This window comes from Pseudomyrmex gracilis, unplaced genomic scaffold (genome assembly GCF_002006095.1).
Source record: "Pseudomyrmex gracilis isolate BER0280 unplaced genomic scaffold, ASM200609v1 scaffold_183, whole genome shotgun sequence".
Lineage (NCBI taxonomy): Eukaryota > Metazoa > Arthropoda > Insecta > Hymenoptera > Formicidae > Pseudomyrmex > Pseudomyrmex gracilis.
Window position 1 is genome coordinate 112,374 of NW_018020767.1, and position 72,089 is coordinate 184,462.

Here is a 72,089-nt window from a genome sequence, read left to right on the forward strand (position 1 = left end):
GTAGCGATGTAGCATCGACGGCGGCTTTGAAAAAATATACACGACACTTGTCGTGTATTTTATCGAGTTCCAAAAAACAAAAAACAAAACAAAAAAAAGAAAATTCTAATAAGTCGGATGTGCGAGCTTGACTTTTCGAATTGGCGTGTGTTTGAAAACGCGCGCGACACGGCACGGAGAAATAATCTCGCGCGCGCATCGATACGTGTCACCGAGAAAACGTGATCTTTTTTCGTTTTCGCGAACGTTTTTGTGTATTTTGTTGTTTTTAAATATTGAGGTATTTTGACAGCTGCCGTCGCATTTTATCATCTCACGCTTTCCGCGTGAAATGTTTGGATTGATCGAAGAATTCATGTCACATTTCGCGTGTCTGTGTTTTGTCACAAAACTCAAATAGTCTCTTGTTGACGAAAACACCGCGGCAATGCTGCGGTCATTTTTTTTTTGTTTTTTTTTTTTTTTAAATAGTCAGTTTGTTTCAACCGCGACACAGTCAAGTTTACAAAAACTCAGTGCGTTGTAATTGTGACGCCGCTTATAGCCGAGAAAAAAAAATTCCTCTTCTCGGAAGTCCTCCTCGTCGCGCCGCTCACTCACTCGCGTCGCGCGCGCGCGGGCTTTTCGTCCGAAGTCCGTGTCCAACTTTTTTTTCCCGAAATCCCAAGGAAATGCCATTGCGCTACTCAAACAGAAACTCGTTATCCGGCGCACGTCGGCGCGCCTTCGCTTCCTAATTATTAACTCCGCCGACGTGTTTACGCGCGGTCTTCGACGACTCCCGGGAGGAGGAAAGTGAAAACTCTCTCTCTCTCAGCGTTGAGAGAAACAACATTCGCCGACAAATTATCTTTCTGACCGCGCGATATACCGACTCTCGTGCGTTCGCCGAACCGAGAACTGAATATTTTAATCGACCGGCCGTCCTCCACGCTTCAACCTCGTTTCCACGCCATTCATCGATTTATCGATTGCCGCGCTCGAATAACCGACGGTATTGACGTATATATATATATATATATATATATGTTCTCATACGACGAAGCGAACGCACGCGATTATCGCGGTTTACAACTAATAATTGACGAGATCGGTAGATACAATTCTTAACGCGGATACTGACGTTTATCGAATGTTTAATTTGTTCATCGAAGGACGATATCTTCGATCTATATATCGGAAAAACGTAAACTTGATGATAAATAAATACAGAAATTCATTCGTGAGCGAATTAATTTGATTTCGCTCTTCTTTCTCTCTCTTTTAATTTTGATCGCACATCTGTTAACTTTCTCGAAAAATTTGAAGCGCGCGCGGCTCGTTCGATAAACGTCACGTCGGAGAAGCTCGGTCAAGAAGGCGGAGCTCGAGTAAACACATAAAACTTCATTCTTGTCGCATCTCTCGCGACCGTTCCCGCCACTGTCCGCGGTCGCGTTTTGTTTCTCATCTTTTCGGCAAACCGCGTCCCTGATTATTATCGCCTTCGCGCCAATATGCGACGACGAGAATCGAACGAATTGATTCGTCGAGATAGAAAGAGTGGTTTCGCGACACCGGGGTTTAATCGTTTTACATTCGGAATACACTGTGTGTGTGTGTGTATGAGTAACCCATAGCCGCGTTGAACTTTATCGCATTTCCGTGCGAACGCGCGCCGCGATAGAATCCGCGCGCGGATTGACACTTCGAATGGCCAACGATATTTTTCCGCCGACGTCTACATCGAATTCGGTCGGCGCTACCCGGCGTTTTTCTTTCGCGCGCCATTTTAATCTCCGGTATGCGTGGCTCTCGTAAACGCGCGTTGCGCACTTTTGGAATTTTGCATCGTGACGCGCGATATCTATCTCGCGTTTCTCAGTTTTTGGCGCTTCGAGAATTCTTTTTTTTTTTTTTTTTTTTTTTTAAATATAGCATTTAACGCGCGTTGTGAAAATTGAAAAAAAAATGCGATTGATCGTCGTGTCCGCGAATTTTCACAATCGAATTCGCGATACGAGAAGATCGAGAGAATTACGCAGCGCGAGATGAATGCAGCTGCGGAAGAGTTAAGAGGAGTTTTCGAGGAAAAGTCACGTTTGTGAACAGAAAATATGAAGAGTCAGAAATTTCCTCGTCAAGATCTATCGTGTCCGCTACAAATCTTGGATTTAATAGCGGACCCCATTTCAGTCGATGAGGGTCTGAAATAGCACACGGCTACCGCACGGTGCTTATTACAACATTCCAACCGGAGTCTCCGCGTAACGTCCCGGGGCGGGGCGTTACCTCCGGTTTCCATTTCTTCTCTTTTCCCTACATCAGACTCTCCCGCGTAACCTATTATCTACCACTTCTCCTCGCCGCCTTTCTCATTTCCCTACCAAGTTCGTTCGCGCACCCGCAAATGTGCGCACACGTACGCTGACTCGATTTTTCTGGGATATTACCGCGAATATTCCCGGGAAACGGACCGCGGAAGAAGCCGCATAGAAATAGGATTTAGCTCGCTCGTGCCGAGTAATTATCACCTGGTCAACGCGGCGCGTCCGGTGATTGAACTTCTGGGACGCGTGGATGGGCCGGCGGATGGACGGGCGGCATGGATAGATGGTTATAGATGGATGGATGGATGGATGGAGAGAGAGAGAGAGAGAGAGAGCTAGTTGGATTGAGGCAATGGATCAATAGAGCACAGCGACAGAATCGACATCGATAACCGATGCTGTCACCGTGGAATGTCACTCGTGTCTCCAGTAACAAAAATTCGACAAGGACCTGGGCGCGGTTTTTTTTTTTTTTTTTTTTTTTTTTTTTTTTTTTTTTTTTTTATCAGGAAAATTTGCTCGCGATGTATCTGCCACTTATGTGTGTACATATATCGCGCTCGTTCCTAGAAATCCTGTCGCGCGTTGCGTTTCTTCCGCGTGAAGGATTTAATTACATACTCGCTTGCGTTAAGTTCGTTGCGTATTGTTGTTTCCTCCCTCGTTGTTCGCCGCAATTCTCCCGTTCTCTTCGTGAAGCGCGTTATTTGCGTATGTTATACACTCGAGTGGGAGATTTGTTTTCAAACCGACGGAAGAAGGGCGTTCGATGTTCGGATTTTCAAACGCGCCGTCTTTCGGAGCACACCACAAGTCACGTCCTCGCAAATCTACCGTAGACAAACTTTCGGGTCGCACGGTTTGGCAGTCCTTTGGCACCGAGTCTTCCATTCATAGCCGCTGAAGAGAGTCGGTACCACCTTTTTTCTCACCCAAAGTCCCAACATACCGCTCCGTTTGAAATATCTTAAAATCCTACACGAGTCTCTTTCTTTCTTTCTCTCTCTCTCTCACACACACACACCACACACACACACACACACACACACTTTCTCTGGAGATTTGGCGCTCGTTTCGAGACGCTCAGAGTGCGCAGAAGAGTGAATATCGCGGTTCGCCTAACCGCCGGTGCGATTAATCCTACCGAAACTAATTCGCTCGCCCGAACTCGCTTTAACCAGTCGTGAGCACCTCTCGACGAGCGTTCCGCACTCACTCATATGTACACACGTACACACACGCGCGCGCGCGGAGGCAAAGCATTAATAATTAGCAGCGGTACACGCGAACGTTGTCGTATGTGTGCACGCACGATAACAACACCGTTCCGAGAGAGAAAGAGAGAGAGAGAGAGAGGCGCGGGCTCTCTCTCTAATTTTGCTCCGCGGTTTTTCGCCGAGCGACTCATTCGCGAGAATTAAGAACACACTCCGAAAGCAGTGAAAGAGAAAAAGAAAAGAAAAAAGAAAAAAAAACAGCGCAGAGAGAGAGAGAGAGAGAGAGAGAGAGAGAGAGAGAGAGAGAAGAGGTAAAAGCTCGCACACAGAACTTGCCTCTACCGAATTTCGCGCGCGCTCGCGTACTTACACCCCGTCTCGAGAAGTCTTTCTCTCCGGAAAAGTCTGGCTCCGTTTGCCTGTTACACACGGGGAAATGGGTCGAATGAGATTACTCGCGGGTTTTCCGTTTGCCAGCGAAGAGCGGCGGCGGCGTACAGCGCGCGAGGAGGAGCTTTACATTCAGGTTCAATCCACCGGCTTCCTTCCGTCGCAGCCGCGCCTTGCCTTCGCGCGGCTGAATAAAGTAGACGGCTATTTATACGGGAATACTCTCTAATACGATATCACATCGCGCGATATCGCGCACCGATGTGTTTTCAAAAAAACCTCAGCACACTCTCTCCCGCGTTGTTGGATGCGCCGCGTATTGAGAGTGTACGCGCGATATATATACATATATATCGCGACAAAAAATGCGACGCGCGTGTCGCGTTTATCGGAAATCGCGTGTTAAAATTTATTTAATGTTAAATTGTTTTTTTTTTTTTTGGTTTTTAACGTTATAAAGAATCGATAGCGAAACTCGCGTGAGTCTCTCAACAACATTACGCGCTAATTAATCGCGAGCAGAGCGCTCGTAAATTATAATAATCAAGAGTCACGATAATAATTATAATAATAATAATAATAATAATGGGTATCGCCGAGCTTGGTGAGTGGAGCTCCGCGTTTCTTACGCGCGTTGGAACTTTTCGTCCGGCTTCGGAAGAACTTATGTAGTTCGCGACAATGACGATGATTGTAATTAGCGAAGTGGATGAGCGAGCCGGAGGAGGGAGTGGGGGGGGGGGTCGCGCGAATTTCACGCCGTGCAAAACATCTGCACGCGGGACAAGAAAAACCAAATTAGCCCAGGACGTTCTCACGGCGTTTGCCCGGTTCCGCGCCGCTTTCGGGTACCTCGAGTGTCTCTACTACGGAGAGAATGATTAATCATATCTCTCTTTATCCACCTCTCCGCACTGCGGTGTGTGGTCTCTTCCTCACCGCTGCTCATAAAAATGTATCATTCCGGGACAGTGGACTCCGGCGTTAAGATCTATTTACACAGCCGAGCGTCTCTCGACGAATTCAAAGTTTTTTCTCGCGGAAAAAAGTCGGGGTAGATGTGATCCCCCCGAAATCTACTTTGAGAATATAACGATGTATAAGTACTTCCGGCCGCGCTGAAATTCTTTTGGCGCAGATTACGCTTGAAGCAGCAGCTTCAACCAGAGGAGGACGTTACTTTAAGCAAAAAGAGAGAATAATGTATAATAATACTAGAATTACATATAAATTTTTTACGGTCCTTTTACAATTGTAGCGCGCTCTCAAGAAGGTGCGGAACATTCAACTAATTTAAAGCGGAATATTACGCGGGAACGTAATTACGAATTGTCCTTCTCCTGAGGATATTCCTTTTTTTCCACTCCACCTTTTTTCGAATTGTTTTGTGAGAGAGAAAGAGAGAGAGAGAGAGAGAGGGAGAGAGGGAAAGAACGACGGAAACCCAAGATTCAGGATGCTGCGAATTCTTTGCGAGCGTAATCCGCCAAGTTTTCAGCCGGGAAATCTGCAGCATCCGGAATGCGTTTCGTTTAATTACTCCGCACTGTTCCGGGTAATTGGCCGGCGCGAAGGAAAAGAGAGAAGAAAACGATTTGACCGACGTAGAGGAGGACGAGGGGGCGCGATTTCGAATCTCTTGCTCGCGCGCGTCGAAGTCGCGCGGCGATTCCCGCTGCGTTCGGGAGCCAATGCCGCGCCCAGCTCGATCTTCGCTTCTTCCGTTCTCGCGAGCCTGATGTGCTCACAGGAAACAGAGAGAAGAGGGAGGGAGATGGTCGTCGCATACTTGCGAAAGAATTTTCTAACTACTCTCGCGCAGGCGCACGGGACGCCATCTTTTCACGTCCTTGTCTATTCCGACGGCAATTTTCAAATGGAATTTTCGCACGCTGGAAGGGGAGCGACTGAACAAAAAACCAATACTTGTGAGTCTTGACGATCTTGAAACGAATTTCACGACGATATTCTTTGACTTGCAAAGCGCGATGTAAGATCAGAAAACTATTATTTTACAGGAAGTATATTTCTTAAATCGGAACAGATGTTTCACAATTTATTTGAATTTTAATTATATATAACCTTCGGGATTTTTTTAAATATTGATTCGGTTTATGCATTTTGTTTAGCTTTATTGTACACAGAGTTACATCGAGAGAGCCGGATACTCTTTCTAGATGCGTTCGCGAACGAAGAAGATTAAGCCGTGCGCGTCTCCGTTACTAATCGGCTTTGTTGGAAAACTGCCGTGTGCACGTACATTGTACCTATACGTACGTACGTTACGTACAGCGCACAACGGATCTGAGGGTTCATTGACATGCGCGTAACATTGTTCCATCGTGGTTGATGAACAATAGAAAAACCGAGCCGTTATTATGCGGACTGTAAAGTCTCGCGATCGGCTCGGAGAGCGACCGGTGCAAATGGTTTTTTTTTTTTTTTTTTACATCAGACGACGAAATGCGTCTTAAAAAGCAAAGAGAGAGAGTGTAAAAATTTGCGTGTTCGAGATTTATAACACACACACACGCTGTAGTTGGTTCGCAACATCGGAATAACTAGATGTGAGAAAAGCGTGTGTATCGATCAGTTTTCTACCGGCTGAAGTTTATTTCCGATAATCATCTCTTGTGTTTGAGATTTCACGAAGCGAGGGTTAATGGAGAGTTTGGCTCTCGATGATATGAAAGCGGATACGACGTTGTGGCCTTATTAGCATATTATTTGCGCGTGAGAGAGAAACCGTGTCATAAATCAAGCAACTCTTTTATTAACGTATCACGCTTCTCGAGAATTGATTCACGGTGTGTGCATCGCGCGCGCGCGATCATTATTCCATCCGTCTTTTGTGGATGCGACGTAACAGCTGCCGGGCTTATGCGGAAGAATTGGAGATCGTTAGGTTTAAAGGCTTCCGCGTTTGATGGAATTTGACCGCGGAATAGGAAAGCGCAGGGCTGCGCGCGCACACATACACACATACACACACACACACACACACACACACGTACGTGATGGTGTGCGGTTACGAATTAGAGGATTTATAGGGTAACGAGAGAGACTTGTGCTCCGGGAAGGAAGGCTGAAGGTGGACAGTCTCGTTTTTCGTGGCATCGTGAACGGGAATGGATCGGTAGGACCGAATGAAGAAAAATGAAGAGGGGATGAATCGCGCGCGAAACTCTCGGCGTTACTTCGCGTATCGGTATCGGGGGAAAACTTCACCTCGGAAAAGAAGCAGCGACCCCAGGACACACACAATCTCGGCCAGTTTTCCTTCCTTTCTCTCTCTCTCTCTCTCTTTCTTCCTATCTCTCTCTCTCTCTCTCTCTCTCTTCTTCACTCCTGAGCTGTTCCGACGTGATATTAATGATCCTCCTCGCCTAACGCGACGTCTCTCTGTGTACACGTGTTTTACACGTTCGTCGGTATAATGCAGCCTGCATTCCACTTTCGATCCTCTTTACACGTCGGGACGAAATTCTGCGCGCTCATGACATTGTCTTCAGCGATAAATCTTTATTCTGTCCTTATATATCGCATATTACGATGAAAAATTTTTAGCGGGTGATTTTTTTTTTACTGACGCGTGTCTTACGGATCAGTGGATTTTAGTTCGTTGTCGATTCGAATATGCGTTTCGACACGTATTAATTTTTTTACCACGGATTAATACTTAATGATAATAATAATAACAACAACACAACAACAACAATAATAATAACAACAATACCAATAATAACAATTTTATTAAACTCTTAGAGGACCGGTATAACAATACATTAGTTCTGAATCTACACAATAACTTTATATAAGATATACATTAATTATGTTTGTTTTTGAACATCAATTACAAAATATACAAAATTTCAAGGAAAATACATGTTAGCTCTCGAAGGAGTATAAAGACGCAATTTAAATGGAAGGAATCTTAACGAAGGCGATTTAAAGAGCGAGGCGACAGCTTACAAGTTGCTGTTCTTAAGCTTAATTTAAAACAAAAATATCACAATAAATTATAAATAAATTAAAGACGGCAGAGTAACTTTGATACGTTTGTGAATTTTGTGGTTCAATTATTACGCGAGTGATCTTCCGTGTTACTTATGCAAAATATGCAAAATTGTTAGGACCATTTGAATTCATGTATGATGCACCGTGAGACAGATGCTTCCTTGCATAATTGAGCCGGCACTGTATGTGCAGATTTACTGCCGCAATGGTTTCGACAAACTAATTTACGCGTTGAGAATACCAGAGGGAGAGAGAGAGAGAGAGAGAGAGAGCCAAAGATAAATCTCTATTTCCACATTTCGCGTCGCAAAATACATAGAGATATATTATTTGATATTATACGAATAAAATATGAGAAAAGATCGCGAGATAGGAAATATTTTTCTACTCTCTCGCGTTTTCCTCGCGCGAACGTATTTTCGAAAAATACGAACCGTGTCCGATTATGGCTCGTTAACGACGACGAAGTAATGTGTACACGAGGGTCATCATCCATGCGCGCGCGCGCTTAGCGCGCGAGTGATTATCGCGGTACAACGTTTTTAATGAGTCCGTCTCGGAGTCTTCTTCTCCTTACCCGTGCGGTTCGGTATAAAAAAAAAAAACTAAAGTGCACGGATGAGGAGGAAGACTTCGTCGCGCGAAAAAGTCCATTACCAGGCGAGCTGCGCGCGCGCGCACGCTGCTTCACCCTCGCAACAATTCCGGCGAATGCAAAAAATTTCACGCGAGAAACGGTACGGTGCAAGAGCGCGACACGCGCGGGAATGGAGAAGAAGCGAGAGTTGAAACGACATTACGTCAAGCTCTCTCACGTAATGCCGACGGTATCCCGTGGGATACTTTCGTGGCGAGAAGAGACTCTCTCGGTTGTGCCGCTGGGCGCGTCTGCTACTTTCCAGACGCAGCACAGTTTGAACGACACACGTCTGTCGCTGCTTTCACCACGTTCGTAGTTTAACAGACTTGGCATTGGAAAGGAAGAAATCGACGCTTCGCGTCACGGGATTCTCTGTGCACATCTCTCGACTTGACCGAGAAGCTCGTAAAGCATGCGGTCCTATTTTTCGGCTGTATCTTGAAGCTTTCAAGATACAGCCTACAAGCGGCGCGCCGTGTGGCTTGAAGTTCGCGAATTAACGCGTCGTGAGAACATTCAGAGCTTGATAAAGAACGAATCGACAAGCCTGTACGAGCGGCGTGAAGCTTGCACAGACTGCGTCAAACCACGCGCCGTGTAATAGCACATTAAAATTGCGATACTATTTCACGCGGCAGTCATTTTTTTTCGAAGGCAAATCGCGATGAGCAAGTGAGTCGCCGGCTGTTGAGAAAAGTACACCGCAACGCCAGAAATTGGTTTTCCGATGTCGACTGGACAACCTTCTATATCGAGATTTACTCCGCGACTTCTACCTATGTGTTTTTTATCTCTCTCTCTCTCTCTCTCTCTCTTCATTCTTTTTCTTCTCGCACTATCACTTTCCGTTTATAACTGAAAGTTTTATCCTGCTTACCTGAACGATTGCTATCTTCTTTTGTTCGCGCGGATTATAGTACAAACGATTTTCGATCGATAGATTATCGGTTACGTTACGTCAACGCACCGATATCACCAAGTAAAGATACGGGAATGAAAAACTGTTGATAGCGTGATGCCTTCTAAGATCGTTCGGAGTAACGTCGCAGTTGATATTCTTTTTAGAAATGAGTGTGGAGACAATGAAGAATGCAGATTTGAGTGACCTGTAAAACTAAGCAAAAAAAATTTTTTGATGAATTTAGACTCCTTGGCTACGCAAATAAATTGTGTATTACATCTTACGAATGATTGATACTACTTCCGTATAATTTACAGTTGTATTTCTATGAATGCAATTACATATTAAATTCGGATGAGTTGACAGAAAAAATATATATGTATTTACTCTTTTAAATTATCGACATTCATGATAATGAACAATTCCGTCAGCAAATTAATAAAAGGAAAGGAGAGAAAGAGAGACAGGAGAGTGACTGATTGATTTAGCCTTTTTTTATGCTCTCTGAAGCAAGTTCCCTAAAGCTCACCTCACCAAACTATCACCAATAAAACAATATTAAACAAAACATGATAACTTAAAAAAACAGTAGAAAAATGAGTATAAGAAATTACAAATAAGAATTAAAAAGAAACTACATTATGAAAATTCGAAAACGAAACCGAATACAATTACAGAATATAAATACTAAAGGTTAACGTGACTGATGCGTGACTATCACGCAAGGTACCAATGTTCGGTCTATAGATGATCAACAGCCAAATTCGAAGAGTCTTATTTTGAACATAGTCCGGCAGTAGGGATGCCAGATTCCGGCCGCTTGGTAGCATGCGGTAGCATGGAGGGGATAGGACATCTTCATGCCGTGTCAGTGATGCCAGATCGCGCCGGACAACATCGAGAGTAACGAAGCAGGGTACCCTCACCGTCTTCGATGCTCTCGTACGCATACAAGCGAAAACAGCGTCCGTGTGCGGTTCTCACTTGTATGCGTACGAGAGCATCGAGGCGGTGGGGATACCCCGCTTCGATACTCTCGATGTTGTCCGGCGCGATCTGGCATCACTGACACGGCATGAAGATGTCCTATCCCCTCCATGCTACCGCATGCTACCAAGCGGCCGGAATCTGGCATCCCTGTCCGGCAGTCGTATGTAGCGATCGTGAACGGTGTGATATCTGAAGATAGAATAACTTTGAATTCTCTACATCGTGAATCTTTCTAATAGTAATACACGAAAATAAGTAATACATGAAAAAAGACGAGTTACACAGTACATTTCGAAGATTTCGCTACATACAAATTTGTCTCGTTTTTCGATATAAAACGCTCTACGAATTTGTGTTTCTGTTACTAATCTGTGTGCTGTTCGTCAATCATTTACGTGTGCGTGACGATCACAGATCAATCACGTGTATTTATTAATTTGAGTTTGCAGCTTTATCGGAAACAATTATAGAACATTTAAGAAGAAATACAAGTGACTTATATTACATCCTACATGTTCATAAAATTCTTATATATTTGTAAAATACAATATATTTAATACTAATATTAATATATATTAAATAATAATATTTTATACGTAGATTCCGAGCGGTTTGGACTGACATTATAGAACTTTCGTACTAAGTTAAACTACAAAGTGAACAAATAACAAAAAAATCAAAAAGGTTGAGAGAGAAAATAACACAAAAAATATATATTTTTTATGACCACTTACACATTATTACCAAGAAATTGAAAGACAACAAAGGATACGATAGAAAACAGTTACAGGGTAAGAATAAAAAAGAAAACGATCATTAATTGAGCGATGACTATAATACGTGTTAACTAAATTGTATTATCACAGATCTCACAATAATATCACATATTTGTTCGCCACCGCGGAAAGTGTGTAATCAGAATTTATTTTGTTTTTTAAAGAATATTTCTTAGGCTTTAAAGTTTATAAACTAATAAATGTATAGATGGTCACATGAAAGCCGTTCGCTGGATGTTGTGCGGAAATATGCGTGTGTATATATATATACACACGCATATTTCACGTGTAAATCTTACACGTGATTTTTTACCAGGTTCAACTCCTGGCCAAGGAGTTTTTTTCGCAATATTTTAAAATTAGTTAGGGGGTATACGGAGTCTCTCATATATGAGATGCAAGTATAGCATCCTATATGAATTTAAGTATTGAAATTTTAATTCAAAAACTCACGTGTAAGATTTACACGTGAACACGTACATATATTTCCGCACAACATCCAGCGAACGGCTCTCGTGAGCCATCTATACGTTTATTATATTTTTTAATGCAATTAGTGAAAAACATTAAGTGTTTTTTTAGCGTTCTGAGAACTTATTAAGTGTTGCGCTTATGTTTACAGTTTACCACTAAGGATGACGTTACTGATGTAATTGAAATTCAATTTTGTTATTCATCATTTGTTGTATGTCATCTGCATTTCTGCATTCTACCAGTTGCGAAATTATACAACAAATCATCGACTAGAAAGTTATTTATTACGCGAAAAAAACATGATGCGTGATTACCGACATTGGCGACAGCTATTACTATTCTTTTTTGATCAAAACAAACCAGTCACGGAGGCTTACGAAATTATTAAAAAAATGTATCCTGGTTCTGTACCAAGCTACGCGATATGCGAGCAATGCTATAGCCAATTCAAAACTGACCCTTTTGGTTTACAATTTACATTTCATGGTTATTCAAAGCCGTTTAAAGATGAAGATTTGAAGAAATGTTTAGATGAAAATCCACATGTAACGAACAAAGAAGTTGCTATGGTATTCAATGTTGATGAGGAAACTATTCGGCACCGACGAGAAAACATAGGAAAACATCGAACTCAAAGAAACCCGCTTGGCTTGGCTAGTCAGATTCATTCCAACACCTGCTTTTCATTGCTTACACGTCACAATACGCAGAAGCACTTTGTGGATCACTTCGTGACTGGAAGTATACTGTCAATACCTTACAATACTCATGATCAAACAAAAACAAAAAGAAGTAAGGAAAATGAACTTAAGCTCTTTATTTGGTGGGATAATAAAGAGGTTATATATTGCAAAATGCTACGATCACATGAAAGTGTTATCGACGAATATTCACGACAATTAATTATGGTAAAGGAAGCGTTGAAATGGAAACGAATGCAAATAGGGAAAAAACGTAAAGTGATTCTGTTGCTTGAATTTTTTGTCCAAAAAGATATCCTTAAATCCATGAAAAAACAGATATTGGAGTTTGGATGGGAAGTCTTACCCTATCCTACGTCCTGTCTTGGCATTACTCCATCTTATTACGTCTTCCCACACCTGGTGAACGTTTTTAAAAGCAAACAATGTCAAAATATCGAAGAATTCGAAAATTGGATTATAAGATCACTTGATTCACTAAGCCCGTCGTGGTTTATTAATGGATTTAACTCATTAGTAAAAAATTGGAAAGAATGTTTAGCACTTGAAGGAATACAGATGTGATTGAAATACAAGGTATTAATTTTTAATACATGTTTTTTGTAGACACAATTCATACAAAAGTGAAAGTAAAACCTGATATACTAAGTTTATATTAGTTTTATCGACAGTTTGTATTTTGTTATACATAAGAATCACCGCAAGTTTCGTTCTTTATCTCACCAAATCAAATCTTCTCTAATGATTCAGTCCAATTCGCCACACTGCTGATAACGATGATGATTCTTAGCGAGGACAGGCAACGCCATGGCAATCGTTTCACTCGCTCTGAAACCGTCTTTCGAAATTGCGCTTTTAGACACGTATGTGTATAAGTGAAAATCATATAGAACCGTATTCCACTAATTTTTTTTTCTAAAAAGGATTTTGTATTCTATACTACTGTCAGTGTGATATTTATCGCCTCTTTACTATATCTAAACAAGCAGAGCAAACTGTTTTTGTTATATATATTTGTATACACTGAGAAAAAAATACTATTAACTCAACTAAATGCGTTTAGTTGAGTTTCAGTTTGTTATCTGAAATACTTGGTTTTTTAATTCAAGCATATGGTAATAAAGATAACAAATTCGTATAAGTTGAATTAACACAATAGTGGTAATGACCATATTTAATTCACCAAACCATGAATTGTTTTGTCGAACATAAGTTGTGATAATTTCAAATAAAAGATACTGTTAAAAAAAATGAATTGGGCAATTCTCATTTACTTTAATTGAATATAATCTGAATTTCTTTGTACTAAGTATTTCATCTAATCAAACTGCTTATTTTTATAAGCAGACAAAATATTGTGTTGTCCTGTTGTGTTGTACATTCAAAGTTACCTGTATTTAAGCAAATTATAATTTTGTTAAAACAATTAAATTGTCTTTCGGTATAACCTAATTATTATATCTATTGAAACATGATATCTTCTTACATTAATCAATATTTTATTGACAGCCCGTGACCGCTGCATATAGTTGAATCAAATACTATTTTGTTACTTCAACAACTTTTTTTTCTCAGTGTATGTATACTTTTATTTATGGCTTTGTTCGTTAAAAGTTTGGTTTTCACCAACACACAACTTAATACAGTTTATTGGTTTATCATATATTCGTTGATTCATATATTCTCCATACACTGCATTAGTCAACATAGATTTAAATGTACGTAATGTAACTCTGAATTCATGTTCCATAAGAATATTACGCGTCAACTAATTCACCATAAATAATGTGATATCGATATTTGGATAACTGATGTAATACTTTATGTTCTTTCTATTTTATAACTTAGAAATATTACATAAATAATGTTTTTATTGTACCAGCTGTATACACATACATATATTTTATACTTTACTGTACAAATTTACAAAGAAGCGCAAGAATATTTTGATTTGAAATGTAGCTTTGATCGATATATTTTTTTAAAGCTAAGAACTTTTTACCGATGTTAATGATTTTGAGATAAATACTTTGTTGTTGAGCATAAACGAAGAAATATATTACAGACATATTTGTACAGACATTGAAATGTAACATGTATTGTACAAACAATGTACATTTCGTAAAATAATAGTTTTACTATTATTATTGTATTAATAAATACCGTATTTTAAAATGATATATTGGAATTGTTTGGAAAAAAATATCTCCTAGAAGACTTATGATTAAGAATAACCTGCACAATGAAATAAATAAATAAATATATATATATTGGTTTGGTGCACCGTATACACATAAAGTTGTATTAAAATTATTTATTTGGTAGTGATAGGATGCCAGATTTGCTTTATATTTATGAGAAATCTTCGTTTTCCGTTTTTATTTACTTGAATTATATAGCAAAACAACACTTCGGTCAGAAGTCGAACCTGGAATTTCTTCTATAACAAAAATAGCTGTGGTTGAATGTTAGCTTTTGTTACTGTCAGCGATTTTATAGCTATTAATATAGCTAAAAAAGTTGTGGCTGTCTTTTAGTTTCTAGTATTACTGTCATAACAACATTATGCTTATTAATGTAGCTAAAATAGCTGTCCCAATGCTTTTGCAGTTAAAAATAACATTTGCAGCTAACCAGCTGTAAATAAGGCCGGCAGAACGTAGTACTAGTCACATATTTGCTGTCGCAGTGAATATAGTCAAGTTGTGTTAATTGGGCTTTTATATCGATATTTAATCCTCAACTTCTATCTGTATTTGTTACCTATTCATTTTTCCTCTTCTAGCTTTGTCGGTTTAGTTTATACACACGAGAGTCTTACTTCGCTTATCTGAACGTTCGCTATCTTCTTTTGTTCACGCGAATTATATTACGTGAGTTTCGATTCTCGGTTATATATTCTCGGTTACGTTATGTCGCCGCGATGATATCACCAGGTAAAGATACGGGGATGAAAAACTGTTGATAGCGTGATGTCTTCTAAGATTGTCCGGAGTTACGTTACAGTCGATATTTTTCTTAGAAATGAGTTTGGACGATGAAGAATGCAAATTCGAGTGAACAATAACGTAAAACTGGGCAAAAAAAGTATTCGAGGCATTTAAACTTCGTGGCTACGCAAATACTTTGTGTATTATAATTATACGGACGATTGACACTATTCCGTAAATTTTCAGTTATATATTTGGAAATAAAATTGTGTATTAAACTCGGATAATTTGACAGAAACATAACAAGAAACAATATATACGTATTTTCTTTTTTATATCATTGAAATTCATGATGATGATAACCAATTTTGTTAGTAAAATAATGAAAGGAGAGGAAAAGAGAGAAAGAGAGAGAGAGAGAGAGAGAGAGAGAGAGAGAGAGAGAGAGAGAGAGACAAAGAGAAAGAGAGCAAAGTTACTGATTGATTTAGTGTTATTTTTTATGCGTTCTGAAGCAAGTTCCCTAAAGATCACTTCACCAAACTACCACCAATAAAAAAACATTAAACGAAACATGATAACTCACAAAAATAGTAGAAAAATGAGTAAAAGAAACTGAAAATACGAAATGAAAAGAAATTACATTATGAAAATTCAAACTGAATACAATTACAAAATATAAATAATAAAAAGTACTGCGTGACTGCTTTGTGACTATCACGCAAGGTGCCAATGACGTCCTATACATGGTGTAAGAAATAAGGTGAACCACTCCGAGGATGCGCAGTCGTCCAAGAAAATGGCGGCAATGCAAAGAAACTTAAATTTAAAAGAAAAAAGAAACTACATAATTAAAATTTAAAAAATAACCGATTACAGATACAGAATATAAATAATAAAGAGCAACGTGATTGATCTGTGATTATCACGCAGGATAGGAATGACGGCTAATAGATGATCAACAGCCAAGTTCGAAAAGCCTTATTCTGAATTCTGTAGTCGGGCAGTCGAATGTAACAATCCGAAGTGAACGGTTGTATGGTGCTTGAAGATAGAACTGAGAATTATCTATATCGTGCATCGCTCTAACAAGTAATACACGAAAAACAACGAGTTAGACAATACTTTAAAAAGTGTCTTCTTCGAAGATGTTGCTACATATAAATTTTTCCGCCTTTTGATACAAAACGATCTACGACTTTGAGTTTCTGTTAATAATCTGTGTATACTGCTCGTCATTATTTACGTGCGTGACGATCACAGATCATGTCAGTTTATATGTGTCAATCACGTGTAGTGAAGTGAGTTTGCTTTCTCGGAAGCAAATATTGTAAAATTTCTTTGAAGAAATAAAAGTAAGTTGCTTATACTATATCCTAAATATTATAACAAGTGCATAAAACTTTTATATATTTCTAAAGTACAATATTAGATAATAGTATTAATATGTAATATCGAATAGTCTTTTATATTTACGTAGATTCCGACGAGGTTAAAACTGACATTATAGATTTCAAATAAAAACTACAAGTGAACAATAAAAAATCGGAAAGGTCAAGAGATAGAGAGTAACACAAAATATATATATTTGTTATAAACACTCGAACATTATCAACAAAAAAGTGAAAGACGTCAAAGGATACGATAAAAAAAACAATTATAGGATAAGAAGAAAAAAGGAATCGATCAGTAAATGAGCGATGAGTATGATACGTGGTACCTAAAGTGTATCCTAAACTGTCATAGATCTAAATTGCAAGTCACATATTTGTATTCGTCACATCGGACAGTATGTAAGCAAAAGTATTTTTTAATTGAAATTAGTGACACAAACATAAGGTATTTTTTAGCGTTTTGAGAACTTATCAAGTTTTGCACTTATGTTTACAGTTTAACACTGAGGATGACGATACTAATGTAATTAAAATTCATTTGTGTTATTCATCATTTGTTGTTTGTCACATCTGTAGCATTTTTGCATTGTACCAGTTGCGTAATTATACATCTAATCATCGGTTAGAAAGTAATTTATTACGCGTGAAGAACATGCAGCGTGATTTACGACATTGTCACCAAATAGCACTTTTCCACTTTGATCAAAACAAACGACCCTGTGACGCTTACAAAATTATTAGTAAAGTTTATCCTGATTCTGCACCATGCGCCAGGACATTCAACTCGTGGTTTCGCAGATTCAAACTTGGCAATTTTGAATTTAATACAAACAAAAAGTTAAAAGATGAAGACTTGCAGAAACTGTTAGATAAAAATCCAAAAATATCGCACAGAAAACTGGCTAGAAAATTGAATGTTACGCGAAACACTATTTGGAAACGTTTAAAAACTATGAAAAAATCCCAAAATTTAAAAAAACGCATGGACTTGGCTAGTCAAATTCGTTGCAACACTTACATTTCACTGCTTTCAAGACACAATAAACAAAAGCACTTTCTGGATTACGTTGTGACTGGTGCTGAAATGTCGATATCTTACGATACTTCTAATCAAACAGAAGCAAATGCAAATGAGGAAAAAAAATGAAGCTCTATATTTGGTGGGATACTAAAGGTGTTATATATTACGAAATGCTACAATCACATGAAAGTGTTATCGATCAATATTCACGACAATTAATTATGGTAAAGGAAGCGTTAAACTGGAATCGACCGCAAATAGCAAACAAAAGACGTAAGGTGATTCTGTTGCATGAAATGTTTGTCCGAACAAATATCCTTAGATCCGTAAAAGAACAGATATTGGAATTTGGATGGGAAGTTTTAGCCTATCCTACATCCATTCTTGACATTACTCCATTTGATTACGTTTTCCCACATCTGGCAGACGCTTTTAAAAACAAACAATTTAAAAGTTTCGAAGAAGCAAAAAATTGGATCGTAAGATTGATTGATTTACTACACCCAGTTTTGTTTACTGATGGATTTAGCTTATTACTAAACAAGTGGAAAGAATATGTAGCAAAAAAGGGAATACAGTTTGATTAAAATACAAGGTAGTAATTTTTAATACATGTGTTTTGTAGAAAAAAATTTGTACGCAAAAGTGAAGATAAAACCTGACATAAATAGTTTATTGACAGTTTGTATTTTGTTATATATAGGAATCACCGCAAGTTTTGTCTCTTATCTCATCGAATCGAATATCTAGTAACTCAGTTCAATTTGCTATAATGCTTGATAGTGATGATAATTCTTAGCGAGGACAAACAACGCCAAAGCAATTGTCGCGGCTGCTTTGGATCCGTCTGTCGAAATAGTGCTTTCAAGTACGAATGTGTGCAAGTGAAAATCGCATAGAACCGAAAATTATTCTAAATAATTTTGTTTTTTAAACGATTCTATATTATTCTCATTGTGGTATTTATCGACGTTTTACTATTTTAAAAGGACGATTTTTTTAGTATAAGTATATTTTTATATGTACGGGGTGTCTCATGAAGACCGTGTCACCGCTCGTAGACAGGTAGGAGTTATTCTGAGTCAAAAAGTCCTGAACCATTTTTTTTATTACATATAATAAAGAAGTAATTATTGAATAAATCAAGCCAATCACAGCGCCGACCTTTAGCCGAACACACGTCAGTGAACTACGCGCCTGGTGTACATGAGCGCTCCGCGCGGCTCACTGACATGCGCCCGACTAAAGGTCGGCGCTGTGATTGGCTTGATTTATTCAATAATTACTTCTTTATTATAAATAATAGAAAAAAATGGTTCAGGACTTTTCGACTCAGAATAATTCCTTCTATCTGCCTACGAGCGGTGATACGGTCTTCATGAGACACCCTGTATACTTATATTTATGATTTTGTTCGTTGAATCTTGTTTTCTACCATTACATAACTTACTACAGATAGTTCAAACATTCTCCATACAGTGCACTAGTCAACATCGATTTTTATTGTACACAACGTGACGTATTTCATGTTGTATAATAATATTACGTGTCAAATAAATACACGTAACCAATGTGATATTGATATTTGTATAAATAATGTAATACTTCAAGTTATTTCTATCTCATGAGATAGGAACATTAGATACGTGTATAATGCTTTTATTGTACCAACTTGTATTTTTTATATATTATACAGTACAAAACTGCAAAAGAGCGGAAATACTTTAATTTGAAATGTAGCTTCAGTCTACATAACTTCTTACAATTAAAAGGTTTTTACTGATAGTAATAATTTTCAAAGAAATACCTTTGTTTTTAAGCACAAACGAAGAATTTATTATATGTAGATATGATAAGATGTAATAGAACAGACATTGTACAAACAATTTAAATTTCATTAAAAAATGATGGTGATATTAAATAATTTATTTTAAAATAAAAGATGGTGTAATTCTTTGGAAAAAATATCAACTAACAGACGTACGAGTAAATATATATCTGCTACAATAAAATAAATATATATTTATTAAGTAAAGTACGGGAAAATCTGTTTTCGATTATGTATTGTAAACTGTACAACTAGCAGAGATTATCTCTTAATTAGTATACTTTTCTTTTTTTGTATTTATATTGTTCTCGGATTTTTAATTTATTTCTTGAGTATTATTTGAACAAAAGAATTTTTTCTGACCGATGCTTTAACTGATGTTATTTTCATAAGGTTTTCTATGTCCATAGTTTGGCGTGAGTAAACAAGTGAATTTTTTGATTATTTAAAGTAGCCATATTGCAAAATTTTGTTCTTCTTGTAGAGTCACGAATAGTTTATACGATTTGTACTGATATTTTTTTGCCGAACATCACTTATTAAAAAGCGCAACTATTTCTACAACAATTTTGTTTTTATTGCTTCAGTTAGTATTAATTAGTATTATAGCTCAAGTAAGTGTATATTAAGGAAAATTATTTTTTTAATGCTTTTTGTGAATAAGTCAATTAAAGGTTCGGAAAAAAAGATATATTTGCCTCTGAATACATTCTTCGCTAAGTAGTCATTCTTATGCTAATTAGTCATGTCCTCACTTTAAGACAAATCGTAAATTTCTATTAATTGTTGTAACAAATTACATTCACGATTGCGCAAGTAGTTTAAATTACAACACGTTACAGCTGCAAGAACGTGTAGCTTGCGCCAAAAGCGCGTTAGTTATGACAATGTAGTACGTATTTATTATGAAAGACCGGGGCCCAGCGATCTCGCGGCCTGAGTGCAAGAGCTGCGAACCCGGAGGTCCCGAGTTCGTCGAATCCGCTCACCACCTAAGGATTGTTTTCGGGTAGGTACTCTTCAACCGAGTTTATCGGTTGATTGGCGAACTAATTCAGATCTTCAAAAATTTTAATTCGGGTGTAATCCCGAATTAATTCTTCTCCCACAAGGTGATCACAGTCACAACATCTCGAGCACGAGCTCGACACAGATAGGCACGTCTACTGTGAAAGACGGGTATCACGTCGTGTATCGCGTATCGTGTATCGCGTGGCAGAAGTATACTGCACATCCCTCCCCTTCCTATTCGTTCTGAGAATAATAAGACTCCAGACTGGGGCATTTGCTCCTCTCGTGAAGTAGTATCGCGCTATTTAAACAAAGAAGACGTATCATTATGAAAATCATTCTTTTTTTCTTTCTCTCTTTCTCGTAAAATCGCGATAATATTTCACGCGGCTAATTTTTGTGGAGGCAAATTGCGATGACTAAGGCATGAGTCGTTGGTTATTGAGGAAAGTGCGCCGCGACGCCGGAAATAAATTCTTGAACGGATTTTAACCAGACAATTTTTTACATCGAGAATTACTCGTCCGTTTGTGTATAGCGCTTCTTGTCACTTCTTTCTCTGTCTTCTCGCTCTGTCGCTTTTCATAAACGAGAATTTTATTCTACGTTCCTGAGATAACTTTTGCTCTCTTCTTTTGTTCGAGCAGAGTACAGGTGAGTTTTGATCCGTAGATTATCGTACACGTCGCCGCGTTGATATCAACAAGTGAAGAGATACGGGGTGAAACTGACTGATGTCTTCTCGGAGGTCGCTCGGAGCTTAGGCGAAGTTGTCATTATTGCAGGACATAACCGTGAACGATGAAAAACGAAACTCTTCGAGTGAACAATAATTTGAAACTGTACGAAAAAAGTTATTTGATGAATGTAGATTTCGTGGTCGCGCAAAATATTTTGGTACTTATATACAAAGTGGTTCTCCTCACCGATTACAATGATCGTGAAATATGTTGTTATAAGGAAACGTCATTCCGAACAATTTTTCCTTATACATATTACCGCGGCTTGGCTCTAGTTTTCGTCGAATTATACACAAAAGAAGTTTCATAAATCAATCCTTGGTTTTCCAACACGGTGTCGATTTATGAGGTAAATATTTTGGTTGCCTCACAACATTATGGTACATGTATAGTAGACGGGGAGGGGGTGCAGCGAGTAAGGAGAAGCTCCTTCTTCCATTACAGTAAGTAATTTTTCGAACAAAAATTCGGCAATATAATGTTGTAAGCGTGTAACCAGCTGAGGACTTCGCCTCTCTTTCTGCCCCGAAAAACATAATTGAACTCACTCTTTAATATATAACTACGATATATTACCGTACATACATTAAGGAAGTACAATGGAAGTAGGCAGTATAGAAGTAAGGTTCTTGGAGTTATTTTATTTGTGTCTATACAAGTAATTATATTTCGCGTTTTTTAACACGCGTTTTTCATTGGCTGAAAAGTAAGACAGAAGGTAGTTTGGAACGGAAATTGTCCATTTCGTTATTCCCGTTGTTACTTCATCGAAAAATAGTTTACTCTCTACTCCTACAGCCTTACTACCTTCATTGTAGACTGACTCTTATGCATCGTACCCTTAAGTTTTTTCGGGGAAGAATGCAGGAGGAAGAATAAAGCCCTTCCTGTCTACACATGTCATACAAACAAAATATTTACTTTTTAACAATTAATTTACTTTTTAAATCAACACAGTGGTGGAAAACAAAAATTTATTTATGAAACTTCTTTTATGTATAACTCGAAAACTAGAACCGAGCGGCGGCAACATGTATTGGGAAATTATTATTAAGTTATTTCAGAATGACGTCTTTAACATATTTTAAGGTCATTGAAATCGGAAAGGACCAATTTTGTAATTATCAAAATTTCCATATTATATCTTACGAACAATTGACGCTCTTTTGTAAAATTTGCTATTTTTTGGAATACAATTACGTATAAAACTCGGATAATTTAATAACAGAAAACATACATTTACTGTTTTATATAATTGAAAGTGACGGTGATACACAATTTCAAAAGCAAAATGAGAGGAAAGAAAGTGAAAGAAATAAAGAAAAAGACAGAGAGAGATTGATAAATTAATTGATTGATTGAATGATTTAGTTTTTTTTCTAGACGTTCTGGACTACGTCTTCTAAAGCGCAACTCATCAAACTAAATAAAAGAAATATCAAAAATAGCAAAAATATCAAAAGAAAATTCTAACTAAAAAAACATTAGAAGAATGAGAGTAGAAAAAAGTAAAAGTAAAAATTAAAAAGTAAAAATTAAAAGTGAATAAAACTACATACTAACAAATAGAACACGAAACGAAATACACACACACACACACACACACACACACGATACAAATAATAAAGAGTAACGTGATTGATCTGTGATTGTCACGCAAGGTAACAGTGATACACGGTCTATACGTGATCAACAGCCAAGTTCGAAGAACCTTATTTTGATCGCAGTCAGGCAGTCGTATGTAGCGATCCGAAGTGAACGGTTGTGGTGCCTCTGAAGATATAATAACTTTATAATAATTTTCTATATCGTGACTCTCTCTAACGAGTAGAACATGAAAAGCAACAAGTTAGACAATACATTTTAGACTTCGAAGATTTCGCTACATACAAATTTTTTCACCTTTCGATACAAAACGCTCTACGACTTTGAGTTTCTGTTAATAATCAGTGTGCTGTTCGTATCATTTACGTGCGGGACGATCACAGATCAATCACGTGTAGTGAAGTGAGTTTGCAGCTTTCTCGCAAGCAAATATTGTAAAACTATTTTGAAGAAATAAAAGTAAGTGGATTATACTATGACAAGTGCATAAAAGGTTTATATACATATATGTAAAATACAATATAGTAAAAAAAAAGTATCTTTAAAAGTATATTTTATATTTACGTAGATTCCGAAGAGATTCAGAGCTACTGTAGATTTTTCGAATAAAAAATACGAATCGAACAAAGTGCGATAAAAACTCGGAAAGGTTGAAAGAGAGTAACACATAATAAATATGTATTTTTCGTGATCACTTGAAACTTATCAACAAGAAAGTAAAGGACGACAAAGGATACGATAGAAAATAATTGTAGGATAAGAATAAGAAAGACACCGATCATTAAATGAACTATGATTATGATACGTGATAACTAAATTTTTTCATAAATACCTACAAGATTTCAGGTACGTATATTGTAATCGTCACCGCAGAAATTGTGTAATTAGAATTATTTGTTTTGTGAAATTAGTTATAAAAATTAAGTATTTTTTAGCGTTCTGAGAACTTACTAAGTATTGCGCTTATGTTTACAGTTTAACACTGAGGATGACGTTACTGGAGAATATAATTAAAATTCAATTTTATTATTCGTCATTTGTTGTGTGTCATATCTGTAGCACTTCTGCATTCTACGGTAGTAGAATTCAACCGCAGTTCATAAGTTGCAAAATTACACAACTAATTGTCAATTAAAAAGTTATTTATTAAGCGTGAAAAACATGCAGCGTGACAATCGACATTATCAGCACCTGTTGCTTTTCTTCTCTGATCAAAAGAAACCAGTGAAGCTTACTTAACTCTTGCGACTAAATGTCCGCAGTTTTTACCAAAGTCATCCTGTATGCGCAAAGTCCTTTCGTCAATTCAAAATTGGCAATTTTGACTTAGATCTCGTACGCGTAAATGGGAAAAAGAAGTTTAAGAATGAAGACTTGCAGAAACTTTTAGATGAAAATCCAAAAAAACGTATTGCAAAAGAAACTGGCTAGAAAATTGAAAATTGTTGCGCGACGCACTATTTCGCAACATTTACAAACTATGAAAAAACTTCAAAATTTAAAAAAACGCATGGACTTGACTAGTCAAATTCGTTGCAACACTTGCATTTCACTGCTTTCAAAACACAATAAGCAAAAGCACTTTCTGGATCACGTTGTGACTGGTTGTGAAATGTCGATATCTTACGATACTTCTAATCAAACAAAAGCAAATACAAACAAGGAAAACAAAATTAAGCTCTGTATTTGGTGGGATAATAAAGATGTTATATATTACGAAGTGCTACGATCACATGAAGTTGTTATCGGCCGCTATTCACAACAATTAAATAAATTAAAAGAAGGATTGACCAGTAAACGACCGCAAATAGCGAACGACAGACGTAAGGTAATTTTTTTTCACACATATTTTGTCCACCTAACTGTCCTTAAGTCCGTGAAAGAACAAACATTGGATTTTGGATGGGAAGTCTTACCCTATCCCGCGAAATCTTTTGATATTGCTTCATCAGAGCGTTACTTATTCCCACAACTGCAGACCATTAAAGACGAACAGTTTCAAAATTTCGAGGAAGTCAAAAAATGGATCGATGAACGAATTCATTCAATAAACGACCTTTCATCGATGTCTGATTATTATGGAATTTGCTTATTACCACAAATATGGAAAAAGTGTGTAGCAAGTGAAGGAAAACAAGTAAAGGAAAACGAGTGAAATTCAAGGTATCATTTTTTTTTAAATATATGTGTTCTTTTTTAGCAAAACATAAACACTAAGTAACAGTTAAGTAACAGTTAACACAAATAGTTTATTGACAGTTTGTATTTTTTTACATATAGGAATCACCGCAAGTTTTGTCTCTTATCTCACCGAATCGAATCTTAACTCAGTCTTCTATTAACTCAGTCCAATTCGTCATATTGCTTGATAGTGATGATGTGTTAGCTTGTCTTAGGGAAGACAAGCAACGTCATGGCAATCGTCACACCCGCTCTGGATCCGTCTTCCAAAAATGCGCTTTTGGACGCGTATGTTCGCAAATGAAAATCGTATAGAACCGTATTCCAATAATATTTTTTCTAAAAAGAATTTTGTATTCTATACTACTGTCAGTGTGATATTTATCAATTCTTTACTATCTTAACAGGACAAACGGTTTTTGTTATAGATATTTGTATATGTATACTTTTATGTATAACGCTTTGTTCGTTAAAAAATCTTGGGTTTTACCATTACACAACTTATTACAGTTAGATCAAACATTCTTCATACAGTGCACTAGTTAACATAGATTTAAATGTACGTAACATAGATTTAAATGTAACTTATGTCCTTGTGTCCACTTTGCGCATACGAAATGACTTGGTAAAAACTGCGGATACATAAGTTAAGAGTTAAGTAAGCTTAATTGATTGGTTTTGATCAAAGTAGAAGAGTAACAGGTGTTAATGATGCTGATTATCACGCTGCATGTTTTTCACGCTTAATAAATAACTTTTTAATTGATGATGACTTATTTCATGTTCTGTAATATTACTTGTCACCTAATTCAATATACACAATGTGATATCGATACATATGAATAATGTAATACTTCACATTCTTTCTATTTCATGAGATAGAAATATTAGATATATATTTTTTTTTATTGAGGTTACACTTATAGTTTATGTACTTTTTTGTAAAATTGCAAAAGGGCGGAAAAATTTTTCAATTAGAAACGTAGCTTTGATCGATGTAACTTTGTGAAATTTATAAGAACGTTTTACTGATATTAATAAGTTCGAGATAATTACTTTTGTTTTTTAATCACAAACGAAGAATCTATTTTATGAGATATAATGTGTATACAATCTAGTAATGATTTTACAAATGATTGTACAAACAATCTAGATTTCATAAAGTAATAATGTTTTTATCAAATACCTAATTGAAAATAAGATCATGTAACTCTCTGGAAAAAAATATTGTCTAACAAATTTACGATTATAATAAGTATCGAGTATTTAGGGCGGAAATTTTGTTTCTACCGCACGCGCGATTAATTTTTTGTTTTTCAATTTCTCGTAATTTCAAAAGTGAACGATGTTGTACGAAGAATCACATTATTATTGTTCGGAGTAGCGCGAAAAACGAACTCGTGTAAGGGCGAGAGACGATTTCGATGCAAATATCCGTCGGAGAACGTCGCGCGAATCATCCATGCGAGAAACTCGAATCCTCCGGGTTCTGACTTGATCGCGTACGTCTTGCCATTACCCGCGCAAAGGCTTTTTCTGCGGACGTCAACAGTTTTCTCCTAGGAGTGGAGCGTTTTCTTTATTTTTAGAATTGTGCGCAAGCGCGCGCTCGCGGGAGAGAGAGAGAGAGAGAGAGAGAGAGAGAGAGAGAGAGAGAGAGAAAACGGTGACACTATGTCTGACGTAAGATGAATATATAAAGTGTCCGGAATCTCTCTTGAGAAATATTTTCAAGTGCTGAGTCTTCGACGAGATTAAGTCAAGGAATATTTAGTACGGCGGGCTATTCGTGCTCGACACACTAGAAACTGATATAATTCTCAACGCCATGATTAAAGGAGGTAGCTCTCGTCTCCGACACACTTAACTTATCAAATTTATCTACATGTTTGTTTACTTGTCATTTGTTAAACTTTTCTCTTTCTGCAGCATCTAATTTTGAATTTATATCTCTCTTCCGCTCGCATCCATGTCTATTGCTCACATATCGCAATCTCACATCCCTGTGAAAACTTGCATCGAGTTAATTATATCCTCCCGTATTTGCAAACTTTATGTGACGTTGGCCCTTTGAGAACATGCGTTCATCGATAAATATAAAATCGCTTTTGCAAGACAGATTAGAAAAAGAAATGGAATATGGTGGTAGAGGAAGAAGAGAAAGAAGGAGAGAGAGAGAGAGAGGAAGCAAAATCGTCGCTGCTCTAACGCTGATTGCGCCGGACGTTGAAAGCGCTCGGACGGGGTCTAGTAAATTAAGAACGTCGGGATTATAATTGCTGTGGATTCTCATTACGGCGAAGATAACGAGAAGTTCGTTGCTCGCTCGATTTATCGATCGACGGGGGAGGCGCGACAAAGGCGGAAGATTGCGACGATATTGCGACGTTTTGTCCGAAAGTAGTCGGTCGGCGAGATGCAAGAAACTCGGAGCGCGGCGAAGCCGAGAAAGACGTACGAGGAGAAGTAAGCGTGCGAGATATGAGGTGGAATTCCGTGAAGCGAATAACGGGATTAGATGCGACTTCATTCTAAGGCTAAAGGGGATCGGGAGAAAACGGAAGATGTTCGCGCGGCCGTAAACTCGTTCGAGACGATCGACTTTAAAGCAAATAACGAGATCGTCTCGATCGCGAAAGCGCCTCTCCGAATCTCGGAAAAAACAAATTGACGACGAACGGAAACATTGTCGATATTAATTCTTGAACGATTCTTTGAAGAAGAAAACGGGGCACGGGATTTCGGAGAGAACGAAGTCCACTCGAATTTTTTCGGGAAATTTAAAATTTAGATATTCCACCCACGCGGAACTACTTCGTAAACTTCGCGCGGTAAGACTCCTCGGAAAGACAGATTTATTTGAAGCGTGTATGTATATATATATATATATGTATATATGCATATGTGAAGCACACAATACGACACAAGAGCGAGTAGACAGTTAAAAGCTCTTCTCCCGCAACTTATAGCCAAAGTACGAAATGTACATTTCAAACGTGTACTTCAAACTTTTCAAGTATACGTTGTTATAAAAAAAAAAAAAAAAAAAGAGAACAATGTGTTTTCTCTTTTGAACACTTGGAGCACGCACATCGGGTCTTCTATTTTTGCAACTATATTATTACATTATTAATATAATCACAATAACATATGCTTCAAATATCAATATATCGCATATATTGGTATCAAATTCGCAAATTAACATCGGCGTAGAATATTTCGCGGAGCTCAATTGCTGACGTCATATAAATTCGCGCGCGTTGGCAGGCGGTGAAACGCGAACTCGCTGAAATATTATACGTACCGGTTTCAAATCTCGATTTAAACGAGCATTAACGCTGCAAGCGCCACTTCGCCATTTCGCGCAGTCTACATATATCGCGAACACACTTTTGCCAGATCGTAAACTCCATTTGCCGCTCTTTAATCAAAAATTAGGACATTGTGCGAGAATTAAATTTTTTTTTTTTTTTTGTAGAATTTAAAAGAGCGAGAGAAGAGATTGGAAACTCGCGACGCGATATTCCGTGCAATAAACAAATCTGTTAGGCGAAATAGCGGCATTGTACGTATGACAGGAAATAGGAAAAAAAAAAAAGGAGCCATTGTGCACTTGTGTATACGCGCGCTTTTCTCTAAAATCGTTTCGTCCAAACAGGCTTTTAGCGAAACAACGCGCATGCGAATCCCTCATCGTCGAGGCTTTCTCTCTCTCTCCTTCTTTCTCTCTCTCTCTCTCTCCCTCTCTTTCTCTATCTCGCGCGTTACTTGGCGTTTCGCTATTTACTCAGACGGAAGCTATTCACGGGAAAATTTGTCGGATGAGACGGCGCACTATGCCGGAGAGATGCACAATGCGCGCTCCGCGTGCCGAATGCAAAACACGGGCCCCGCGCGACAAGGGTGACTCGGTGCATTCCTACTAATTGGCTCCTTCATGCCACGTCGCGACGTATCTCTCTCCGTCTCTCTCTCTCTCTCTCTTGTTCCTACTTCCCCTTTTGTACGTCCTTCCTTCGCTTTTCTAATACACAGGAATAAAAAACGCACAAGAACAGTTTGGAGATTTCTCGTATCGGAAGAAAAATTTTTCTTTGACGAACTTTCTCTCGTAATTAGTAATTGTTGAATTATTTATCGATTGATTGGTACTAGTTCCGTCACTCTTCTCATTTCTCGTCTACTCGATGCGTTTTCGCGAACGTACTTATATTGCGTGTTCAACTCTCTCTCTCTCTCTCTCTCTCTCTCACGCGCGCGAGCAAGATATTGACGCGGGAGATAAATCTAATCCGAACAAGGATCCAATTTGATTCCTCTCTCTTTCCTGCGGAAGAGAGGCAAGCGCGGACGAGCAGAAAGACACGTCGTACGTAACAGAGATCCGGTGTTCATCTCCCGCGCGTGCCTCTCGTTTACTTTTCCGGCTTTCTCTCTCTCGCGAAACTCGAAAGAGAGAGAGAGAGAGAGAGAGAGAGAGAGAGAGAGAGAGAGAGAGATCTCATCGACGCCGGAAATAGATTTCGATCACAGAAGAGCGTCAACCTCTCGACGCGGGTCCCAGATGGGTATCGCCGTAGCGAGAAATATAAGTGGCGCTACCACGGAAACGTGATAATTGAATTGCGGTGCGGGGTAAAACGGGAAGAGGGGAGGGGTGTGAAAGGCCGCCGCAATAGGAGGCGTACGTGTAATATGTATGCGATTATTTTTCCGAGATGAATTTCGCAGAAAGTACGACGTGTCGCGAGCGCGCGTTTATATTTTATATATATGTATATATATAACGCGAAATTTACGAGAGACACTTTGACAAAATAATTAACTCCCGGGAGGAAGTTTCAGCCCCTTCATTAGTCAAACTTATCGAAAGATAGAAATCAAACTCGAAAAGTGTAACGTCAACTCCCGCCGCGCTACATTCGAGTGCAATCAATTTTAACCCTCCTCGTCTATGCATAATGAGGATTTCAGTCCTCAGAGAAAAAATGTCTTTGTTCAATTTCTCTCCGAATCGAATTTTTATCGAAAGGGTTTTTAATATTTTTCGCTCAAGTGTCGCTTCTACATCAAAGTGAAGACCTCGTAAGGTATCGCAGAATTTTCTAAGATTTTTTGCCAAGCCTAACAACAGCAAGAAGACAAGTCTGTGATCTCTCAGATCTGGTTATGCAGACGGAGTTAGTAAAAGAAAAAAAACCACATATTGCAGACGAAGAGTCAATTTTGCGTAGTAGTTTCTCTCCCTCGCCGTTGTTTGACGTTTCCGCTTTTGTATCGTTTCTAATTCCATTCTACGGCACGTACGAAGTTTCCGCGTGTGTACATAAACGGATTTCAACCGCACGCGCGTCGATACATATATATATATATATATATTATACAAGTCATTCAATCAAGTGGCAGTATAACGTTGCAATTGACTCATAATCACGCAAATTTACTGCACGGAGTAATTGCGGTAGGAGTTTAGTTTTATTGCCGGAATTAAATGTCGATGGTTGTTCAAGGAAAACCGCGCTTCGAAAACTTCGCGAAGTCTCTCGAGGACGCGTTTTGTCTGTACGACAAATTCCATCCATCTCGTCGAACCGATCATGCTTTTCCCTCTCTCTTCCCTAGTTAAGGACTTGGAAACTAGCGAAGAGAGTTAGTGAAGAGAGAGAGAGAGAGAGAGAGAGAGAGAAAGAGAGAGAGGCTTTTCCTCTCTCGTCGCGTAATGGCAGCCGCGCCGAACATCGCGGAATTCAAGTGCGCGGAACTTCCGGCGTGTGACACGCGAGTGTGCGCGCGAAAGCCCTCGCGTTACTACTGGGACAAGGTACATATTTTATTAAATCCTCCCGCGGCTGTACATCCTCGGCGCCGTGTTAAGGAAGGTAGAACGACGAGTACGTTTAAGACCTTCTCTCTCTCTCTCTCTCTCTCTCTCTCTCTCTCCCTCCTTGCCATCTTGATATATATATATGTCTGGATACCCGAGGCTTGTTCTTACAAACACACTTGGTTTAGTTGGGTATACTAGGGCCTAGGAGTTGTGTTGTTTAAGTAGCTTGCTACTACTTGGACTACAACCTTAAGCTGTATACCTGGCGAAGCACCTTCGAATTTCGAGAGAGAAGGGAAAATCGAGGAGTCTCTCGCAAGTTCGAGATTGCTCCGAGATGAAGCTCGTTAAATGTCCCAAAGCCTTGTTGCGAATAGAGCATTTTCGCGTTTCGCGAACGGTAAAATTAATTCATCAACACTGTAATACGCATTTTGTTCGCGATCGTTACCCGTACGAAGATTTCGCTCGAGTAACACGTTTTAATTATTTTCGAACGAGAGATGTTGAAACTTTTTTCTCTTCGCCGATTTTCGACAAGTTTCGCCGTTCCGTCTCTATTAACATCGCGCGAAAGAGTCAGTCGCGTCGAAGATCGCGCGAGAGGGAGGGAAGTACGCTTGAAAAAAAAAAAGAAGAAAAAAAAAAAGAGGTAAAAGATTCTGTTCCTCTGTGAAGGAGAACAACTGGCGGACGTTCGCCGACAATATCCGTAATGACTATCGAGAGAAGTTACACCGGTTCTCATGAATTTCAGATTCTTGCAATTTGTATTCCGGAATATATATACATATATATATACATATATATATATATATATGTATACTTTCCCCATCCCGCGACCCTAAGTTTCCTAAGTGAAACAAACAGCACGATTAATTCAGCGCATCGGGATTTCCCGAGATGTAACCGAGCGAAGACGCCGATTTATCCAGTCAACGAAAATAAAGAGGAGATGCGTTTTCTCGAACCAGCGATTCGCGATGTCGTTACATACAGGTTGCCGAAGGGAAGAGGAGAGGGAAAGAGCGAGGAAGAAAGAAATAAAAAAAAAGCGAGAAAGAACAGTCGAGAGAGAGAGAGAGAGGAGCAATTTTGCCGATGCGATCGATTAAGTCAGCACGCGGCTGGAGTGCATTACGACGCTATTCGGTGTCATAATTCGTTGGCAATTTTATCGGAAACGATCGAGTGTGTGTCGACAAATTGCATCCACATCGATCCGTCTTTTTTCCTTCTCCCGGCTCGCGCGCGCCGGGAGAAGGAATTTCATCCTAATTTCGATTTTGTTCCTCGAGAGTTGCGCACGAGATGGGAGAAACACTCGGGGCGACGCGACGTTTTTTCTTTCAATTTTGATTTGCTTCGCGAAAGAGTGTCGCGAGAAAATAAACGCAACATCCGGTCTCTTTTTAAGCAAAAGGGCGAGAGAGATTCGCGCGTGTCTAAGTATTCTCGACGTTCTGATTTCATGAGACGAACTAATGATTTCATAGCGTCGTCCGCTTCTGAATTATTCAGAAATCACAATTAAAAGCCTCTTGTATGTAGTGGATGTATATCGGGGAGATATACGCGCGATATAAATATATTAAATATAAATATATTTGCGCGACGCGAGCTATTGCAATCGGACAACACGCGCGACGACGATTATCGTCGAATAATCGACCGTCTTCGAGCGTTTGATGTATGTACGTAGCTTATAAACCGAAAGAAATTCTCTTGAGACTTTCTCCTTCAACAACCTCTCCGAGAAATTAAATAAACAACTTATGTTCTTCTTCTGTGCCGATTGCTTTATTCAGAGTTTCACACAGTTAATACTTGGCCTTGTCGTATCGACTCGTGTGTCATTAACGCGTAATCAAGCATCAATATCGTTTCTTTTTATCGTACACGAAACCCTCTTGTGATCTCCTTAATATCACGCAGATCGCGTGATGACGACGCGAAAACACAAATCGCACGTAACGACAAATAAGCACACGACACACAGTATAGTTCAGAAGCCAATCGCGGTGAAGCGTTAAACGTCCCGGAATAACATCCATCGTCGGGGGCGTCGACGCTTGTTTATACGGTGCCGGAACGTTGACGTGTTTTTCCAGAGATATGGACGTTTAACGCAACAATCTCTATCTCGTCGCCGATCCTCGGTGGCGTGTAAGCGACGTGGCAAAGACGACGACGACGACGACGACGACGACGACGACGAGGTTTCTCGCGTCGCTTCGCTTTTATACGATATTCGCGCTATTTCGGAAGAGAGGCGTTCGTCGTCTTCGACGAGGGTGGCGTGTGTTGCTCGATGACGCGAACGAGACAGGCGCGCGCGTTTTCCGCTCTTTCTTCAATCACGATCGACCGGGAATAATGCACTAACACGCTCCGAGAATCGATACGCGCAAGTGCCGCATATAAGGGGACAAGCGGAACACAACGTTTCATTGTTGCACCGTCTGGCAGGTTGCGCGATATCGATCATCCCGCAGACTGGCACAAACACCTCCCGAGGTGTCTCTCTCCTCGTCATCGCTAAACACGGTTCGACTGACGTGGAGTTTACTCAAGCTCTCTCTCTCTCTCTCTCTCTCTCGCCTCTCCGTATGTACGAAATTACCGGAACGAGTGATGAACGAGGATGAACCGTTTCGGCTTCTTCGTTCTTCTCTGTTTTTCTTGAGAATTCTAAGATCGTTTTTCTTTCGAGAAACTTTTTTCAAAAGAATCACAGAAAATTTATTTCAGAAATCAGAGCTTCTTCGATAAAATCTTTTTACCACGAGATACGATGATGAGATTTTAATTGCGAGTTAAAAGCCGTTGTATATTCGACAACCGAATACGGTTGTCTAATGCGTGTGATTTTTGCTTCTTCATATTTATAACCTTTCCGAGTCGTAAAAAAAAACCGAAGACACGCTTACTGTTTCTCGCTTTGCCCGCAGAGAAGACGAGACGCGCACGCGTTACTTAATTGCTTTTAGTAACATTTATGTTAAAACGAAAGACAAACCACACACGTGACACGTGTATCGCCGACATTTGAGTTAATGTCCACGTTTGCCCATTATGTAAATGTATTTAACGATCGTCTTTCAGCGCCAGGTAACGCGCAATATCCCCTCTCTTCGCACATTCAGCCAGTACATGTCACTCCGTGTGTATATTACTGTGTGCATCTGTAATGCACAAAGGCGGATAACATGTATATACATATATATACATATATATATATATACATATATATGTATGCGTATCTAAGTTCAACGTCCGATACAGATTGTGACATAATTCGCCGCGACTACAATTCGAGTTTCGCATTCCTCCACGACGATCCCAATCTATCGCTAGATCGATCGCTCGCAATATAGATTTCTCCTCGCGTGTCCCACGCGCAAAACGCGACGCGCCTACCGCGTTTTTGTTTTCTCACCCATTTTTTGATTCTCTTTTTCCGTACTTTATTTTCCGGCGGTGAGACGAGATTTTTCTTCCGGAGAGCGACATTCCGTTCCGAAGTTTCGCGCTTTATTTTTTTTTCCCCGAAGTAAAACCCGGAAAATTCAACCGAATTCCCGGACGTTGTCGTTCGCACGAGCGCGTCCCGTAACTTTCGCGTTTTTTTTTCTTTTACGCTTTTTTTTTTTTTTTTTCGTTTCTTAATCAATTCCGATAGCGACAGGTTACCGCGCCCGTTCGCTTCGATTGTTCGGAGAAAGCGCGTCTCTCCTACGGACGATTGAATTTTCTTGGTCTCGCTTTCTGTCGCAAGAGTGTCGCTCGTCAATTGAAAATTGCAATGAGAGACGTCTGGACGCGCAAAAATAAATTGCGCGTTCAATAAGACAATTGCAATTAGACAACGAAACGAAGTCAAATCCCGGACGATTTTTTGTTCAAGCGCGTTACTTCAGTTCCCGATCGAGTGTTCGAAATTGGTCGACCTCTGTTCCCACACAGTTTGCGACACTGGCAGAGATTTAACGACGAGATTCACGCGTTTCTGATTGTCGCGTCTCTCTCTCGCGTCGAGAAACGTTTCGTAACGCGCGTAACTTGACGCGAACTTTCACGGCTACGAGTATAACGTCCCACGATTTGCGGATTCCTCTGCCGGCGATTATTATTATTAGCCTGCCACGCGATAAGTACAACGACCGTCGTCCCACTTTACGCTGAGTGGACCTCGTAACACTGAGGAGATACGGTCGAGAGATGATGTCCCGTGATTGGCGTGCGCGTCTTGCGCTTCGTCCTTAGGTGAGACGTTACGTAATGCACGTGGTGTGTGGCGGCAAATGGGATGCGACATTCTCCGCGAAAAAGGTATTGCAATTAGTAATTCATTATTTAAAACGTTCGCGTTATTGCGAAACGTAAATTTTATTTTCGAGCGGAGTATATATAGCACGTGGGTGTGCAATTGAGATTCAGCGCGACCGCCGAAATTAACCTTTTAATACGGAAATTAATTTTTGTTCACGTTTTTTTAACACAAGAATTTAATTTTTGTTCAAAACTACCTCGCGTTTTACAGTGGAGAGTTTTTTTCTGCAATGGTAAAAAATTTTAAAAATAATTTAGAAAATACGTCGTGGTAAATGTCTGGCACTTAGACCGAAAAATGTTCTTTTCAAAAAAATTAGTAAAAACGTGAACTTACGTGAAATTATTTTGCTGCGTGATATTCCTTGCGTCATTGAGGCGTACATAAAAAAAAAAAAAAAAAAACGAACTAACGTTACAATCGAGACATCAAGATCTCGATTCCTTTCTCCTCTTGAATAGATAAAGTGCATTCTTCTGGTTACATTTGCTTTTCAAAAAACTTACGTAAAACGTAATTAATTTTTCAACCTTCATGACGAAAAATGTCGTCATGGCCGGTTGAGAGGTTACAACAGATATTTACACGTTTCGTTCAACATTTTTAATTTTAAATTATTTCAATTAAACAATTTAATTCGAATTTGCACGTATATAAACAATTGTTGATCGTTCTTGGACGTTTGATTTTCTAAAGGAAAAAAAATGAGATTTGGGATATGATGTGAGTTAAGAGTTAACTGCCGCAACGAGAGTGCGCCCGAATGGCAGGCCGGTCAGCGTTCTCGATCCCCGTTCATGCACTGTCACTCCGTGTCAGCAAATATGTGTTACACGAAACGCACACTCGCCGCGCTACCGCGATTACAATCCGCGAATGATGACGCGCCCTCGACGTTAACCGCGACAAGCGGGACAATCGCGAATCGATTTGTAACCGGAAGAACAAAATAAACGATACGTTTACACACACGATATGAGCTCACATGTTGCTCACTATTCCGCGATAAACAGAGCGGAGATAAACAAGCGAAGTAATGAAATTTAAATTTTATGGAAAAATATGCGCAGCGTAATGAGATCCGTGACAGAGTTCAAATTTCAAAGTGTTACAATTATGTACTAATAAATCTAATTAGATGACAAATTCGCGCGGAGAAATTTGTCAATGTGTCTTCCATTGCAATAAAATTTCCCACACACACACACACACGAGAGTGTGTGTGCGTGTGTTTTACGATTTTATGACTGCCGCATAACTTGGCGCAGTCATTATAATGTTTGCTCGCAATTGAAAATGTTTTAACTGTGACGAATGTTATATAAAATACAATTCGTCGTATTGTGTCGAACCGGAGAAATCCGGTTGTAGAAACGCGCAAAGTTATTGTTATTTAAAATTTTAATTATATACGTAGCTGTGCGCGGCGACACGTGTGCGTCGCGCGAGCACGCGCTATATTGTATATTACATTTCACCAGAGAGTTTAATTAATATTTAAAATAATTGGATGTGCTTTTTAACCGAAGTATATAGTGTTTCTAAATAAAAAAATATAAAACGGAAGTTTTAAATACCGAAAGTAACAATGGTACAATTTTTGGAATTACGACGCAATGTTGATTCGAATAATAAACTTTCTTGACGTCACTGTACGTCTCTCTGCGTTCTGTTGCCGCGCGAAAGCGCGAAGTATATTTTCGCACTTCGTTCGCTCTACTTGAGAATATTCTTATTTTTTCAAAATGATTAAACTCAATATTTTTGTAGTTTATTTAACGTTTAACGTTTTGATGGTCTGTCCGACATAATTGTTTTGTCAGAAATAATAAATATTAAACCGCATTACTTCTACTTTAATTGTGTTCCACATACGTCAATAAACTTGGGGTTTTTTTTTTTTGCACATCTTGTCTTTCTAATCTGCAAACGCGTCTGATATCAGATCGACCGATACTGTGAATAATTCATTTAATCGTCATTTTGTAGTCGACAGATATCGGGCGTAACGAGCGAGAATAGAATCGCACGGTTCAACGTGACGATCACCGCGAGGGGGAGGGAGGGGAAGGGGGGAGACGAAGTGAATCTAATCTTCCTCCCGTTGAAGTAACATCGTCGACGGTGCAACAACGTCGAAACGATCCTCCCGACGTGTTCGCGCACATCTCCGAGCGAGATGTTTTGCGAGCTTCCGAGTCGTGCGGCGCAGTGAAAACCGGGGAAGGCCCCCGTAATCCCGTTGATTAACAATCCGACGGATGTTCGCGTCGAGTATCTCTCTCTCTCTCTCGCTCTCTCTCTCTCTCTCTCTCTCACACGCGCGCGGGCGCGAGAGTTACGAGGAGCGAGTTCAAGCGCGCCGCATCGCGCCGCACCACCCGAAGAAGGATGACGCTCTCGCAGTGGATTTTTACGGTCGTAAGCCGAGCGGAGGGAGGAAGGAGTGAGCCCCCAGGTTTTGTATCCGGTCGCGCTCCAATTTGCGTAGTTTTATCGCTTCGTTCCGCGACCGCCGCGGCAAAACACGCAGGAGCAGCGCAAACGACGCGGCGCGGCGCGCGTTTTGCACACCTGCATTAATTTTCTCATTCACGCGACACTTTGACGACGGCGCGCGCTCGTCGACGGGAAGTAAACATGAAATTGATGGTCCACACAACCCGGAGAAAGATTAGCGCGACACTGTGTCGAGAGACAAATTCGCGCGTTTCTCCCGCCGCAACTTTGTCTCGCGCAGCCACGTTTTTGCGAAACTCGCTTGAAAAATCTCCAGCAACAAACAAACGGTTCGCTTACGAGCATTATTAGACGTTCAGTATGCCGACCGGGAAAAAAGATGGACATGATTAAACGAGAAACCCCGTCTCGAAACCCCCAAAGGGGCGGCGGTTAGACGCGCGTCGCGCCGGTAAGAAGCGCGTTTACGCGAGGAGAGAGATTATCTTCGGGCGCGCGCGTTGTAACGAGCGGAAGAACGACCTGGGCGAGAAGAAAAATAGAATAGAACGAGGGACCAAGAACGAGAGAAGGGCGGGAGGTAGAGACCGACGAGAAGAACTCGTGCGGGAACGTTTCTTGCGCGCGGAAACGTCGCGCGCAGAGAGAAGTACAGACAAAAGTACAGAGAAAAGTTCCGGCGCGCGGGGTGCTTGGAAAGCAAACGAGAGACGTTCCTGAAAGAACGAAGATGGCGGAGGAGGGGGGGGGAAGGAGAACGGCGCGGATAAGGAATCCTGAGAGAAAGAATCCCGATGATCACCGGGAGCGAGACGAGGGAGGGAGGGAGATGTGGGTCTAAGACGAAGTCTCAAGAAGTTCGCCCCCTTTTGCGGCGAGTTTTCGCGCAGAGAAACGAGCGACGCAGCAGCAGCAGCAGCAGCAGCGCACCTTTGCAAACTCATTTTTCGCGCACTCTTCCTCGCGCGAATTTTTACCTACCTTACCCGTCACGGTTTTCGTTGTGTCGCGTCGTCGCGGAGTCATCGTCTCCGCATCCTCCTTGAGAAGTACCGCCGACCAATCCCCTCCCTTTTTTTTTTTATTAAGAACCTGCCACATTTACCCAACCGCCGAGATTTACGGTATATCCTTCGCGCGCTTCTCTCACCTCGTGCGCGAGAAATACCCGCGCCTCGGGCGGTCCGCTTCTGTGGCCCCGCTCTATCTTTCTTCTCGCCGCGAGCTCTCGATCGCCGCGATTTCTTTTTTGACGTGAAAAATACATGTTTTTTTTTTTTTTTTTTTTGAAAATTATGTATCCAATCGTTCGAAAGCCGATTTCTCTCGCGCAATATCACGTCGCTCGTTTCGCTCGAGAGACACGACGCGATTCTCGAGCGCGTCGTTTTTTTTTTTTTTTTTCAAGATGCGTTCCTCGCGGAACACGCGCGCTGCATGATTAACGATCCGTGAGGACTTTAAGGAATTTAACGGCTCGCGAGCGCGTTCAGCGCGCGCGGTTCAGCGCGAAATTATTTAGCAGCGCTGATCTCGTATTCTCTCATTTAACTCCCGCCCCGTGTCTCTATCCGTGAAACTTCGCCGGCGTTTGACGCGACGAATTCACAAAGGGAATATATCTACGCGATCCTCTGGCGCGCGTAGATCGGCAGGTGCATCTCACCGGGAATTCGTACGAGCGATTTCGCACAAACGGACGTCAATTTGAAGGCGCAAGCCGATGTACAATCGGAAGACGACGACAGCAACGAAGAAGCGCGCGCGCGTGTCTTCCTAGGTTCGACTCTTTTGAGCGTGTGAAGCTACCTTATCACGCGCGAGAGTTCGTGTGATACAAAATCTATCTCGAAATCTCGTTCCCCTTCTTTGTCTGTCAGCCATCTGTTTCTTCAGACGATATCTCCGGAGATTTTCCACCTGGCGCATCCGGAATCGAGCTCTTGGGTCTGCGAGCGAGCGCTTGAAAGATTTCACGTCCGCCGTGCCACGTTGATTGATATCGAAGCGAACGTAGAAGCCGCTTAGCGAATTCGCGACGTTTGCCCCCGACGAAAGCGAGAGAGAGAGAGAGAGAGAGAGAGAGAGTTCTAATTTAAGCAGAGATAAGAGAAAAAAAAGTGATAACGAAAAGGATAGTCGAGACGGAAGCTCCGCCGTGCTAAGAGAAACGAATTGTGGCTCTCTCTTTTTTTCTCTCTCTCTCTCTCTTTACTTATTCCCCTTCCGCGAGGCGAGAAGAAAACGGGATGAAAATGCGCTGTGGAAACTCACCCTTTTGGGTCTGTCCGTCGGAACTTGTCGCACACAAAGAAACTCCCCGCGAGTGTTCATTCGCCGAGAGAATTTAATGCGCGCGTTCGGCCGCGCCGCAATTAAAACGCGCCGCCGCCGCGGATTGATTCCCGCGCACCTCACTTGCAGAAATCAAATCAATCCGTCGTCGTCGTCGAACTCCTCTCTCGAGTCTGATTACTTATTCTCCCGATAGAATAGCGAGAAAGAGAAGGGAGGAGGAAACGCGTCGAGAACAACGCGTAGAACCTTACCACGGAACAATGCCCCCGCGCTGCGCCTCCGACGAGAAGACGGGTGCACAAAGGGAAACTATCTCTCTCGTCTCGGGCATCTATCAAGGCGCGGTGACCCGCTTAACTACCTTTTAACCCTTTCCTCAATGAACCGAGGGCGATGGCGGCTTTATTGACGCTCGACCTTGAAAATTAATTCCGGCAAACGGCGCCGGGGGATGCTTGACAAAGAGAAGCGATTCTCTCTTCTCCTTTTCACAATCTCTTCCTCCTCCTCCTCTCTTTTTCCTCGAACATCGACTTCTGATGCTCTCACCGCCGCTTTCGTTTGGCGGTGGCGCGACTCTCTCCCGCGGGACTCTGCCCCACCGCAAAAGGAATTCGCCCGGGTATTTATTCACGGCGAGAAATTTAATCCGGAGTTCCCGGCGTAATAACTACCCTGTCGCGCACCAGGAATAACAATCGAGTTCGCGGCGCGTCCCGCCGCTCGTCTGCGAATTAATTTTCGCCGGCGGCATAAACTGCGAGAAGTTACGAGGGCACGTCGCGCCACAGTAGCAGCTCGGGATATAATCATTGGCATCCTTGATCTCTCGGATATAGCGCCATTCGCGAGTGCTTCACGTAAGGTCGGTCGATCCTTCCTCTCGCGCGTTAATTTCCGCGCGATGCGATCTCACGATCGTAAAGTTAACTCGATACGTAACATTGCAGCGAGTTTAATCGCACAATCTATAAGAAGTTCTGGATAAAAAGCGAGCAAGGAGAGTTTTATTTTAATAATAATAATAATAATAATTAGAACATTTCGCGCGTTCTATATGTGACTTTTAATTTTTCAAAATAGGAGAGATATGATAACAATATACGACGAGATATGATAAATGTGGTGAATATATACATATTATATGCGTATCTGCAGGAAATTATTATATATTAATTTATAAACATGAAATTGTGTGGTGTTAATTTGTGTGTCGAACTGTAAACTTGTCAATTTGTAAACACTTAATTGCAAATCTATTGGTAAAGTATTGATGTCACAATGTGATATTATAATTTCTATTGTAATTTCTATTTTAATTATTCGAGAATAAAGGGCAAATTATTGAATATATATATATATATATTATATTATACCACGTTTAATTGACGACAGTTGTGTAACAATAGCCATCCACATCGGCGTCTCTCGACGAGCGATTCTTAATTTGCTGCGACACAAAAGAATTAATGAGGAAAAAACGCGACGAGAGAGACACGCGTACTCTCGAAGGCGTGTTTCCGCCGCGATGCGATTTATCGATTGCTGTTTATTTCTGTTTTCTTTTATTTTTTTTTTTATTTTTTTTTTTAATTAAACATAATTTTTTTTCTCCTCGTCGTCGTAAGGATTTAGCGATACATCTTAGCGTTTAGAAGCGGCTTAAGAAAAGCCGCTTAAATGTCACCGGCTTTTCCCTTATTTCCTCAAGTATCTTCCTGCCTCGCGAACTTTTGATCTCGAAATGCTGCTTCCCGGAGTGCTTTTGTCCCCCGGAACCCCGGTCTCGAAAATTACGAGGCAACGCAAGACAATGACGGCTTCTTTCTTTGCGCAGCGCGTCGAAGTTTCCGATTCAATACCGCAAGAAACTTCTTCCGCGCGCGCAGTTCCTCTAGTTACGAGTTTAAGTTGAGATCGTTAATACACGTGTAGAGTTCGCGATGAGTAAAGTGCACCGCCGGTCCATCTTTTCGACAAACTTCTTCAAGCAAATTTTCTCTCTCTCGCGCAAGTTCGATTCGAAAAATTACTTTGAATATTTATTTTCAAACATCACTTCAAATCTTTTTTCTTTTTTTTTTTTTTCAATCAAGCTGGAAATAAAACGTGTTTAAAATGAATGTTCGCTCTCTGCAATCGCTGCAAATCGAGGAAATGAGAATTAACGAGCAAACTTCACGTTTTTCAACTTTCACTTTTCCACCCCGTGTCGCGAGACAAAACTCCTTGTTTGTCTCGTCATCGCGAAACTAACAACGCAACCTCTTCTCGCTCGCGTCGACCGCGAGAGACACGGGGGGTTTCCCTTTACGATAACGTTAAATTAAATTACACGCTAGTCCGCGCTCCACGCAGTCACGACGGCACACTTGGCACCGAGTGCCGGCCATGCATAATGCATACGGTATTTTGCGATGTTCGGATGCGAACCCTCCGCCGCCGCCGCCGCCGTCGCCGCTGCCGCCGCTTCCACTTCGCCCTAGCTGCTACGAATTCTCGCGGCGTGCCGCGTCGACTTACGACATTCGTGAAGGGACAACCGAGGAGAATGGGGGTCCCTCATCGCACTATGAATTTCGAGTGTGGCGCGCGCGAGAGCGTCTTTCTCCTCCCCCTCCTCCAACACTTGCTAATAGAACCGCAAATATCGACGATCTCGAGGGAGGTATGAAAATCCCGTTTCCACAAGGGGAACGAAATGTACCAGATAAGCACTTTATCCCGTCATCAAGACACTCGTCTTCCGGTGAATCGAATTGCGCACGTGTGTGATCTCCGGATCGCTACACGTAGTTCGTCGTTCGACTGGTGAATGCACGTCGGTGAAGAATCCGATAGAAGAATCGAACGAGCAATAATCAAAGTGTTTCTACATTTTTTTTCTTCACATTTACTATCTCGTAGCGAAACCACATCGCTGTTTTCGAGTCTCGCTCTTTCAGAGTTCGTCGTTACATCGCGCGAGATGAGAATCTTAGAATTCTGACGAAATCAAACGATATGTGAGATATGACAAATGTTGAATTTATAAACGCAGATATTGCGTCGAAAAAAGAATCAGATCGCTGTAATATACACCGAAAAAATTGTATTCTTGTTTTGAGGATATCCCACTTACTTTAAGTATATATTTTATACTAAAAATAGGCGCTAAGAAGAGTTTCTTATTTTAAGAGGAAAATTCTCTAAATAGTAATATTGATAAGAATATATACTGATTGGAATATAAAAAGCCTCTATAGAAAAACATATATATCTCACTATCGAAAAAGACTATATCCTTAAATTAAGAATATATTCTTAAATAAAGAATATATTTTTAGTTTCAGAAGAATATCATGTGAAATTTTTAAGAAGATTTTTTAAGTATAAAATCTTCTACTTACGAGAATATAATTGTTTCGGTGTACTTCAGTTATATTTAAGAAAGACTAAACTAAGAACTTTAAATATTATAATTTATCTGTTTTCTATATTTGAGAGCAATTTAAAAATCGGTCAATAATTGACGCGACCTACCCACCGATGTCGATAATTATTCCGTTTCTTCTTTTACATCGTACTTCATTATTAACGTAACCTCGATCCACGTGTATTTCTAATTCGTCTCTTCGTTAATTCGCGCGAAGTAAAACTTCTTATCGTTGCTCGCCGATATTCGACGTCTCTCCGGTTTTTGTTACACGTCGCTGGTCAAATATTGATATCTCTTCGTGAGCAAAGTTTCGACGGTTTCGCATTCGGGCCACGTTTTTGATCGCAACTTCCTTCCGTTTGCCGTTTGCGGTTGATATCTGAATAAATAAATTTTGTCGAAATTCCGCGTGTGTACACGCGCGCGCGACTTCGACCGGGATAGGTTATCGCAACCTATTTATCTCCGGTTCCTTCTATATCCGCGCCCAAAACTATGTTCGCGCGATTTTATATTTTTCGTTTCTTTCTCCTTCTCGCAGTATGTAAAACACACGCTGTATTTATTTGCTAACCTTCTCGCTCTTCGCCGAATGCGGAAGGAAGTGTAGCGCGCTTCGCGAACTACGAAAGCAACGCTTTGCAACACGACGACGGCGCATTTGAAATAATATGACGGCGCGACGTGTTTAGTGGCGAAGTGGATCAAACTCGTAATTTCTATAGGGAATCTCGCGCGCCGAGTATGAAAATGTGCATGCAAAGCGGCGCTCGTAAATTATGGACGTGGTCCACTTTCGTGTTCCCCTTCTCCTCGTACTTTAGATTTAAGCCAGACTTGTGTGCAAGACCGTGTTAATGCAAAACTATCACAAAGTGCTTTCCAGCTGTTGTAACCACCGCAGCCAAACAGTGCAACGGAGTTGTTCAACAATATCTGTATTGAATTACCGAACGGTTTTGAGCGACTCGACTCTCTCCGTTTTTGCTCTACTAAAAAAAAAAATAAACGTCTCTATTATAAAACAGAGACGCGAAACTCTTAATGAAAAAAAAAGTGAAGTTCTTTTCTACGTAGAATTTTTCGCATTTATTTTTTTTTTATTTTTTTTTTTTGGTTTCAAAATGCTCGAAAAATCCGTGCGCGAGTTTGCGGACCGGTAACGGTCTTCTTTTACAATTCCCGGAGTTTATTATTGTCCCACGGCACTTTGTTTCTGCGTTACGCGCGTCCGAAAAACAACGTTCGGACGCGAACGTGCGCCGCGCGTGCAAACGCAACACATAACCGTAGCTTTGTACGTTATGGAACCGTCCGTAACGCGCTCGTATCAGACATTATGGGTACCCGTAATTACAAATTCCGCTCGATTACCGTCATCAACGGCGCGTACGTGCTCGAATTTGCGATCGGATCGCCGGAATTTGCTTTTATTCGCCCGAGCGCATTGTCAACGAGCGACGCGTTATATTCGCGATACTGTTAGTCGCGTTTACGCGGCGAGCACTGCGATAATCGAAAGACTGCTACCCCCCTCTCTCGCGCGGGAAATTACCGGGTAATACGTGCGCGAATTGCCAACTGGCAGTTTGCGCTGTTTGACTCTTTCGAAATGGAAAAGTGGATTGAGAAGTTGACGTTTTTTGAATACAATGACACAAAAATTCGTTGAAATTAAAATACTGATTAATTGATTTGAGCGAAGTCATAGACGTATAATATATAGACTGCGCGTTCCCTATCTTTGCCATGTTAAGAAAATGTCTTCAACGTTGAGAGAGACAGCTGGTGTTGAACAGTAGCCTCATCTTTGTCTAGCAAAGTAGTGGGGGAAAAAGAAGTCTTCGCTGATTGATAGAATAGTAGTGGAAAAGTGGGGATAGAAAAATAGTGGGAGTGAAGAGGAATGAAAGAGATTAAGGAGTGATGGCAGGTTAGGCGGTATGAAACAGTAGGCCCTGATCTCACCACAGACATTGATAGACAGACAGAGAGTTACTGTTCAAAGTATGTTGTCTTTGTCAACCATAAAGACATCTTTTCAGCCAAAACGCGCAAACGTCTATATATTCTACGTCTATGAGCGAAGTAACTTAGACCTATACCTAGATCCAGCATGCATGTTCTTGGCAGAACGGACAAAGAGGCAAAACAATAGGGGAAGTTTTCTCTCTTTGTTTTGCGCAGGAAAAGAATGCGCAGTCGTTTTTGACAGCGAGCGTGACAGTCATTGTAAAGCCACAGATTCTAACCTAACCTAAGAAAATATATATAGGCGTAGTTGTGCGTGTCTCAAGTTGTCTGTAAGCAATTAAAAGCATGTTGCATTTATTTAACGTGATATTGATAATTTATTCATAATAAAAAAAGTTATCCGACGATACTTTTAGGCAATTGTCAGCCATTGCTGTCATTAATGCTGTCATTATGCGCGCGCAGAAAAGGACAGAAATATCCCTTATATTTTGCCTCTCTCTCCGCTCTGCCTAAACCTAATGAATATCATAACGAGAAATATACGGCGCGCTGGATCTAGGTGTACATGTCTGTGAGAAAAGTAAGTCGGATTCTTTTTTTAATTGAATTTTTCAAGTATATTTCAATTATCAAGCGCGCTCGCAAATCTCCTATCTTTGATATCGAAGCGCGTTTCTATTTCACCGAGAAGAATCTCCGTCAATTCCTTCGGAAGTAATGAATCTCTAATCGTAATTCCCGAGCGATACGCGCGACGTCTCGGAAAAAGATTTTCTTTCTCTCGTGAAGAGATCTCTTTTTTTTTTTTTTTTTTTTTCGGATTCTTTTCTCCCCCCGTTCGATCGCTACCAATAGCTACGATAAAACCGGGAGCTACATTGGGGTAGAAACGGTGAATGAGCGCGCGGAATGGATGCGGGTGTGAGTTCACGGACGAGAGGCGGTATCTGTCGCGGTAATTCCATTATCGTGAAAGTCGACGGTCTTTTTCTTCCAGTTCCACGCGAGGGACAAAAGTCGAAGCGCGGATAGAACAACGGACGGAAGGAAACGAGTCGCGGAAAACTAAACCGGCCGATTGCGGGTCTTTGATCGAAAGTTCGAGTCGACAATCTTCCTTCCTTCCTTTCACGCTTGCTCTCCCTTCTCCTCGGTTCGACTTCATTGCCCTCTTTCCACTCAGTTCCACCGTCGTACGTGCACAGTTGCGTTTTGGCTTCTTCCCTTCCTCCTGCGAATGCAATCCCTCGGCGGCTACGCGCGCCGAAGTAAGTTTCGCGTAAACTCAATTTTCGCTGTGAGAGAGACTTTTCGGTCGGATTCCTCGTCGCCGTTCGGCAAGCCGTGACGGGAATCCTTCCCCCGATCGCCGGGATTTAGCATAATTCGAGACAAGTGCAACTTCGACTCGCGACACTCTTGCGAGATCTTGCCTTTTCTTCTTGTCTTTTTTTTTTTTTTTTTCGTCGTGTTCGACGGAGAAGAGAAAGAGCCGCGAGCGGAACGTTCGCGCAGATTCTCAAATCAATTCTTGTAAATTTAACGGAACGCGGATAATATTTTTTTTCTTTTTTTACATTTTATCTTCAGCAGTTCCGGAAAAATGCGAACACCACGAGTGGATTCGTAACTTGCTCCGATTCGATGTGTAATATTGTAGAAGCGGCTTAGAGAGGGCGCGGCTCTTCCGATTTCGACAAGTATTTGCCGAGCTTTTTAATTTGCGTCGACTTGCGGAGCGCGCAGACTTCGGATTAAACAGAACAGCTCACAAAGAAGATTCGCGAAGACCTCCGCGACAAAGGGAAGTCCGATATCTCGGATTAAGGCGCAAAAGTATGAATAATGCAAAACACACACCGGAGCGCGCGCGAACAGAGAGAATAACAGAAATATGTAACGGACTAAACCACCTCGTGGGGGGGGGGGTGGTTGTGAGTAAAATGAATATTATTTTTCTTTTGCGAGCGCGAGCTCTCGGCGAGACATTTCTTTGCGACATTAAATCGCAATCGATGACGAAACTCGTAATATAACTTTTTTACACACCTAAATGTACGCTGTCGCGTACATTTTACCAGTTTTTTTATATTCCGCGTCGTTTTTACGACTGTTTGACATTCGCTCTTCCTTTGAAGAGGAAAACAAAATAGAGAAAATTAGAATTCTCATGAAAGCGCTCGATTTACGGCGGAGTGTTGTAAACTCTCCTAAACAGTTTCGCTGAAAAACCTAATATTTCGAGAGACACAAGCCCTCTCGCCAGGTCACCGTGGAGAGCGCAATGCGACTGTTTAATCTGCGAGAGAGTCGCGAATGCACGAATAATGGTCGTCCTCTTTCGACAACAACGGGAGTAAAAACACACACACACACACGAGTGCCGGGTGCACGAGCGAGTGTGTGTATACGCAGGCTACTAAATTCGTCGCGAAAAACTGGTTGATATCTCGCGCCGCTCTCGCTCGTTACACGCTCCGCGTGCGCTCCGTTTCGTGGAAGTAGAACGAAATCGCGGGGGTAAACGACGACGACGACGACGGCGGCGGCGGCGGAGGCGACTATACATAAGCGTATGAGTAAACACGCGCGGAGCCTCCAGGGAGAATGCGCGCGAATAATACCCGCGGGCCCATAAACCCCGCGGGAGCCGCGCGAAAGAAGATTAAAATCGTAACTATACGCCGCGCGGCAAGTGCGCATCCGAGATGGTTATATTCCAACCCCCCTCCCCGCACCCTCCGCTGCACCGCTGTGGCAAACAGAGAGGTGGCGAAAAACTCTCCCGTCTTCCACCGACGTTTTCTTATTTCGGAGGCAGGGCGAACCCTCAAGAGATAGTCGCGAATAATGCGAGTAAAAATGCCGGCGTCGTGTTTACGGGATCCGGGAAAGCATAAGGCGCGGCGGCGGTCTCTCTTTTCTCACTACTTTACAAAAAAAAAAAAAAAAAAGAGTCTCTTATATTCTCGCCGCTTCTCTCGCTCTTCGGTGTCTCTCTCCGCGGTCTTTATGCTTCCTTCGTTTTCCTCCGGCTTCTTGTCTTTTAACAGGGCGCGCGCCGTTTCGCCGCGACGACGACGTCGCGACGTCGTCAACGAGTACCTCATTTCCTGTCTCTTTCTCTTTCCCGTTCGGGCGCGTTTCGGCGTCTCTCTCAGATGAGCGAGCACGCTCGGGTTATCGCGGTAACGAGCGGTCGCGCTTTTAGGTCTCTCTCGCCCGTAAGTTGCTCTAATTCTCCTGTAACGAACCGCTAACTACGCGCGCGCTCATTTGGAACAAGCTGCACAGAATCGTCGTCGAGTTTCGATACGCGTCGCGATTCTATTGTTTTTCCACTCGTACACACGTCCGCTCCGCGCATAATTTTATAGTTGGAATAATTTTCTTCGTTGTTGTTCTGTTTTATTCATTAAAAATAACTCGTCGTGTGTACGTAAAATTTCGAAACGTTGAAGAGGAACCGATTTATTATTTTTTTCTCGACAAACGTGTGTGACTTTATGTTTTTCTCGCACGACTGTTTTAATAAAAAATCAGTGAAAATGTAGTTTGTGTGGTCAGCCGTCAGTACGTTCTGTGATTTTTCGATGTTCGGAAGGTGTTCTACGCACGTAAAAACTTTGCAATTGCACAATTTGCCAAATAATAATCACGTAACGCGCAGGATTTGTTATTAGAATTTGCATCAACACCTCTTCTGAGCACATTCTGTATTCGCGGAATAATATTAATTATTATTCCCATGATGATAAATCTCTCTCGCAACGCAAACGTGTACGTTGTGAGAACGGCGAACAACCAATACGTTACGTAATAATCCGGTTATTGCGCGAGATTACAAATTATTTTATGCACTTTGCGGTTTATATATATTGTTTGCGCGCGAAAACAAAAAACACGCACACAGTGTAATTAACAGTGGCTTTTTTTTCTCTGTTTCAGGTACGTTATTCTGGAGTCGCACTGCAATCAATGCACACACCGCGCGCGCGCGCGCATATTTGTAAGTAAATACAACAACAACATAATGCCTCATGAGATCCCAAGCGTAACGGGGTTATGCAAAATATTACAATATTAACAATATTACAATATTAACAATATTACAATATTAACAAGCAACAACGTTAATTACGCGAAAGCGCAAATAACGGTAACGAGCTGTATTTGTCGATAAATCGTCTGGCATTGGTTGATTCGCAGCTTCCTTGCGGGAAGTGCGAAAGGGGATAGAAAGCGTTTCATAATTCCCGCGGATTTATTGATCGAAAAACAGACACGCACGTATCTATCTTTCGCGTTTTTAAACAACTAGCACAACACAGACGCGCGCTCTACGCGCACGCTATTATTGTTTTCATTTTAACGGGTAGTGTCAGTGAACACAACCTGTCACCGCGAGATGACAGTTAGTATATACGTCTTACAAAACATATAATACACATTAGAGAGATGTCAGAAATAACGCATGAAAATCAAAATAAAAAATAGTGAGAGGGAGAAGTGGAAAAACAACACGTGACTAAAGTCACATGACTTTACTTAAGTCACGTGTCTTTAAAAACGTGACTAAAAGTTACGTGTCTTTAAAAACGTGACTAAAAGTCACGTGGTGTTTTTCATTTCCTCTCTGTCACGTGACTTCAGTCACGTGTTTTTCCACTCCTCACGTGACGTTTATTTTAGGCACGTTTTTAAAGACACGGCGCGAGGCAGTACCGTGCTTCTTGATTCGTGCGACATAAATCGAGAAACATATCCGAGAGAAACGTCCAGTCAGCGTCGAGATGAAAAGCGACACAAATCAAGATCGATAGAATCGATTGTGATTATTTCCGCACGCTTTTTCTGGTAGGATTTTGTAATATATAAAGAACAAAAAAAGAACTACGTTGAATATATAAAAAGAAAATTCTTGTTACTTTCAAAGTTTTCTTCTCTCTGCGCGTTACTTCGTGAAAGAACTTGTCTTGTCCAACACTTGCAGAAATTCCGTTTCTTCGTCAATCTCACTCGCTACACTTCTCGTCGCGATATTCCAAGTTGACTAAAAAATTTTCAAGTCAGTTTTTCTTTACGAGTTCGGAGTAGCGTATAAAAATTCATGTTGCTTGTATGAAATAACACGATTATATTTACGTTACGCTCAAAAAAAAAAAACAAAAAAAACAAAAAAAACAAAAAAAAAACGAGAAGGAGAAACATGAGTCGCGATGATAATCTCGCGGAATGGAGATCTGGTAAAATTTCGACTTCTCGAAACGGGCTTGCCACGACGGGAACCATTGCGGAAAATCGCGCGCTCTCTGTATATCCGGGAGTATGTGTTTCTTCTTTTTTTTTTTTTTTTTTTCATTCCCCCCATCGTGAAAGCATATGTTTACGTTTTCTTGCGGAGGTCTCGCGCGCCCCCGAGATAATGACTTTTCTACTCGCGCGGAGCAAGCATCCACTGTGTTTTCATAACGTCGCGAGTTTCCGCCGTAACCGTAACTATTACCCGCGACGCAGCATCGTAAAAAGAATCATTTCGTGAGAGAAAGAGCGAGAGAGAGAGAGAGAGAGAGAAATCGTAACCGGGCGTAACTTTCAAACGTGATCATTCCCCGGACGGAAACTGCATATCTTATTCCGCATCCGAGAGCTTCTTTTTTCTCTCCCGACATCTCTTCGAATAAACACGGGTTTTAAATCGCGTCGAAAGTTCAAGCAAAGTTGAGAATAAAAGTAGACGGACGCGAATGATAAGAACGCGAATCAAAGTTGGTAAGTAGAAAAACTGAAAAAGTATTTTTTAAAAATCGTGCGAAACGTTGCAGCTCGCTAGAAAAAAAAAAACGTGAGATCAGTGCGAGCAGTGATTGCGATGCATAAATCGCGCGCAACGTCAGGACTAATTACAACGTTGCGAGATAAGAAAAACCAGTGAGAGATCAACGCACGGTATAAATGAGAGAAACCGCGGAGAAGGAATAAAGTCCCCTCTCCCCCCCCCTCTCATGTGATGGGACTTTTAATACTTCTATTAACGTCAACGGAGAGTTTGCACAAAAGAAAAGCGCAAGTTAAACATTGTCGCGAGGAGAGAGCTAACTCGAAGAAACTTATTAAATTACGAGATTCTCTCATTCCGTTCTCTCATTCCGCGAATGATTATTCCGGTTTTTTTACTTCCGACAAAATATGTTCCTTTCGTGATTCGCGCGTTTCTCTCTTGCGAGCCGAGTCCCTTCAAGTTGCTCTGTCGACCGTTGTCGTCGCCGCGTTTGATTACATCAGATCGATTGTGTCTTCAATTATCGACTGATCACGTGACAATCGAAACGAAGCCACGCGCGACGTTTCGCGCGCGAGGGAAAGGGGGAACTCAATTATCCGCAAATTGCGTATTTATCGACGCGTTCGAGCAAAATGTAATTTGATCGTAATTTTATTTATTTATTTATTTCAACATATAAGTAGAAACAGCGACGATTGCAATCATTACGCTCGAAGTATTTATTTTTCCATGTAGTAATTACGATTGATCGTTAGAAATTAAGTCTCGAAGTGAAATAAAAAACATTTGTATTGTATACGTGTCGCGAGATAAAATAAAAATATGATAAAAATATCTCATTTTTATTTTGAGAAAAATTACTCACAACGTGGGTAATAATTATATACAATAAATGTATTATACAGAGAATGCGAAATCTTTTCTTGTTGAAAAAAAAAAAAAAAAACCGTCATCGCAATGACGCGTGCGTGCCGAAGCGCGACAAAATATCGGCGACGGTTTCCTCTCTCACAAGCTCTTATTCCGAAAAGTCTAGTTCACGTGACTAGATGTCTTTTCGGCGCAGCAGAGAAATGTTCTTCATCTTAGAAGCTTTATTGCACTTTAAGTACAGCTGTAAAGCGCGTTATTTTCTCTCTTCCTTGATAAAGCGTCTCGTCGCGGAAATTACGTCGCATAAACCGCGCGCTGAACAATTCTGGTTCTTTCAACGCGTCGAGATTTTGTTCACGAAAATTTTCTTTCTTTATTGTTCCGAGCGTTGTTTCGCGATAATTTGCGCGTCGTATCTTCCCGCAAAATTTTCGGAAATCAATAACGACGTTCAATCTTTGACCGATATTTTGTCGCGTTTTATAATTTAAAAGTCCTTAAAATTGTGAAATAAATCAGACAACAGCGAAGTTAAAGTGATTAATATCCCCGATCGAAGAGGATGATGTTCGCAAAGCGAAAGAGGTAATATATTTTTTTACTCTTAATTAATGGCCCGAGATATTGGATGATTAATTATTTCTGTATTACGACGCGGAGGATGAGATTTGCGGTAGGTGTCGATGGACGAGGAAAAAGTCGATTTTAACGAGAAACACAAATTCCTCGTATTTATTCGTGCGTCACACTCTCTCAACGACACGATTCGTCTTCCGATTGTCTTGTTCCAAAATGATTGATCGCGCTAGCTTGTTTTGTGATTATTGCACTTTTCAAAGCAAATTTCGTGCGCAACAATGTTCCAGAAATTAATCTCAATAATCCTAGTTAGCAGCGGTTGTGCGCCGCTCATCTTGCGGTTTCATTTACCAACATCTTCGCGCGACAACTTCTCCGACTGTTCTGCAGTTTATACGGAGGAAAAGTTAAAACACTACAATTAAAGTGATCGTAAAACTTATGTAAAACCGAGATGTGCGTGAGTATAAGTTAGTGATGGATATTTATTGTTTTATCGTTCGCGCAATTGTCAGTTTACACATCCTGGAGTTCTCCGCGTCTATTAAATCATTAAGCAAGTGGCGATATCGCGGCGATGATTGTCCTTCGGGACTACTCACGTAACCGCGCGCAAATCGTATCTCGCTGCGTATATCGCGAGTCCTTGAATGAGAGAACCGCAAGTTGCTTAGATACACGTTCTCGATAATAATCCCGATTATTATTCCCGCCTTGATCTTGGTATCGTCGCGTTTCGTCACGCAACTCATTTGAATAATTACGACACGGACGATTAATCACACGTACCGCGTTTTAATGTGATTAGACGTCTAATAATAGCGATCGATTATTCCGCAAGAAGGATCGTGAAAAAAAAAAAAAAAAATACCTACGCGTCCCGTGACAAATCGTTCGGAGTTTTGCGTATTCTTGCGGCGTGTGACAAATTTCCGGACGTTTTTACGTGTCAGCGATCATCCCGTGTAAAACGTGTGTTACGAAACGTGACAGTCTTGACGCGAAAGGGATCACTCTCGGAAGATGAAAGAGAGTTTCGCGCGTCTCAAAGTTTTTCTTTTCTCGAATATGTCTCGGGACAGATGTTTGTTGCCTTTCGACGCAAACATTTTTTAAATATTTGCTACCAAGTTTTTTTTACGTAATTTAAGAATTAACAAGATAAATTTGTTTTCTTTCTGACATTTACGATACTTCTCTCTGGAAGTTTTTCTTTAGATCGCGCGTAATTACATCGCGCGTAATTACATCGTATTGTCGTTACGTTACACCGTCAATCGAGGCAAGGTGCAATTTTATTTATAAAAATTTGCAAATTTATTTTATTTATTTGATTCTTCTTCTGAAAAAAAGGACGGAAAATTTTTACAGTATATTTCCCAACTGTAAAACCGCGCGGCTCTGTTTCTCTTCAATTTCTTTTTTATAAAGATTCTTTGTCTAATGCGGACGTCTAATACCGACGACGCGATGAAATCGCGTCGTGTTTTGTTCGTGTGCGATTATTAAAAAAAAAAAAAAAAAAAAAAAAGTAAAGACGCAACTTTAGCGCGGTCCCGAAGGATTAAAAGCGCGCCGACGCTTACGTTGTTCAAAACACCAATTTGCGGACAACGGCACTTATGGCGGTGGCCGCAGCGCTGCCTTGTTCGGGTCCCGCAATTCCGTCGAGTATCCCGGGCAATTCGACCCGCGCCAGCGGCTTTCCTATCTCGGCCATCCTCCCGCCGCCGTGTGTATATGTTTGCGCGGATATGTGCGCCTGTGCGGTAATAATCTCGGTGACCGCAGCGATTCGAGAGCGCCATGTCGCGCACCATAGATATCGCCTTTCTCCTCTTCTACGAAAAACCCGAGGGTCTTCTCTCGATATCGTCTGTGTCTTTGATGTCATGTGAAGTATCCCGGGAACCCGGGCCAATAAACTGCGCGATACGCTTTTGTCACTTTACACCGTAAGGGGGGAGGAAAAAGGTAATGCGAAACCACCATCTTGTCACTACGCCGGGCGAACGATCAGTTTAAACGACTCCACGGTGAAACCTCGCTCGCTTGATGCCCCTTATCTTGTGCGAGGGTAAAGAAGAGCTTGCACTTAGGGTGCGCCAGAATTCCCGAGCTTAATTTCGATAAAGTATCCGGTGTCCACTTGCTAAACTAAATTTAAAGATTCCGAAACGTTTTTATAATGTTTTACAGTTTTTTGTTGAAATTTAAGAAGTTTTTCTTCTTCGAAATAAATATTTCGTATTTTAATAAAAATTAGAGAGAAGTCAAGGTTAGTTCGAGCACAATAATGATTTTACTAATATAATAAATACGATTTTTTTACGTATCTTTGTGTAGCAAAATATTTCGACTCTAACTTCGACTCCGAGTCTTCTTCAGTCGCGACATATAAAAGAGATAAATTAATATAAGGTATAACGCAAATAAATTTACAATAAGATGTCAAAAAACGAAGTAGTAGTCGATGTTTAAACGTAAAGGAAGTGGCGTTGTTGGTAGTCATCACAATAAGAACTGTAGAGATAAGAGTTACCTTGAGGATGACATTTTTAAAAGTACAACAGTCAAACGCTACCAACGCTAGCGAAATATTTTGCTATGCGTACACCGAAAAAATTGTATTCTTGTTTTGAGGATATCCCACTTACTTTAAGTATATTTTATACTAAAAATAGGCGCCAAGAAGAGTTTCTTATTTTAAGAGGAAAATCTTCTAAATAGTAATATTGATAAGAATATATACTGATTAGAATATAAAAAGCCTCTATAGAAAAACATATATATCTCACTATCGAAAAAGAATATATTCTTAAATAAAGAATATATTCTTAATTTCAGAAGAATATCATCTAAAATCTTTAAGAAGATTTTTTAAGTATAAAATCTTCTACTTATAAGAATATAATTTTTTCGGTGTAAAGAAATTGTATTGATTATATTAGTAAAATCATTATTGTGCTCGAACTGACCTTGCCTTCTCTCTAATTTGTATTTACATTTACGAGAGGTATTCAATATTATTTTGATAAAATTTATTTTTCGCTATACATGTGTGTGTAAATAAATTTTCAAATTTTTATAAGTGAAATTGTGCACGTTGATTCACGGTGTAATGTTACGACGTTACAACGTAATCACGTGCGTGCGTCGATCTAAAAAAACTTACAAAGGAAAATATCGTAAATGTTAGACGCGTAAAAGTGTGCGATGCGATTCGCGAAATCCGCGTGTAATATCGCGTGTGGAATACAACATTGTCTCTATACACTGAGAGAATTTTTATACGCGCTGTAACAATGCGCTCGCATAATACAGCTTGACGGCAAACAAAATACCGCGCGCAAATACAAACGGAGAAAAAAGTTTTGTTCGTGTACATTATTTAAATCATTATAAATCAGAGAGATGGGCGCGCGTTTATTTTTCTCTCTGGCATTTTTGCGCGCGTGGGATATTTAACTAATAATAATGCGCGTAAATGCAATCTCACACAATAAAATTACATTATTCCATTTTTTATTCCGGTCTTTCACATTTTTCGGAAAAAAAAAAAGAAAAAAACAGTCGCGTATAAGATGGAGAAGTTGCGGAAGAGTGTGTTTTGCGAAAATGGAATATACGCGCTCATATCAATGCAAATTTCCTCCTATCGCGTAGCGCTCCCTCGCAACAATTTACACGTTGTTCGTGCATTCGCGAATTGTACGCGAGTCGGAATAACATTTTCCTAATGCATACGCGCGCGAAGGGAGAAGAAAAAGAACGAGCCCGTGTGCATAATAGCGTGTATATGGCACGTGTATGTACATACATACGGAGCAAAGAGAAAATCCCGGGGTAATGCGGGAGATTCGCGTACCGTACATACGAACCCCGAATATTCGATTTTGAGATCCGCGAACAAGCTTACCAAAGCGCGCGCGCGCCGCACCTGGAATGAGAGAGAAAATTCGATAGCGAGCCCCACAACAACGAGCCCACGAAGGTCGCGCGCGTTTGATAAACATATTCCTCTCGTCTATAGATGCATTCTCGTTAAAAAAAAAAAAAAAACATTAACGCAGGTAGTGCGTTAAAAAAAAATGACAAAAATCGATGTAGAATTTTAAAATTTTTCGAAAAGTTTAGCCGAGAAAACAAACAGACATTCGAACAGAGTATACATATTTTTATATTTTATTTTTTTATACCACGAAACTTTGTTTGAAACGTGCTTGTTAAATCAAAAACACGACCATGTAAATATCGCAAACTAGTTCGAGTGAATTTTCTGCGAAGTGTGATGTTTCTCGTCCGAGTGAATTTTCTATCGACGAATCGGTTCGCATTTCGTCTGTCAGATGAAAACGATAATAGGAGAAACGATATAATAGGGGTGAAAACGAATATAAGCTATGGAGGACAGATATAAACAGATAAAGAAAAGAGCAGCGTGGTGCCTGCGCGCTCGTGCAGGCGCGGCAGGAGCAACAGGTTCGACGGTTCGCGACACACAAAGGAAGTCGCGTCCGGAGGGGGAGGTTATCGGTTACCGGCTAAGCCAATGCGTTTGTCTCGATTAGTCGCTGGGGTTTTGTCAGATCGGTTGTGAATTATCGTCACCGCGGGTGATTTGCGCGCCGTTCGCTTCGGGAAACTACTTAGTCGGGAATTTATCGCGAGCGATGAGACCTGAATACGGGTGTGTGCACGCAGCGCACGTCGCCGATGTCTCGCTTCCCCCCTGAGAGATCGAGAGAAAGAGAGAGAGAGAGAGAGAGAGAGAGAGAGAGAGAGAGAGAGAGAGAGAGAGAGAGAACAATACATCAAAGACATTCAATCGTTTTTCCGAGGTGTGGGCACGAAATAACCGGCGTAAAGTCGAGCCTGCCAACGCCGGCCAGGAAGCAACAGGTTTGATAGGCCTTGGGCGGCCTAAAGCGNCGATGTCTCGCTTCCCCCCTGAGAGATCGAGAGAGAGAGAGAGAGAGAGAGAGAGAGAGAGAGAGAGAGAGAGAGAGAGAGAGAGAGTGAGAGAAACGGCCGAACACACACGAATTTTCGTGCCGAGGTGTGGGCACGAAATAACCGGCGTAAAGTCGAGCCTGCCAACGCCGGCCAGGAAGCAACAGGTTTGATAGGCCTTGGGCGGCCTAAAGCGGTGGTTCTTAAGCCTTTCGATTATCGTTTTTACGCGACCTCGGGAACGGCTAGCCGCGCGTTTTGGACGCGCTTTGTTACAAGATGTAAGTGGACAACGACTCTATTGTTGAAAAACAATATTTTGAAAGCGAAAAATCTATAACACCCAGGTTAAACAAAATTACAAGCGTAGTTTTTTAAAATAACAAGAAATATTTAATTATTTTTTTGTTTTCTCTAAAATTAATTTTTTTGTTTTCTCTCTATATAGTTTTATTTTATTTCCTATTTTATATTTTATAAAATATATTTTACGAAACAAAAAGAAAGAAAACCACTGACGTGACGCATGAAAGCGTGTAACAAAAAGGATGTCAACTTCTGGGAAGGTTGATGTAATGGAGCCTTCGACATTTCTGGCCGTTGGACGTCCCTTTTGACGTTACAAATGAGATATACGTTGGCTTTGAACCGCGTCTGAGAGCCTTTATGTGTTTATTCCCGCGTCACGTGTCGTATTTCTGTTATCTGCCAATTTTGCATCACGAAGAACCTAAGTGCGAAAGACCTTCTGTTCGTTGGAATGACACTTGAAAGGCGCCTACCGCTTTTGTCTCTATGCAATTCACGAGTTTAAGAACCCACGTGGACACAAAAATAAAAGTCCGTCCTATATATCGAAAAATGAAAAATGTGTGTTTTTGGAAATATTTATGATACGAGATGATTTTTATCTCCTAAGTTTTTATCTCGTATCTCTCAGACGCACCATAAACGTTCGGAATATGCGCCGCGTAAAGATATCCCCGAGACAACACCTTCAAACGTCGTTTACATGTTTAAGAGAGCATTAGGGGGAAAAATTTTATGTCGCTCTCTCGAGGGAGATCTTATCGTCCTTTGTCCTTTTATTCGCAAATTGTTTTTCTCTCTCTCTCTCTCTCTCTCTCTCTCTCTCTTTCGCTCTTTCTCTTTTATTTCTTGCTATTAAAATTATCTTCTAAATTTCCAAGATTTTCTTCTAAATATTCTTCTAAATTTTCTAAGTGAATAAGACATTTTTCGACGATTAAACATTAAATTGCTTCTTGTTCTAATGAAAATCCACTGGAGGAGCGAGAAAATATAAGATCGCGCTGTTTTACTCGCACTTCATGATTCACATCGTTAAACAATCTTAATTACTTGTCGGCACTTAAATCGCGTTTATGAAAAGCGTATTTGCTAATTCGGAGAGCGAATTTATGGACCCGCACTTGTACGTCGAGAGAAACACAGTTTCGCGCGCGCGCGCGCGCGCAATAAAACCGCTCAATGAAACAATCAATTCACGGAAGATGAGCGCGGAAAACTTTCTTCGCTGTCCGCGAAATGAGACGTTGAGATTAACAAACAAGAGGGAAAAGTACGGCTGGTCATGGCGAGAGAGACGGGATTTGCGGCGAAAAGTTTCTTGCTCTCGCGCGTCGCGTCGTTCTCTCCCGTCGCGTTGAACGATCGGCGATTCTTCCACGTGAATATTGCCGAATATATATATACAGACAATTCCGACGATATATATATCTTTTCTCCCCTTTAATGAACGAAAAAGAGTTCACCGCAAAACACTCTGACGACGGGAGTTCATTTCGTGCCTCGCGCGATCGGAAACGACGACGAGCCCTCCGATCGCACCCTCGTTTTCTCGCTTCCTCCCTCGTTCCTCTCTTGACTCTCGGCACTTTCGAGGAAGTCAATATCCACCGCCTGTTGCTCCCCTTTCCCCATGCCGTCTCACTCTCTTTCCCGCCGCCCTCACAGAGTCTCTCTCCTTCTCTCATTTTCTCTCCACCCATCGCTCGGCAAACCACCCTCGCGCGCTCTCCGGTCTGGTCACGACAAGCACGGGGACGCCCCCTTTCTCCGTAAAACACGGTCCTCGACGGGAATTGCGGCCAGATTGAAAGGGCAATTCCGCAATTTTCACTCGATGGCAAGCCGATCGAGTCTCTTTTCACTCCGTGAGATAAGGAGGGAGGGAGGGGTCACGCCGCTCTTACATCAGCCGTTCTAGTTACGCGCACGGGGAACCGTCGATAGCAATTATCCCGAGTTTTCCTCCGCTTGCGATACTCCCGTAAGCTATAGCGGAATTCTCTACGCGTTTCTTTTGCGCGTTACGTCGCGCTTCGGGACTCGATTGAATTCGCGCGATCGAAATAACTAAAGTAACCAAACCAACGGCGCGTCTATTTGAATAATTAATACACTCTTTTCCTCAAATATAAAATAGAATTTTAAATTAATTAACAATCTCTCTGCGCATTGAGCCGCGCGATTTTGAGTTTTTTTTTTTTTTTTTGTAACAACATACCGTGTTTTTTATCCACGTACTTCGCTGGGATGCAATAAAAAATACGCTACGTAAACGTGTAACTCGTAGAATTAAGCATCCGAGTTTAGGGGTTGAGAGCACGAGCGGAAATGTACACCGGATCGTTCGTTTTAATCTTTTCGCGCGATCGTTTCCGAAACAAAAATTTGCGACGAAATTTCGGAAGCAATTCCATTCGTCCAAAAAAAAAAAAAAAAATTATTGATTTTTAAAGTGAGCGTTGGTTTCAAAGATACGGCGCGGCAAGATAAAACGGGACGTTGTAATCGCCGTTATTACGTAAATTTTTACGGGAGTTTTTTTTTTTTTTTTTTAGAATCACGCGAGCGCGCGCGAACGTTTGTCGAAAACGTTTGACGCGAGCGTGCAAAATCGCGCGATTATAATCGCGTCGCTATTATTTATACTTAACGTCCGCCCTCGTACGGGACACCCCCGTGAGCGGGCGGCGGAGCGGTCGTGAATATAATTGCGCTGTTCAAAACACGCCGCGATTGTTCCTTTGTCCGACCCGCGTGTCAACAGAGCTCTAAACAAAATGAATAATTCAGAGCTCTCGGGGGCGCGAAAGCGCGCCAAGCAACCCCCGAGCCCAGCCGGCGCCGTAAATTAACGCTTTTCACGACGGCTAATCGTCGCGCGCGCGACAAAGCAGTCGAATGTACGTACCTTGAGCTGTTTACTCTGCAGCGCGTGTAATCACTGTGTGTGTACCTCTCGGGAGAAGCACTAGCTAAGTAAGATCATTAGCTTGGCGAGACCCGACGAGAGATTCCGAGGTAAGAAGTAAATCGTCGCAACCAACGCGGTTTTGAAACGAAACGTTTTGTGATTTTGAAAACGAAAATTGCGCGAAAAGACAAATTAAACGAAGATTTGTGAAAGAAAAGAATTTACGTTAAATAACAAGTTGGAGAAACTGACGGGTTTTGGTGAAAGCGAAATGAGACGCGGAGTATCGATGAGAACACAAAATGAAAAATTGAACGACTTACTTTAAAAAGTTTAGCGTTTACGTTTTGAATTGACCGGCAACCGGTGTCACCTTGCAGAACAGGTTGACGATTCTGATGCATTAACGCGATCGTTACGTTTGTCATCATTGCTAATTAAACAAGTGGGCGTTCGCGCACTTGACGCAACGCGGAGTAGAGTAACACCCGCACTTCATTTGTCTCGCTCCGTGTAAACCAGGAATTAGTCCTTTAACACGCTCAACACGCCCCGGATTTCGACTAACTATGCAGAAACCTACTTAAATGGCTGTACATTTAACATTACATTAATTTGAGTGGCCCCGCTTAATGCACTTCCGTGATTTTATTCAAATTGTTTTCCGTTTGGCGTGCGCGCACGCGCGCTGACCCGTGTGCGCGTGTATGTGTGGTTCATAACGCAGAGTCTCGAAACTATACACAAATATATCTTTTTCATTTTACATTCCTCGAACGGAATCGACTTCTTCGTGTCGATCGAGCGTTTTAATGGTGTTTTCCAACAATCGCCGGTTTTGAATTATTTATTCTATCGATGCTGAGCGTCAGAGATGAATTGCGCGAGTCGATATGTACGCGCCGTGTTCCGCTCCAAGTTACGAATAAAATCGAGTAAAAGAACCGCCGAGAGAGAGAGAGATTGGCAAAGAACTTTATACACCACAGTTACAAACGCTGCATTCGCTGTATCGGTGGATTAATAGAAAAAAAAAAAAAAAAAAAAAAACGTGCATCCCTTGACGAGAGAAATACTGTGCGTTTTCTCGTTTCAATGTTTTCACGTCTTTTTATGAGAGTGACATCGCTTAAAATCACGCAAATAAAATCAAAAAATCAAAAAATCAAAAAAAAAAAAAAAAATAATAAAAAACTTCGAACGTCAGATAAATCTTCCAACGTTCCGTTAATCGAATGTCCGAATAATATCAAAAAAAAAACTTACAGATTTATGAATGCAACGAAAAATTTGAATTTTTGAAATTATTTATTTCCACACACGCCAGATTTCTACGCGATAAAATGTAAATACGTTTATTCGCGGGAACACACACGTTTATCTAAACGTGCGCACCTATCTGTTTGAAAATTCACCGAAATTTTGCAAACAGTGTGTCGCGACCGTGGTCAGTTGTGGCGTAAATATTGTTATACGCCCTGTTGAAAATAAAATTTTGCCGGGGAAGGGGAAGAGGAGGATGAAAAAAGCCTCGAAAATCGCGGGGAGATTGAAGAGCGGATCTCGTACAAGCGGCGGGGGAGGGGGGGGAACTTTGACGGGGCGCGGCGCCGCGGTTTATTCCGAGCCGGTTAAAACCAGTCGATGCGATTAATTTACGAAGCGCACCTACCGGCCGGACAAATAATAGTCCGTATAATAACAATCGTTATACGCGCGGTCCCTCTACGCGTACGCGCATATGTGTACACACGGTTAATCCGATAATTACCGTATCGGTTGCCGGGCGCGCGCGTGTAAATAACGCTTGTTTGCCAGATTCTGTGATACTCATTTGGCGAACGTGACGCGACATTAGCTCGTTCTCCCGTGTCATTCGCATTCATTGATATCGAGACGCGGCTTTCAGCGAGATTTATTGATGAACACTTGTCGTTCCGTGTGAACGAGGATCACTCTTTTAAATAACCCCAAGAGAGACGTTTGAAATCAGCATTTTTCACAAGAACCGCGCGCGCACGCTCTATACGTAATATTACGTACCATTAGAAAAAAAAATTCAAAATTAATCGCCGTAAAAATTCGAAACCCTATATTAGTCGGCTCTCTTTTAACTTCGCGTTTCTTTGCGAGGCTCTTTTCTCTCTGAATATTCTAGCGCTATCATATCGATTACACTCTTCGGTATTCAGCCATGTATTTTTGTATAATTTATTATTCGAGTTGTTGTCTACACGCGAATATGTGAACGCATTTAAATTCGATGTGATTCTTCGGCAGCTTACTTTTACGCGGCATCGCGCGCGGTATACGTCATTTAGCTCGGCGCCAGAAATATTACGTAATGAATCTTACTTGTAATTCGGCGACTCGCTCATATACACACACACACACACACACACACGCACACGCACACACACGCTCGCCGCGAAGATTGCTTGTTGAATATTTAATGACTAATGGCGGCATCGCCGCCTTTGCCGTCCACGATGCTCAGCGAATATAATTCTTCTTTTGACGTTCGAAAGAATTGAAATCGGTTGCTCCTTGTGCGCGCGGTTTCAAATAAGTTCCTACAAACTGTTCAGACATAAATCACAAATTTCAGACTTGTTCTAGCGGTGGTTTTGTTCCATTTTTAGAGAATAATTTATATTTCAACAATACGCTTTTCTCTTATTTTCCTATTATCGACTTCGATTATTAAATTACGGTCAAAAGGTCATTAATTAATGTTTTATACTTCTTTGTTTTTGTCGCACCAATTATGCTTCCTACATCTTTCGCCGTTTTTGCGATCTTTCCGCCATTTGGCTTGCAAAGTTGGCTTGCTTTTTTTAACGTAAAAAAAAAAAAACGTACGATCGAAATTCCTGTCGCGTATAATGTTCTTTTAACATTTGCATCTCATATTTGTTTCAATCGTGAGTTATCGGCGGCGAACGAATAATCGACTAATTAAGAGGAACACATTCGAGCTGTCGCGGCTCGAAAGGCCCCAGATGGGAATTATTTAAGAATCGGGAAAATACGCGCGCCGGAGTCGTTTCGTCGAGTTTTCGCTCGGGAGCGCCGAAAAACTTTGCTCATTACAGGTCGTGCAAACGACAGTGGTTCGCACGCGTTCGTTGGAAATAAGTTTCCGTCGAAAAGCGTTTTCTCTGCAAAACTCCTCGATCGAATTGGCCGAAGTAATTACCGCGTCGATAGAAAATTTCGTAACTGCTGTTTTTTTTTTTTTTTGTTTCTTTGTACGCTTTTCTCTCTCTTGCCGTCAAGACGTTCGCCGAAAGACGAACTGCTCGAGGCGACTTCCTCGCGATGAAAGCTTTATACGGAGAGAACGTCTAATAACGCTTTGGAGAGATCCATGGAAGCTATCAATTTATTTGAACACCGTCGGATGTATCTTGGGAATATATTATGCAACCGCCGCGGATCCGCGGGCGCTTGGGAAATTATATACAACGCGCGGCAATAATTTTAGCGTGTATATATATATATATACCGCTCTCTAAATAGATTAAAGAAACGTGTAATAAACCATCCGCGAACCCGTTTTTGACTGTGCTAGTCGAGACATCATTATCGTCGAAAGAAACGTGAAATATAGATGCACGACCGCGAGCTAACGAGATCAAAGTTCCTTCGCTTCCGGAAAAAAAAAAACGTAACGGAATACAAGCGTTTTCTTGAATTTTTAAACGGGCATTTCGTATTGTTTCTACGCCCCGGCGGTGTTCCAAAGAAAATTCTCGTCGGTTTTACTTTTAAAGCGGATGTAACTTTCAATCGAAATTTTAGAGAGAAAAGAGAGCGAGAAAGAGCGAGAAAATTTTCAACGTGTTTTACTCGCAGCGCGACATTTATTTAATTAAAATAAAAACACGTGTCACAGAAGAGATATATTAATGTTAACTAAGTTTCTGTGAAACAGCTTGATCATAAGTGTGCGCGTAATATCGTCAAATTAATAAATTTTACGTGTGGTATTTTTGTGAAATATACGCGGGGCGTGGTCTTCACGCGGAAAAAGAATCCTCATTGTTTGTTCGTCCGTCTGCGGGAGCGGACACACGCAAAACTTTTCTCTATTAGAGATCTCGCGGTTTTTTGAATTATTGTGCGAATCAAACAAAAGACCGCGTATATGGATAAAAAAATATACTAATTACGCGATGTAACAGAAAGAGGAGACGGCACTTTTGTGCGCGCGCAACGAGATACATGTCCATACGTACATCATATTTTTTCAGATAAGCGAGCGCGGGCGATGGGTTATTTTCCTCTTCTTCTTTCGCCGTTCCAAGAAGCGAGCGGGAATGATACAGATCCTAATTTCGTTACATACACACACTGCGCGATACGATCGGCCGGTGAATCGCGTGAATTTTTGAGCGATCTTTCGTGTTGCGAAAAATATGCATGTCCTTTATGGATTTTTCTTCTTACACATTACAGCCGCGTACTAACACATTATATTCTTTGTCGCGCGCGGCACGACCGGAAAAATATTCGATAGATATATTGTCACGGATATTTATCGGTATCTGAATTTTGCAACATTCGAGGATTTTTAAATAGTTATACTCATTTTGCAGTTATTTGTAACGTGACAACGAAAAGTAAAATGTATACGAGGCGACACACTAAGATTTATATAAAGGGTTCTGTTTCATTCAGACTCTCACGTGTGTGTGTGTGTGTGTGTGTTAATTATTTATGAAAGTAGCATATCTGAGAATAATGCAAAAAAAAAGTTTCCTTTGAAATTTGCAAAAATTGATTCTTTTTAAGAAAATTTTCACAGAGTATTTTTCTCGATATAAAAACTCGTGTCGGGGCGAGTTATTGATTGTATTACTCTGTATTGTTTCGGTTAATTACATTTTGATGCACGCGCACACATTATTTTCTCTCTTTCTCTCTTTTCCCTCTATTGTTCGATTTTTTGATGTTTGTTTTTTCAAGACGTTTTTCGAGATACAAATGTTTTTTGTTATTTGTTAGTTCTTGATTTGCATGCAACGCGTGCTAACACGCGACGAAACAAGCGCGAAAATTACCGGCTCGGCAAAAGTTTTCGGCTTAAAATATCGGAGAGAGGTAACCGCGCTCTCTTTGTTTTTGTCACGGTGGGAGCAGCGTGCCACGGCCGCGGGCGAGAATTGATGCAATCGGCTTGTCGATATGGAAAAGCCTCCCCCCGTGCACTTTGACGCTATCGAGGTCGTCAGTGCGCTGGCGTCCGTGCTGCGTGTGCCGCTATTTTATAAAACGAGAAGAATCGCCGACGAGGCACCGCTGATCGGCGGCATTTTTATCGCGAGCGCGACGCGCGTACCTGAATAATAACGATGGAAAAAAAAGAGAGAGAGAGAGAGAGAGACGCGCGTGTACCACGTTTTCCGTTCTCCTTGTGTACAAATGTACGTAAAAGCGATTCTTATCGGCGCGTCGGCAAAACAAGATTGCTTCGATAAAAGCGAGCGGGGATATGAGCGCGACGGGCACGCTCTGCAGCACTTTTATGATCTTGCCTATCAGCTACTCGGTAAATGTCTTCGTGCGAATGTCACGCCCGGTAGTTTTTATCCCGATATTGATCAGTCGATCTCGAGCGCTTTCCTCTCGCTATCTCTCGTCATCGCGCAGTGCGCACGTAAACCGCATCTAAAGCGGCGGAGAGCAAACAAGTCTTAGGATTCTACGCAGATTAGGAAAAATAATCCACACACAACAATGTTGTCCGAACAACATTCGCATTTATTCTAATTTCTACGACGAATTTTCGTAACGTGTGTAGAAATATGTTAAAATTCGCGGACACAGTTTGCGGTGTATTTATACGCGTGAATACACGTGTTCGTATTTCTCACTAATATCATGATAATACTGACTAATAACAACCTTAGACCATATATACTTATAGACACGGCCTGTAGATATGAATCCACGAGTCGAGGTGAAGCAAACATAATATCATCTACGTGTGACGTCACATGTGGGCATTTCGCCGCATTAAACGCGGCCTCTCGTAGATGATATTATCTTATCTTCAAGGCGGTTATCTGAAGCCGTCTATAAACACGCCTTTGCTTTGCCCACATGTGACGTCATGTAAATGATATTATCTTTGCTTCAAGATAGTTGTCTGAGGCCGCGTCTATAAGTGTATATGGTCTAAGAATACAACAATATACTCTGTAATACAACGATACGAAATACCTTGTTCGCGAAAGCCACACCGACGTTATGGAACGTCGAGTTTGTTTTCAAATTGCCGAATTCTTCAGTATCACGCGCCAAGAACATGCACTTGTTTTTCGTTCGAACTCGCGTTGTTTACGACTGACAAGATTGCTACGGGGTTGTTCGTTCCCCACGGCTGTCAGTCGCTACCTCGTCGCTACCTGGTCTCGAGTCGGACCGCGCGTTCTTCCCGAAAGCAAACGAAAATCGCGCGTTCCGAGATTCATAACCGATTGACTCTCGCGTGCCGCAGAAAATCCGGAGAGTGTTCGATTGATTCGCAGATAGGGTTGCCATCAAGGAAAAAGAGGACGGATAGCTACTCCACCTTAGAGTAACGCGGGAGAAATAAAGTAAAATATTTAGAAGATTCCCTAAAACAACGGGACGGTCGTAATCACCGCGGACGCCTTTGGAAAATCCGCCCGGACATCCCCGGTACTGTAAAAAAAAAAAAAAAGACAGTGTCCAGAGAAAAGAGGATGGCCTAACCCTATTCGCAGAGATTAACTCGCAACACACATCCGTATTTCGATCGTTCTTCCGTCGGCGGAGTCGTTCGCGAAGCGAAGTGAAGTTTTGCAGCTTGACGTGTTCGCGGTAGCGACGACGCGACGGCCCGTCGTCGTCGGGTGTGCGCGCGCGCGCGCGAAATTCGCGAGTGTCGTGCGAATTAACGAAGAATGTTGCGTTTTCGTGTATTCTAAGTATATACATTGCGCGCGATACGTGTGCGGGAAGTAAAAAGTAATCGTCGCGTCTCGTGTTGATTAACTTAAAATGGAGTCGCAGTTCTCTCGAGCGAGCGAGCGAGCGATTTGTGACTTGTGTGCGGGTGCAAATGGCGGGGAAAAAGACGATCGGCGAAATCCAGTAGGAAACAGCAGCGCATCGATTGTGTAAGTCTATTTATTATACACATACTCATAATTCATGATTTGTTTGGAACACACATCCGAGCGGGTTGACGAGCGTTGATCGGTGGCTAGTTCGGTTCGTGCAATGGGGGGAGGCGGGGGAGGAGGGATTATTTCAGGAAGTGTTTCCATGGCGCACCTGCGCATAAACCCGCGCATTATTACGTCGTTGGCGTTAAGCCGCGCTGTCGCCCGATTAATTAGCCTCGGACAACGTACGTCGCGCGCGATTACACTACGAGCGTATAATATAAACCCCGGGAACGTGTACATTTCTCTTCCTCGCAGGACTTCGCCGTTGGTGGTGCATGTGCCCACCGACGACGGCTTGTACTTCATACATTTCTCTCTCTCTCTCTCTCTCTCTTTCTCTCTCTCGTTACGTGACGTCGCCTTACCCGTCCCCGTTTTATCACCGCCCGCGGAACTGCTAAATTCACTTCGGCCAAGTTCGCGCGCGCCCGCGTGAAATATACTCGGTGACAGAAATCCGATACGGGAGTTTCCACCTGATTCAGTCCCCGCGGATCCGCGCTTCACACGGGCGGGCTTAAAACCCGCTCTTATTTGAGCTCGCTTCGAATTAATCTCGACGCGCACAAACCCGACGAGACCGCCTAGACGACTGTACCGGGCGCGAGAAAACGCGCGAAATTTCCGTAACGACAACAATTCTCGGAGAGAAACCGGGATCGCGATGATGGGAACACACATTTCCGCGCCGGAGAGTAGGTAATCCCTCCGCGCGCGCACATGCGGAGGCAGCTCCCGTCGTCGTAAATAACACGCGTGGATGGCGCGCCGATGACACACGCTCGTGTATCGCGCTCAATTATTTAAGTTCTTCCCCAAATCGGATATTCCGTGCGATTAACTCGTTGCGAGATGTAAAAGCGAACGAAGCTTCGCTTGTAATCGGATGGGAAAAATGAGAAGATGAACTGAGAGATTTGTGTGATCGATCACGTCGGATTATTTAATTGAAACGTAAGATGAAGCGTTAATTAACGTGTGAATCTCGTACACGTACATATCCCGCGGAGGAATTAAATGTTCAATTAATTTCGATTTAATATCTCGTGTCGTTCAATCAATAAATTTTTAAAACTTCATTATACACATTGTGACGCGCGCGTATTACTGAATATAATTTTAATTTTAAATTCATATCCAATATTTTATTTTAAAATTAACAAAGTTTTAAAAGAATTAGTTGATATACTGGTGAGTAATAACGACAAATTTATGGACGGAACACCGAAGAATTATAATTGACTCTCTCCTCTCTCTCTCTCTCTCTCTCTCTCTCTTTCTCTCTCTCTCTCTCTCTCTCTTTCTCTCTCTCTCTCTTGTCATAAAGATCGATTTATTACGAAAATTCGATTTCCGTCTAACTTTTCGCTTTCAGAAATTACACGTGATAAAACTTGACACGAGATAAGCGCGCGCGCGCGTTTGCTGACACATTTCCCTTTCCCGCTATCAACTCGAACGAATTTCCGTCGGATGGGAAAGTGTTACAACTGCTACATTCAACAATTTCCGAGTTTCCCCGCATTACCACTGACCTGCGTCAGAATTCGAAGTCGACACACCCGGTGTCTGCGTCTCTGAGTTTGACGTCGACATCATCGTCGCGCGAAACGCTTCGCCAACTTTCGCGTTCTTTTGACGAGAGACACTCGCGCGACGATCGTTCGGACCGTTTCCTTCCGCCATTCCTTTTCTGTCTGTATTTTTTTTTCCTTCTTCAAACAGATATTTCTCTCCCAAGAGCCCGATCGATCGCTCTCGGAGGAGAGGAGGTCGCGCGATACGTATAAACGCGCGCACGGTTTTTCCGGTCGGTTTGCGCGACGAAAGAATCTCCTTGTCTTTGTCGCCGGCGGTGAAAGATCCGGGCGGGAGAGAAGGACAAGTTTCTTTCGGTGGCGCGTTCGATGCCGAGCGAAACGGACGTTTCGACGTGCGGCACGTCGCGCGCAGATAGAGAAGACGTTACTCCGCGTCAAGCAGCCCGAGGCGGAAAAGGAAAAGACGGGGGCGCCCGACGAGAAACTCGTCGTCCGTTGTTCCATTTCGCCGACAAAACGAGAACGGCAAGGCGAGGCGGGCGTCGTATATATACATATGTATTATCCGGGCGCGGATAAAGGAAGACTTCGGAAGCGCAGCCGTTCGTCCGGTTCGCGAAATCGATCTTCGTCCGATGTTTTCCCGATTTCACCTTCGCGACTGGCACACATTTATTTCGATCGGGCAACATACACGAGAAAAGGAATCTTACGTTTGCATTACTCGTCTCACGTCGTTTTCAAAGAACTTGTTCCGAGTGAAATTCGCGATTAATTTCTCGATTTTGCGTATCGGATGATAATTTTAATCGGAGAAATCGCGCGATTTTGAATACAGCGCGCGTAACAGAGAGTTTAATTGCGCGCTCGGTGTTTTTGTCGGAAGCAACGCGTCGCGGAATCACGTCGCGATAATGCGATTTGCAACGCGCGACAGCGAGAAGTCTCTCTCTCTCGCGCGCGATTACAGTAACGAGGTTACAATATGTCGCGTATTACGTGGTGGAAATGGTTCGGCATGTAACGCGAGAAACACGCGATGCGTCGTCGTTGTCGTCTCTCTCTCTCTCTCTCTCTCTCTCTCTCAATATTCATTCATTCTCTCTCCTTTTTGAAGAAGTACATACGTTGCATTCCGATGCAGCTGCAAATGCAGTTGACACGCGCGCGTGAGTCGCACTTCGCGATCGCTGCAATAGGACGACGCCCTTCTCTCCGCGCTCCGAAAGAACGTTCCTTTAAAGGACATTCTGGGCGAGAGTTATTTGTCTGTACGTAACTCCGCGCCGGTCTCTGCCTTCGTCGCGCATTCAACTCAATGTTATGGAAATGTCTGGAACTTTTGTCAGAGAGAGAATTCTGCATTCTGCGTGTGTGCGTGCGTGAAGCGGAGTTTCTCTCTCTCTCTCTTTCGGCGCGTAAGAGGAATTGTTGCTCGTATTTTTTCGGTCTGTGGATGAATACCGCGTGCACGAAACACGTTTTAACCGCATAACGCGAGTTTTACCGATGAAACATTGTCGTGCGGATTCTCGTATCGGATTTCCTTAAAGGGAATAGCATTGTTGCCATTTCTGGAGACGTGCACATGCGGCAGATGCGCGCAATCTACTTCTTAAAATAGAAGTTACGCAAATGCGCGCGCGCGACGTTCAAGTCTCGAGATATAGTTGGATTTTTCATATATTTCCTTTGCCGATCTCTTAGTCCGAGAGATAAGAATGTAAATCTCCTCGGGTGAATCGTCGCTTCTCTAAAACGTCGCGGAAGATTACGCGAGTTAATTTATACACTCGCGGAGCGCGATATCTTCTCGCTGTTGTATAAAAAAAAAAAAAAAAAAAAAAACAGATTAAAAAAGAAAAACTTATCAGCTCGCGGCCTCTCGCGCTAATTTTTCTCATTTTTCACTTTGGGAATAATTAATATTTTTTTTTTTTTTTGCTCCACTTGGATTGTAATCGCGGCTTGTGAGAATTTTAATAACGCCAAATCAGAAGTAAGAATGTAACGACCGCGAGTTGAAAACCTGGGCACGCGAAAAATTCGCAATATACGAAACATCGTTGCAATTTTTTACCGTTTGGAGTATCGATTATCCGCCATCTTCGATGTGTTGCGAAGAATTTTCGGGCGGGCGAGAGGGGGGAGGGAGGGATAAAAAAATTCTTTGGCTTTGAAATTTCCGTGTTTGACTCAATCGCGGGTACTCAATTGGCGCGCAAAAATGCGGAGAGAAAGAGAGAGAAAATCGTCTCTTTTGTTTTGTTTATCTTTGCGAACTTGAACTTTTATCGCTCGCGAGAACTTTCCCGGAGGAGAGAGAGAGAGAGAGAGGGAGTTTCAAACGGGGTCGGTCGGGGATTTTCGAAGACATCGAGGTTTGATCGAGCGCCTCGCATCGAGCGGACCCGGAGCCAGCTTATTGTGCGCGAATCCTTCCGCGTTCTGCTGCTGTTCTCCTTCTCCTTCCCCCCTTCATTCTGCGTTTTCTC

The 72,089-nt window shown here is 41.4% G+C and overlaps 1 protein-coding gene and 2 long non-coding RNA genes across 6 annotated transcripts; all 3 read left to right on the top strand.

Moving 5' to 3' along the window:
- The first annotated feature begins 10,638 nt into the window (after window positions 1–10,638).
- LOC109858047 lies at window positions 10,639–13,310 on the top strand. 4 transcript variants are annotated; one of them, XM_020434922.1, is made up of 4 exons: window positions 10,639–10,978; window positions 11,065–11,255; window positions 11,863–12,991; window positions 13,166–13,310. In XM_020434922.1, exon 3 carries the CDS (start codon window positions 12,014–12,016, stop codon window positions 12,977–12,979), a length of 966 nt encoding a protein of 321 aa, XP_020290511.1. In that variant the 5' UTR covers window positions 10,639–10,978; window positions 11,065–11,255; window positions 11,863–12,013; the 3' UTR covers window positions 12,980–12,991; window positions 13,166–13,310. The 4 variants fall into 4 exon arrangements, with proteins under 4 accessions (XP_020290511.1, XP_020290510.1, XP_020290512.1 ...); XM_020434921.1 differs by having other exon boundaries at window positions 10,639–10,955; XM_020434923.1 differs by having other exon boundaries at window positions 10,639–10,861.
- Window positions 13,311–16,371: 3,061 nt separating this feature from the next.
- LOC109858048 lies at window positions 16,372–18,795 on the top strand. Its single transcript, XR_002250566.1, has 4 exons — window positions 16,372–16,700; window positions 16,826–17,138; window positions 17,236–18,355; window positions 18,464–18,795. It is a non-coding gene; the product is annotated as an uncharacterized LOC109858048 (long non-coding RNA).
- A 4,260-nt stretch (window positions 18,796–23,055) lies between these two features.
- On the top strand, window positions 23,056–25,892 carry LOC109858046. Its single transcript, XR_002250565.1, has 5 exons — window positions 23,056–23,403; window positions 23,513–23,790; window positions 23,920–24,772; window positions 24,923–25,107; window positions 25,225–25,892. It is a non-coding gene; the product is annotated as an uncharacterized LOC109858046 (long non-coding RNA).
- Window positions 25,893–72,089: the final 46,197 nt, after the last annotated feature.

Excerpts from the sequence above, each read along its gene's own strand:
- LOC109858047 (XM_020434922.1), top strand. The coding sequence starts at position 12,014 with ATGATGCGTGATTACCGACATTGGCGACAGCTATTACTATTCTTTTTT.